The sequence below is a fragment of the Cryptomeria japonica genome, chromosome 8 (genome assembly GCF_030272615.1).
Source record: "Cryptomeria japonica chromosome 8, Sugi_1.0, whole genome shotgun sequence".
Lineage (NCBI taxonomy): Eukaryota > Viridiplantae > Streptophyta > Pinopsida > Cupressales > Cupressaceae > Cryptomeria > Cryptomeria japonica.
The window spans coordinates 198,926,890-198,998,978 of NC_081412.1; positions in this window are offsets into that span (position 1 = coordinate 198,926,890).

Genomic DNA, 72,089 nt, shown 5'->3' on the forward strand with positions numbered 1-72,089 from the left:
AGCTTGGTTCCTTGGTACAAGATTAAACAGTCAAGGTAGATCTGGTCTTGAACACATGGCAAGCAATGAAGGAGCTTCATCTAACAAGTCACCATTATTCAATGGTACAAATTATGCTTTCTAGAAGATAAGGATGGAATCTTTCATTTCCTCCCTTGGGTTTGATATTTGGCAGTCAATTGTGACTGGGTATACACCTACCAATTCTCCATCCACTCCTGATGAGAACAAGGAACATGAGAACAATGAAAAAGAAAAGAATGTCGTATTGTGTAGAATATCAAATTTAGAATTTGTCAAGGTAATGTACTACAAAATTGTAAAGGAGATTTGGGACAAACTTCGGAGTATCTATGAAGGTGATGACATAGTTAAGCAGAAATTTTTTATACTCATAGAGCTCAATTTGAGGGATTGAAGATGAAAGATAAGAATGAATTATAGAGTATTTTTTCAGAGTCGATGAAGCTGTAAATCCCATTAGAGGACTCGGTGAAGAGATTAAGGATGTTGTGATCGTGAAGAAGGTATTAAGATCTCTACACTCAATGTGTGACTCAAAAGTCTCTACTATTGAAGAAGCTAAGAATATAGATATCTTTACTACAGATGAATTGTTTGGATCTCTTTCTACATCTGAAATGAGAATAGGAAAAGGTGACACATCAAAAAAACAAGTTGCATTTAAGGTGGCTGAGGTGGAAAATTCAGGGTTTGATCAAGAAGAGGCCAACTTTGTAAGAAGATTAAGAAGATGATCATGTAAGTACAAAGGAAAATTACCCTTCAAATATTTTGAGTGTGGTAAAGTGGGACATTATGCATCTCAATGTAGAATAAAAAAGGAAAGTGAAAATCAATCAAAATTTCCTCAATATAAGAAAGAAAAGAACTAGAAGAGTCTATATTCCAAAGAAGATAGTGGTACCTCTGATGCTTAAAGTAATGTAGAAGATGTTATTGAACCTGGACATGAAGAGATTCTATTCATGACAATTGCTAAGTTTGAGTCTAAAAAGAATGATGATAATGAAGAAGAAGTTGTGGTTGATCTGGAAGGAGAAATCATTTCTACCTTAAATGAACTAGACCTTGCAAGAGCAAAAAATCAGAAATACAAAAGCAAGATTGAGGAATCTGAAGCACTAATTATCAATCTCAATGCTAAAACTGAAGAATCAAAAAAGATAGAGGATACTTTAATAGAAATTATAAGGGAAAAATAAAAAAGAATGTTAGCTACTTCAAGCTAGGATAGTATGTCTAAAGAAATATGACAAAAGCATTGAAGCCTTGGATAACATGATAAGTAACAACAAAAATTTGATACCTTGACTAGACTAGGATGTGAGAAAGGATTGTGTTCTAATAGCATTGTGACAGATAAGAAGAAATGCAAAGAAAAACTCAATGATGTCTTTGTAAAAGCTAAAGATAAAGAAAAAGAAGAATAAAAGATCCAATCAGTTGTAGAAAAGAAGGACATGATAACTAATAAAAAAATTGAAAACAAGGAGACTAAGGGATTCATTGATGTAAATAGTAAGAAGATAAGATTCAAAAGATCACCTCTTGTTAGGAAATAACAAGGTTTCAGGTTCAATCATTCTTTTCCTAGCTACTATTTTTCTTGTAATATGTTTGGTCATAAGGAAATAGTTTGTAGAATTAATATGAGAAAAAATAAAGTCATAAGTCAAAATCCATTTGCACCTCTTGCTGATTTTACTACAGTATGCTATAAATGTAACTATCTTGGTCATATAGAAAATTTTTGTAGAAGTGGTACTAAGTCTCCCAAACAAGAAATGAAAATGAATACTCATGAAAATAGAGAAAAGAAAACTAAATCTGATATAGATTAGAAGAAAAAAACTAAGAGGGAATGGAAGGTGAAGAAGGAAGAGAAAGATGTAGAAAAGTCTCTTCTTATTTAGGTTTCTTTTCATGCACAAGATGAGAATGATACATGGTATGTTGACAATGACTACTCAAATCATATGACAGATGATAAAAGTAACTTTCTCATTAAAAGAGAACTGCAAAGGAACAATAAGATTTGGTTCAACTGATAGTAGTTGGAAAATGATCAATCAATTTTGATAATGGAAGGACAACTCAAAATTTCTTCTATGTTGAAGGGCTCAGGCACAATTTGATCAATGTTAGTTAGATGTGTGATAATGGTTACTGTATACACCTAAAAATGGTCTAAAGATAATTAATTAAATAAGCAATTATTTAATTATTCCCCTTCCCAATTTAATTGATTTCATTAGCAATTTGATCAAATTCTCCCATTCATCTACTTATTAATAAATCTATGGATTTATTTAATAGGTTCATTTCAATACTCCCCTTTGATTAATTAATCCTCCCCCCATTTAATTCATTCCTTCTAATCCCCTAATTAATTAAAACAAATCAATTTATGAGTTGTTGAAAGTTAATTAGCCTTTTCCTATTATTTGAATTTTTAAATTCAAATTACCCACATGCCTCCTAACTTCTAACCACCGAACCTAACCATCCCCTAATCTAACCCATTCCACCTAATCTTGGGTTTAACTAACCCTATCCTATCTTGCACATCCTAACCTCCTTATCCTAACCCCCTATGGTGTGGATATTCTCCCCTTGAGACACATGGAACTTATGCCACATGTCTCCTCCCTTGGACACTTGCCCTCTTATGAGAAAGGATCCTTGACACTTGTCACCCAGAGATGACAAGTATCCCTCCCTCCAACCTCTTCTATAACCTCCTCCAATTTCACCCTTGATATCTTCAGACTCAATCTTGACTATTGATTCCTACCACCTCACCCTTGGCCTTGGAAATTCTATAAATATCCCCCATTTTGGAGCACAAAGGATCCCATCTCATATCATTTCATGCATTATTACTATAGGCATATCTATTCTATAATATCATTTAAGAATTGTTATTATAGGCAATTGCATCTTAGATCTAGCTTAATTTGATCATTTTCTAGCATAATTGTTGAATCATGTAGCTTAATCAATCTCCATTCTAGCTTAATTGCATAATCATCATAGCTTAATCATGCATATCATTATCTTAATTATCCTCTTGGATCAATCTAGTATAATCAATCCCATCTAGCTTGCATATCATATCATTTTAAATCCTCCATCTAGGTGTAGTCAAGTCACTGGGATTGCTTATCTAGATCTGAGAGAAAATCCATACTCGCATCTCTTAGGAGGCGAGAGGTCACTTTTTCATGGTTGATCTTTCATTCAATTTTAATTTTCTAACCATTCTTGTAATGATCTATTGAGTGTTTGTGTTTCAGCTGCAGGTACCCTACTTCACACACACGACATTTTCGCACCCACTGTGGGGCCTAGCCCCTTTGATATTTAACAAGTTTTCTTGCAGGAAATCTCATTGACAAGTCGATTAGCTCTTTCGGTGCATAGATTAGCTCTCTCGGGTTCCAGATTTGCGTTCTTGGCCTCTTTTGTAGTGTTCTGGCACTTCAAATGGCATTTTTGGGAGATTTCTCAACTCTATTTTTATGTTTTTCTATACTTTAGCACTTTCAGTCTGTACTTTAGCATTTTTGGTCTGTCTTGCAATGCTTTTGGTCTATCTTGCAACACTTTTGGGTTATTTTGCAATGCTTTTGGTTTGTTTTTCAACACTTCTGGTCAATTCTTTTCTAGCCAATTTTGCAGTGCTTATGGTCAATTCGGTAGTGTTTTCGATCAATTCGGCAGTGTTTCTGGTGTCCAGAATGGAGTTTTTGGTTAATTGGACAATATTCTTGGAACATTTAATAACGTTCTTGGTCAATTTGATAGCATTTTCAGTTTTTCATTGATTTTTCTAATGTTGTATTTTACATTTCTTATTTCTACTTTTGGACTATCATTTTCTCGAACCTAAGTTGTAGTTTGTTGGTTTTGTAGGTACTTATTTCGCTGTGAAAGACCGGAGTCATAAACCATTTTTCCATCAAAGATTACAATATAAACTACTAACTTTGTTTGCAGATGCAGGATTTTGTACTTATTTGATAAATTAGGCACATAAACTAATTACAATGGAAATGAACAAATATGTCTTATGTGTTTTGATGATAGGAGAGTATGCTCTCACCTTTCTTAGGTGATCAAAAAGCTAGACTCGTATTTTATTTTCAATAGTGCATATCTTTAGTGGGCTTGCCCTCCTGAGGAGGCTATAAGGCCAAAGCCATTAAGGCTGGTGAGAGGGGAACAACCCAAGTGGGAATGACTAACACCAAGTACTCCAACCAACTATAAAATAAATGTGATTTGATGAAAATCAAATCAATGACAGTGCTTGGGAATAACTCTCCTCCGTACCTTCGGGTATATCAAACCTTGGTTTTCAAGGCAGGGAGACCTCTTAATTGAGTTTATACCCCGACATGCCGAAAGAATCCTTTACTAGTTCCAATTAAAATTAGAAGCTACCTGGTTTACCTCTGAACATTATTAAATTCTTAGTGCATGGAGGGGGAAGAATATCTCCTTAAGATACTCACCATATGTCCCTCTTGAGCATATGTGCAAACTCCCCTTTTGAGACCTTATTGCTAGGCTCATAATGGAACTCTACTAGCTCTTATAAAGGCAAAAAAATAGGCACCCTTTAGGGGGTGACAAGGTTGTGTGAGCTGATAGGGTACCAAGTGTGGGCTAAGAACGAATAATGAAGCCAATCTCCTTAGAATATACTGAATGATATGTTTTCAATTGTTCAAAACCCGTGAAAACTTGGGCTTTGTTTAAAGCTTCTTGAACATACACTTTAAGTGTCCTTTGGGACAAAAATACAATCTGAATTATGTGTTTGTAAGTCAAGTTGAGATATCATCCATTGAAATATAACAAAAATTGCAAACTCAAACTTCAAATGGTCAAATTTACAAGTTTCACTACAGATTAGCTCTTTTGGTCCAAATAGTCACTCTCACGATCCAAACAGTAGCTCTCACAGTCCAAATAGTAGCTCTCATGGTCCAAACAATTGCTCTGATGGTCCAAATAGTAGCTCTCACGGTCCAAACAGTAGTTCTCATGGTCCAAATAATAGCTCTCATGGTTCAAACAGTCGCTCTCACGGTGCAAATAGTAGCTCTCACGGTCCAAACAGTAGTTATTCCAGTCCAAACGGTAGGTCTCACGGTCCAAACAGTCACTCTTTTAGTCCAAACAGTAGCTCTCATGGTCAAAACATCATCTCTCTTAGTATGAATGTTAGCTTTCTCATACTTCAACATTAACTCTCCAAGGTTGAGCTTACTAGGTATAAACATCAATTTTCTTATTCTACACATTAACGCTTGGGTCAAAATAACCATTGTCTAATTTCTAACATCACTAGTTTAAACTTCAGAGTTCTTGGTCTAAATAGTAGAGCTTCTTGTCTAAACAACAACTCTCTTGGTCTAAACAACAACTATTCTAGTCTAAACAACAACTCTTCTGGTCTAAACAACAACTCTCTTGGTTTAAACAACAGAGTTTCTAGTCTAAACAACAACTCTCTTGGTCTAAACAACAACTTTCATGGTTGAAATAACAACTCTCTTAGTTTAAACAATAGAGTTCTTGGTCTAAATGTCATCTCTTCTGGTCTAAACGTCAACTCTCTTGATCTAAATGTCAGCTCTTCTAGTCTAAATATCAGCTCTCTTGGTCTAAACAATAGCTCTTTTGGGTTGAATATCAAATTTATCATGTTTCAATACTAGATCTCCTAGTTTGCACTTGCTAGGTCTAAATATCAGTTATCTGGGTCTGAAAATCAAAAAGTTAGGTCAAAACAACAATCTCCTAATTTCAAACACCCAGTTTGTTGAGTCTAAACATTGTTCTTTTGAACTTTAGAGTCACTGCACTATAAAATAGCATTTTTGGTCTATTCCTCAGCATTCTTGGTCAGTTTGTCAGCATTTCTGGTCAGTTTGTCAATGTTTTTGGTCAATATAGGAGCATTTATGGTTAGTATAACAGCATTCTTGGTTAGTTTATCAATGTTTCTGTTTAGTTTGTCCACATTTTTGGTCATTTTTTTAGCATTTTTGGTTAGCTTGTCAGTGTTTCTGGTCCATATAGCAGTCTTTCTGGTAAGTATAGCAACATTCTCGATAAGTTTAGTAGTGTTTTTGGTCATTTTGTTAGCATTTCTGGTAAATTGCACCAAAATCTGAAAACAAAAACAACCCATTTCTCAGACAGTCAAACATAGAGACTGGGTCATCTTCTCGGATCACTCAGTCAAGTTATCTTTTGTTAAAATAGATTTAAAGCTAGACACACTGAGGTTCTCAAGTATTCATCTCCAACAAGTTTAAGATCTAACACCTTAAAGTGCAATATCACACCTTCTTTGATAAACCGATCACTCAAAACATAATTTCTCATTAGGATCTATCATCCTCTATCATGAAACTGCAACGTTTGATCAGGATAAACTTGTCCCACATCGTAGGATATATCATTCCTATTGGACTTGGTTTTATCAAAATCATCATCATTACACTCCAAACTAAGATAAAAAAACTTACGAATCTACAAATACTTGAATTATCTTTTCATGTCATATCACTCTATCATACCTACATTGATAGTTGGTCACTTATCAAAACATCTTCTAGACAATTGGATCCTTGCACAATATTCAACACACGTGTATGCCTACTTTAACTAGAGCACAAAGATGAAAGATCGAAGAAACATAAATAGAAACATGGAATACCAAAGCAAAATACAAGAAGAAGACATAACAGGTCAACATATCAAAGAAATCAAACAAGTCCAAAATCAAAAGCCAACTATGTCAAAACCTCACAAGGATTTAAATGCATCTCCAAAGAAAGGTGGCTCTTTTATCCAACTCTTAAAGAGATCCCTAAAGGATTTTGCTGAGGAAGATTAAAATCATGCACCTATGTCTAGCAATGGCTCATCCCCCCATAATCAAATTGAATTGCCAACGGCATCTATTCCTACACCTCTTAAACACTTGCAAGAACCTTCCATAGCATCCTCACCAAACAATACACCCAAGGATGAAATTCCCCAAGGGATATCCATAATGGCAATCAAACCTATTTCAGAGGATCCTATTCAAAGCCCATCTCCTTCATATCTAAGCATTGATTCCTTGCAACATACCCATAACGCTCCCTTGCAAATTGAATTCCTCAATCATAGAACGCTCATTAAACATGTCCTAATAGACAAGGGAGCTGTCTTAAACATTTTCTCATTGAGTCTTGTCCGTGCTCTAGGTTATTCTGAAGATGTAGTTGATCCCCGAAAAAATATCACATTCAAAGCATATGACGAAGAAGAGTGTTCCTCTAAAAGAATTGTGATATTACCCATCAGAGTGGGACCTTTGTAGAAAGATAAAACATGCCAAGTCCTAGACTTGGATTTATCATACAACATACTCTTGGAAAGAGATAGATGACATATAGGCATATCCCATATCATATCAATTTAGGCATTGTTACTATAGGCATATCCATTCTTGCATATCATTTAAGTATTGTTATTATAGGCAATTACATCTTAGATCTAGCTTAATTTGATCATTTTCTAGCATAACTGTTGAATCATGTAGCTTAATCAATCTCTATTCTAGCTTAATTGCATCATCATCATAACTTAATCATGCATATAATCAATCTCATCTAGCTTGCATATTATTATTTTAAATCCTCTGTCTAGGTGTAGTCAAGTCACTGGGATTGCTTATCCAAATATGAGAGCAAATCCACACTCACATCTCTTAGGAGGCAATAGGTCTCTTTGTCATGGTTTGTCATGGTTAGGTCCATTTGTGGTCACAACAGTATTTGGGTCAAGAGAATATCAGATATCAACATAGGACAAAGATTATCTCAAGGAACCTATCAATAGCATGCACTTGAAGAAGTTTTATGTCTGAAAAAGAAAAAAATCCAAAAATTGAAAAAGCAGAAAAATCCCAAAACAATGGAAAAGCAGAAAAATCCAAAAACAATGGAAAAGCAGAAAAATTCAAAAAAATTGAAAAAGCAGAAAAATCCAAAAATAGAGGAAAAACAGAAAAATCCAAGAACATTAAAAAAGCAGAAAAATCCCAAAATAGTGGAAAAGCAGAAAATCCAAAAAAAATGGTAAAAAAAGCAGAAAATACAAAAACAATGAAAACAATGAAAAACAAAAACAAAATCAAATATGAGAAAAAGTGTAATAAAAACAGATGGTGAAAACCTGGCAAACAGGCGCTATCTGTCAGCTAGCTCTTCTAGCTATTGGTTCATGCATCCTTTCGCTTGCAATCATTTCCATTAGTGCTATTCATATCCATATTAAAGCCTTTGTACATACCCAGGCATCGCAGCTGGTTTCTCACCATGGTTTGGATCATTAGCTATATCATAATGAATTTGTTTCTAGGCTTGGGGCAAAATCTTGAACCTAGCTAGAAGCAAAAAAAATCATCATTTTGAGCTTAATCCAATAGGTATAACAACAGTTAGGCAACTCTTGTCAAGTGAAAACTGAGACACATCCAACGTTGAACACAAGATCAAATAGTCAACCATCAACTATCAACTATCAGTCTAAGCATGACAAACACATAACAATGGATGATATCTTTTGACTAATGGTTTTAACACTTTAACACAACTATTTTATCTTGATTTTCGCTATCATGATTTCTAAGTGACTCCAGGATGTCTTTGACTAGAGGAACAAGGAAGGAACATGATATTTTCTTGTCTATTGTCTATAAATTAATCATTAATATGTGCAAAGTTGTCTCAGGACATGATCATCCAAGTATCATCGAAGACATTTCAGATTTGTATATAGAAATGGTTAATACTGGTTGTTTTACACAAGCAACACTCAAGTCATCTTGGTTCAATTATACCTTGATGCTTGTGCTAACTTGCAATATCAAAATCCAGGTAACTAGTGCTCAGGTCATCATGGTTCAATTATACCATCGATATTTGCACTCACTTCCCATATTTTAAAAATCTCAATGATGACACAAAGCAATAACCCAGTGACTAGTTCGATCGCAACATTGCATTTCATTTGCATTTAGTTTGCATTTCATTATTGCATAGGATCCCACAAGCTCCTCTTATCCAAAGACAAATCTAATGCAAAAATTATTAATATCTCATCATAGGTGTATACACAATAAGAACGATGACTCATCTCTCTCCAAATGTTGTCGACCCAAAGTGAATCTTATGCTATTCCCCCGAATATATTAACATCAACACATCTTAATCTTCCTACAACATGATATCAACAAAATATCAATTCTTTATCCAATCGATCTTATCACTTCTATCAAATGATCTCATCTGATCCATTTTGTCATGTCTTATACAAGATGTATCTTTCCTGGAACTAACCGTTTTGATCAAGTCTTATACAGGATATATCATTCTTGAAACCAGACACTTTGATCATCTTTGTCTTATACAGGAGGTATCATTCCCAAAACTAGACTAGATCTCGATCGTATCAATCTAATCAATCTTATCAATTCAATCAAACTCTATCATCACATTGAGAATCACATCATGATGATCAAAGAACTCACACTTTCATCAACCATAGTTGCAGAAATCAAATCATTTCTAATCGAGAAAACAATTTCGCAAAAATCCCAACACTTCAAAGGTCAATTATCTCAAATGATCTCCCAAGGGGAAATCATCATACCACAATTTATCAATCAATGTCTGGGGCATCCTATCGAACCAATATCATCATCAAAAATGAGATTATTCTTTGAATCAATGCGTCATCACACCTCGCTTCAAAGAGGGGCAAAATGTATACACCTAAAAATGGTCTGAAGATAATTTAATTAAATAAGCAATTATTTAATTAATCCCCCTTCCCAATTTAATTGAATTCATTAGCAATTGATTAAATTCTCCCATTCATCTACTTATTAATAAATCTAAGGATTTATTTAATAGGTTCATTTCAATAGTCCCCTTTCATTAATTAATCCAAATTAATTAGTCCTCCCCCCCATTTAATTCATTCCTTCTAATCCCCTAATTAGTTAAAACAAATCAATTTATGAGTTGTTGAAAGTTAGTTAGCATTTTCCTATTATTTAAATTTTTAAACTCAAATTACCCACATGCCTCCTAACTTCTAACCACCTAACCTAGCCATCCCCTAACCTAACCCATTCTAGCTAATCCTGGGTTTAACTAATCCTATCCTATCTTGCACATCCTAACCTCCTTATCCTAACCTCCTATGGTGTGGATATTCTCCCCTTGAGACACATGACACTTATGCCACGTGCCTCCTCCCTTGGACACTTGCCCTCTTATGAGTAAGGCTCCTTGACACTTGTCACCACAGAGATGACAAGTGTACCTCCCTCCAACCTCTTCTCCAACCTCCTCCAATTTCACCCTTGATATCTTCAGACTCAATCTTGACCGTTGATTCGTGCCACCTCACCCTTGGCCTTGAAATCCTATAAATATCCCCCATTTTGGAGTACAAAAGATCCCATCTCATATCATTTCATGCATTGGTACTTTAGGCATATCCATTATAGGATATCATTTAAGCATTGTTATTATAGGCAATTGCATCTTAGATCTAGTTTAATTTGATCATTTTCTAGCATAATCGTTGTATCATGTAGCTTAATCAATCTCCATTCTAGCTTAATTGCATCATCATCATAGCTTAATCATGCATATCATTATCTTAATTAGCCTCTTGGATCAATCTAGTATAATCAATCCCATCTAGCTTGCATATCGTATCATTTTAAATCCTCCGTCTAGGTGTAGTTAAGTCACTAGGATTGTTTATCCAAATCTGAGAGCAAATCCATACTCGCATCTCTTAGGAGGCGATAGGTCACTTTGTCATGGTTTATCTTTCATTTGATTTCAATTTTCTAACCATGCTTGTAATGATCTATTGAGTGTTTGTGTTGTAGCTGCAGGTACCCTACTTCACACACACGATAGTTACAATGTGATATTTCATAAGAAAGGATGTGATATCAAGAAAAATGGAAGATTAATTGTTCTAATTAATTAAGAAAAATAGGTTTTCAGGACCTAAAACCTTTAACATAGGAGATTAAGATAAGACATCTAAAAGTACAGAGCATATAAACCACTTACAAAATGATTGGCAAAAAAGCCAGCAAACCAAAAAGACAACAAAAGATAGAAACAACAAAGAAACTAGGAAAGCATTACACAACTATAGTCTTCAGAAGGTCCTCCGCCTTTTTCACCAACTGTTCATAGGTGGCCCCAACAACTTTGAGATCATCCAGGTCTTTGTTAGGTTTATTTTCTTTCTTTTTGCCTTTGGTTCTAGTTTTGGGTCCTTGAGTGTCTCCTGTGCCTTCAGTGTCAGGGTCAATATCTAGGGTCTCCTTCTCCTCATCCAATTTGCTGATGAGAGTATTAGTATTGCTAGCAGAAACCTTTAGGATGATTAAACTCTGTTCTGCAATACTCTTGAGGCAGTCCTCAATTTTGTGGACTTTACTGGCAGTGCCCGAAATAGTTTGATCCATAGCGTAGGTCTTTCTCTATTTTCTCAAATCTGGGGTTGAAGGAGTCTCTTATGTTTTCAGCTTTTGCAATGGTATTTTTTAGGTCCTCAATGTAATCAACCATAGTCTTCCCTTCCCCAATGTTGATAGTTTCCAGAATCTAAATTTTGTGGCTAAGCTTTTTGTTGTCATCCACAACTTTCTTGTAACCAGTTATTAGCCACTCCATAGTGTCCATAAAACCTTACATGCCCTCTAGAGGAGGGTTAGGGGAAGATCAATCTTACCGAGCATATCATGTTCCTTTTTTGGAGTGTTACGAATAGTAGCTATGTCTTCAACCCTAAGAGCCTTGCCAGTGGTCACCTGCTCCAGGTTCTATTCAGCTTCCGAAGTCCTTTCCTGCTTATAAGCCTCCAGCTCCTTCACATTCTCCTCATTCCTCTTATTCTTGTTTCTAGTCTATGTGTGGACTTTAGTTTTCTTTTTCTGAGAACCTTGTAGTTTCTCCTTCTTTGAGTCTTCAAAGATCTCCTCCTCCAAGGAAGAGCTAATCTAGAGGATTCTGCCTTTAGGTTTTTTACCCTTTGAGGAATAAGGTCTTGTTTTCATATATTTCCTCTTCTTACCAATTTCAAAATCCAAAACATCCAAGCTCTCCTCAGAATCATTCATTGGGTCACTATCGGAATCCTCATCCACTAAAAAGACAGAGTCAGACCCATCCTCTTCAGACTCAATAGAGGGCTATGGGCAGGCTATATGATTGGCCTTGAGATTGTCATAAATAAGGACCATTAAGCCTTGATGCATGGAAGTGTCCCCCATAGGGTTCTCTTTGTAGGCCTTAATAGTGGCATTCATAGAGCATAACAGAAAATAAGGAAAGTTAACCTTCTCATCATGCCTAAAATGATTCAACAAAACAAAATGGTAGCTGTATACTTTAATAAATCTACCATCCAATGTAATGTAGCACATTAAAACAAAGAGGACCTCTCACCATGGTTTAACAAAAGGCCTAGGGGGATAGTAAGTTTTACTTAGCTTCACTAGGCGTTTTTTCTCCTTTTTGGTTTTAGGATATCTGTCAATGGCCTCCTTACTAACTTTTCTGTCTCTATAGAAGTTGCATCCTTCCCTTCTGAGACCCATGGCTTGGGCAATAAGGTCTTCATCAATTACAATAGACTGGTCTCCCATTTTCAACATACCCTTTCCCCAGTTTTTGCAGAAAAAACTAGTAACCATGCCATCCCATCCATGGAGCCTCTCCATGAATTTCAAAAATCCACCCTTCTACAAAATGCTCCAGACTGCCTCCTTTTGTTTCCATTCCTTGCAACTGCTAGGTTCGTATCGCCATCTATTTCCACCCATATTTTTGCTGTTTAGAGCCAAATTTTGAAACTTGTAGAGAGTTTTAGACAGAAAGTTTCTCGAAACTATCAATTTAACCCAGAAAGTGTGGGAAGTGATAGAATAAGTATTATAATAAATGAGGCTAACATTATTATAATAACTCGAAGTACTCCATTTAGTCCTTTTCATTATTATTCTGTCCATTAAGAATCTTTGGAGTGCTACTATATCGGTCCTTAAAAATGATTAGTCTGACATCCTCAATGAGTCCTTGTTCTCTCATCCACATAATCATTTCATCTTTATTAACTGCCACGTTGGCTGCCCAGTCAACAGACCCATTGGCTTCACGATAGATATGGGATATGTAACTTTTTTCAAAAGTGCTGATAAGGTCTCTAACAACTTTTATAATATTGTTGATAGACCATGAGGGCTTAGAGGTCCCCTTGAGACATTTGATGATGTTGTTTGAATCCCCTTCAATCCATATGTAGGGGCAATTCCATTTTTTAGCAAGGAGAATACCTTGGAGAGCTACCATTTCTTCTGCTTTATGGTTTGTTTGGCTCCCTATTGGGACAACAACCATTTCCTTTCAAATACCTTTATCATCTCTAAGAATAGCTCCACAACTCGCAGGGCCTGGGTTACCTTTTACTGCACCATCAAAATTGACTTTGAACCAACCATGAGGGGGGGTTTGCCACCTTACTTCAAGTCTTTTGTTTTGATTGGGGTCAGAACTACCAACAATCTTAAAATTCCATGAGCTTAAAATTTTGGATTCCAGGGGGTTGGTCGAGAAACAGGGACCCTCAATGATCCCAATATTCTCCACAATCGCCCATTGTATTTTTTGGAACACAATATCCTGATTGAGGGATATTTCCCTGAAGATACGATTGTTTCTTTCTTTCCATAGTCCCCACAGGATGTGAGGAAGTGATAGCTGCCACAAAGATCTCAAAAAGGAGTTAGTCCAATGAAAATTCCAAGAGGAGAATATTTCACTGATAGTGTTAGGAAACACCCAATCAATGATAAAACTTTTAAGAAATTTTTCCTAGACTGAGGTAGAATAGGAACAGTGGATGGTTAGGTGTTCCACTAACTCTTCCTCCTGAAGACACAAAGCACATCTATTAGGGAAGGCAAAACCTCTGCCCTTGAGGTTGTCTAGGGTCAAGATCTTATTTTGAAGGATGGTCCAATAGAAAAAGTTGATTTTGGGGGTCAAACCCTTAATCCAGGCTTCAGACCAAAAAGGATTAACAGGAGGGGTGGAGGAGAGGACACCATACATTGAAAAAATAGTTAAAATACCTTTGGGTTCATGTTTCCAAATAAAGGAGTCTTCCTCTTTATTCAACCAGATCGAAGACAAATGGATCTTGAGCTTAGTGAGGCTAGGGTGGATACTTTCAATGTTCTGCCATTTATTGCCAGACCAATACTCTGCAACTAAAGGGCCAAAAATTCTAGTATAGGAGGGAGCATGAGGGGCCCATTCAAGGATTTCAGTCAAAGGTTTATCAAAAATCCAGAGGTCTTCCCAGAATCTAATTTTCTTGCCATTTCCTACTTTCCAAATTACTCCTTTAGCAATGCTTTCTTTGCACTTAGAGGCATGATTCCATATATGGAACCCATTAATACTGATTTCCAAATTGATAAAAGAAGAAAGAGATGAGGACAGAAGAGAGTAGTTACTTTGCCAGATTTACACCATTCAGTGTCTGAATGGAACATTCTCTAGACCTGTTCGGACATGAGAGCTTCAATTAAGGTTCAAATTCTTCTCAGGCCCAGATCTCCTTTGCTTTTCAGTCTGCAAACCTGATCCCAAGCCACAGGACATTCTTTTCTTGTCCTCAACCCTTGACCATAGGAATTTTCTTTGAATTTTCTCAATTGCATCAACATACTTAACTGGAAATCTGAAAAGGCTTAGGGCATAGATCGATATACTTTGGAGAGAAGCTTTTAGAAGTTGAAGTTTTCTAGCCTAATTTAAAAGGGCTACTTTCCAACTAGATAGTTTTTTATGAAATTTATCCACTAGTGAGCTCCAAAAAGGATCAGGAGGTGCAATGCCCATGGGGGGGCCAAGATAGGTCGCAGGAAGATCAACAATCCTACATTCCAAGATTTTGTTGATTCTTTGTTGTCTTCTCTTAGGAGTATTGATGAAAAAAACTTCGCTTTTGACCCAATTAATAGGCTGACCAGAAGCTGAGGCAAACCTACAAAGAGTACTCTTCAGGATTTTAGCTTCAGAGATACTAGATTCCCCCATGATAATAGTATCATCCACAAACTGTTGGTGGGAGAAAATAAGGTCAGAAAAAGAAGGTTGGAGTCCCTTAAAGGAGCCTTGCATAACCATATTTTCCATGGACCTTCCGAAACATTCTACCATAATGATGAAGAGGATGGGGGAAATGGGATCCCCTTGCCTTAGTCCTCTAGAAGCCTGGAAAAAGGGGGAAGGGGAACCATTGACAAGAACAACAAAAGAGGTTGAGGTGATAAGTTGGCTGAAGAGGTCAATAACTTTGGTGGAAAAACCATAAGCCAAAAGAAACTTCACAAGAAAAGGCCAGTCAACCCGGTCATAGGCCTTGGAGAGATCAAGCTTGAGGATGAGACCCTGCTTCTTAGCTCTAACAAGAGAATGAATATTCTCATGGATAATTATAATAGAGTCAAGAATTTGTCTTCCAGGGACAAAACCATTTTGCTTATGATTAATCAAAGCAGGAAGGATAGACAGAATTTTGGTAGTAAGAACCTTGGAGATAATCTTATAAAAAGAATTGCATAAACTGATTGGTCTAAACTTCTCCATAGAGTCCGCACCTTGGGTTTTGGGGATGAGAGCAATGAAGGTACCATTGATTTCTTTCAAAAAAATTCTAGCCCCAAAAAATTCCTTGACCCCATTGGAGACATCTTTCCCGACAATGTCCCATAAATCTTGGACAAAGAACATGGGGAAACCATCTAGGCTAGGCGCTTTGTTACCATCAAAATAAAAAACAATATTTTTGATTTCCAAGAACAAAGGAATGGAAGAGAGGGAGACATTCATCTGTTCATCAATGAGACAGGGGATATTATGAAGGAAAGAAGTTTGAGCTTCAGCATCCAATCTGTGATCCCTCTTGAGCAGTTCCGAGAAATACCTTTTAGCTTCATTCCTTATTTCTTCCTCCTTGACCAACTCCCCATTATCCACAATTAGTTTGGTTATCCTATTAGCTGCTTTATGCTTGATCATCGACATATGAAAAAATATTGTATTCCTATCTCCTTCCTTAAGCCAAATGCATCTTGATCTCTGCTTCCAGAAGGTTTCCTCTTTAGCAATGATTTCATGGTATTTTTTAAGAGTCTCATTTTCATTAGCAATGGACACAGTACTGAAACCATCCTTCTGAATTTGGGCCTGTATTTTTTTAAGGTCTTCCTGGACTTTACCTTTGGCCTCAAAGATATTCCCAAAGCTAGATTTATTCCAGAGTCTTACATTATCCTTTACACTTTTAAGCTTCTTAACAACTCTGTACATAGTAGTTCCCTCAACTTGGATACTCCACCATTTCTGAATATTAGTTTTGATATTTGGGTGATGGGTCCACATTTTTTCAAATCTGAAGGGAAAGTGTCTCCTTCTATTAATCGAGTCAGTAATGAAGGTGATAGGAAATTATCTGACCCAACCCAAATGTGGGCCCATAGGGAATAGAAATAGTGACTGTACCAGTCATCAGAGATGAGAGTCCTATCAAGGTGAACTTGGATAAGATCATTACCAGTTCTCCTATTAGTCCAAGTGTAGTTGCATCCCTATATTTCCACATCATTGAGAGCCTGAGTATTAATAATGTCCATAAGGGCCAACCTACTTTCCAGCAAAGAGGGACTTCCTCCAAATTTTTCCTCCTCTCTCAAAGGAGTATTGAAGTTTCCCATGACCAACCAGCTAAGATTTTTGAAGTTGTCCCTAGCTTTTATAAGTTTTTTCCAGAAGGAATTTCTAGCTTTCAAGGTATTGGGAGCATAAATGTTAGTGAGGACCCATGAAGTACCATCTTTTAAATGCTCAAATTTAATCCAAGAGAAAATATTTTCCTGAATAAGAACATGGACTTTGACATTATTAAGGTTCCAGATGGTAGCTATGCCTCCTAAAGAACCTTCCAAAATACCACCACTAACATTACCATTTTTGAAAAACTTCAAAGATTCAACTTTTTCTCTACTCATTTTGGTTTCTTGAATTAGAAAAACACCAAGTTTACTATCCCTTATCATATTCCTAATTATGTCATGTTTATGAGGATTATTAAGTCCCCTAATAATCCAAGATATAATAGTCATAGTTACTTACCGATACCTAACTCCTTAAGAGTCTTCTGGGTCCCATCTGCAATGTTCTTGCTAGCCTCCTTGTCTCTAACTTTGTGGTTAGAGGGTTGACCTGGGGAAGAGGAGATATACCCAACATCAACTTGAGCTATTCTGCTGGATTTCCTTAGTTGAGAAACCGAGGGAGTGGTTCCTTTCTTGTTCCTATATTTTGGTATTTTCCACTCAGTATCTTTCTCAAGAGCCGCTTCCGGGTTACTGAGGATTCTAGAAATTTCGTCTTCATTACCCCAATTAGGGATTCTAGAAGCATTTAAATCACTATTTTCTATTTTTGAGTTCTAGTCTGAGTCTGAAAGGTTCATACCCAGTATTGCACATTTTTAGGCTTCTTGCATTTCAGAACTTGTCATGAGCAGTGAAGAGTCAGTCTTCTCTTCTTGGGAGCCAAGGACCTCTCCTTCCTTAGGTTGGTCCTCTTTCTCTTGCAATTCCTTACTTGCATAAGTGTCAGCTACCACTTCAGCTATGTCATTTGAAGATTCAGTTTGTTCTCTCAGTTCCTCTGTTCGAGTTGTAACAGAGGTGTTGACTTTGGATGACTCATTTCTCAATACTTCCTGGGTTGAGGGGCTAGAGACAGAAGTTAAGGACACTTCCTTATTCTCCCCTAATGGATCAAAGTGATTATAGTCAACTTCCTTATTCTCTAAGTTTTTAACTTGCCATACCCTTTTTTCTGGAGCCTTTTTATTTTCAATCTGGGGTTTAGACTGCTTGAGCTCTACTTTCAGCTTGATTGGACAGGATTTTGCCCAGTGACCTACTTTTCTACAATGGAAGCAGGCAAATGGGGTAGATTCAAATTCAATTTGGTGTTTCCATGTTCCCAACTTTGACATTAGATCTATTTGTTTTGGCATATCTACGTCATGGGCTATCCCTACACAAAACCTAGCATGAGTAAGTCTCCTTTTTGAATCTATGATTGGGTCTATAGAGAGGAGTTCACCAAAGGAGCTTGCAATTCCTAAGAAGATGCTTTCTGCCCAATATTCAAGAGGAAAACCTAGTAGCTTTACCCATACTAGAACTTGTGCCAATAGAGAGTCGTTCATGTTCAGATTCGAATGCCATTTTTGAAGAACCAAAGCTACCTTTCCTACCATCTAGGGACTCCCACATAGAATCCTTAATTTATCTTCTTCACATGAAAAAGTAAAAGATAGGAGGCCTTTAGGTAAAGCTGAGATTTCAACATTACCCTTCAAAGCCCATTTTTGTTTGACATAAGCCCTAACAACTCTGATATTTGGATGTGAACCCATAGATTTGCCTACCAGGGAGTTCGACATACTATTTATATTATGATCCAAAACTAAATCAGGAATAGAGATAGCGAAATTTCCACCGGAAGGATCATAAATATTCTTGACAGGAGGTAAAGAGGATTTACTAGATGGTTTTGTTCCAAAAAGACAAGACCATTTTTTTGTTTCTTTTCCGCTCTCCATGGTCTCTTCACGTGGGTTGGGGCCCCCACTGGACCCCTCCCCCAAAAGCCCAAAGGAACCCTCTTTCTTCTCTGGCAGAGTACCACTAGTCTGCAAGATGTTAATAGCCTTCAGGATGTTTGGAGGCTTATCCTACTCTCCTATGGGGCCAGCTACTTCATTCTGGACGCTCCCACCATTGGAACCAGAGTTCCCACCTTGCAGAGAATTTGAATTTTGAATTCTCCCATTGCCACTTCCTACTCTTCCAAGATTAATTGTTGATGCACACAAAACCAATGTAAATTTATACATACTAAACAAGCTTAAGGATAAGAATGGACCCAAATGTCTCATGAATCAAAAGGATGAAAGTGAGATATGGCATAAATGGTTGGGACACATAGATTTTGACAATCTTGTCAAAATCAGTTCAAAGAAGGTTGTAAGATGTATGCCTGATATTACAAAGCCATCAAACATTGTATGTAGACATTGACAAATTGGAAAGAAAATAAAAGTGACTTTCAAGACAAAAGAGAACTCAACTACAAGACCACTTGAGCTAATACATGTTGATTTATGTAGACACATGAGAACAAAAGGTTAGAATGGTGAAAGATATTTAATGTTGTTCATAGATGACTTCACTAGAATGACTTGGGTGTGCTTCTTGAAAGAAAAATCAAAAGCATTTAAAAAAATTAGAATTTTTAGGTCTATGGTTGAAAATGAGATGAATATATGATTGAAATGTTTAAGGTGTAACAGAGGTCGAGAATCAACATCAAAATAATTTGATGAATATTGTGAAAAACATGGTATAAAGAGACAATTGGCTACAACAAGAACACCACAACAAAATGGTGTAGTTGAAATAAAAAATAGAATAGTGCAAGAAATGGCAAGACCAATGCTGAATGAGTCAAAACTAACTGATAGATTTTGGAAGGATGTTGTTCATACAACTTTTTACATTCTAAACAGAGCACAATTGAGACCAAAAAGCGCCAAAATTTCATGAGTTATGGATAGGAAGGACAACTTCAGTTAGTCATTTTAAAAAAATTGGAAGTGTTAACATAAAGCGTGATGATGAAAATCTTGGAAAATTTGATTCTAGATCGGATGAAGGATACTTTGTTTGATATTTCTCAAGAAGCAAGACTTATAGATGCTATAATATGAGGCTTCATAGAATTGTTGAAAGCATACATGTAAAGTTTGATGAGGATTCACTTTGTACTTCAATATCCAGTGATGATTCAGATAAATCTGAACCAATTCATACTGAAAAAAATCCTTAGGAAACAACAAGGATAGACATAAAGGTACCTTCAAGAACTTTACAAAGAGACCATCCAGAAGAACTTATTATAGGTGAAAAAAATGCAGGTGTGTAGACAAGGAGAAAGACTACATTGAGAACACAAGAAGTTCAACTTGAACATGATACTCAACCAGAAAACCTTGTCCTACTTTCTTTGGTTGAACCCAAGAACTTTGCAAAATCACTTCAAGATTAAAATTAGGTTGATGCTATGCAAGAAGAATTAAATCAAATTGAGAAGAATGAAACATGGGAGCTTGTCCCTAGACCTAAGGATAAGAATGTAATTGGAACAAAATAGGTATTTAGAAAATATTGAATGAAGAAGGGAAAGTTGTCATTGTATGCAAAAGTTATGCACAAGTTGAGGGTATATATTTTGAAGAAACATTTGCACCTATAGCACGTTTGGAAGAAATCAAAATGTTTCTTGCATTTTCAGTCTACAAGAATTGTAAGGTATATTAGATGGATGTAAAATCCACATTTCTAAATGGAAATATTGAAGAAGAAGTATACATTGAGCAACTGAAAGGTTGGAGGTCAGAAAAAAAGATCAAAATTTTGTATGCAGAATGAAGAAAGCTTTGTATAGAATGAAACCAGCTCCTAGAGTTTAGTATGCAAAACTGGATTCATACCTACAACAACAAGGGTTTAGAAAAGGTGTTGTAGATAGTAATTTGTACATTAGAATAAAATATCACCAATTGATTGTGGTTGTGTATATTGATGACATAATTTTTAGGGGAAGCAGTGATGAGATGTGTAAATTGTTTGTTAAAGCTATGCAAAATGAATTTGAAATGTACATACTTGGTGAACTGTCATTTTTTCTTGGTTTGTAGATTACTCAGACTGACAAAGGTATTTTATTTGTCAAACCAAGTATGTGAAGGAAAGTTTGAAAAAGTTTCAGATGGAAGATTGCAATCTAGTTGACACACCCATGACAATAAGGTGTAAACTAAGCAAAAATGATGAATCTCCATTGATAGATTAGACAAGATATAGATCAATGATTGGAAGTTTGTTGTATCTAACAACTTCTAGGCCTAATATAATGCATGTTGTATGTATGGTTGCATGGTTTCAAATTGCTCCAAAGGAATCTCATGTAAAAGTAGTCACAAGGATCTTCAAGTATCTACAACATACAAAAGATTATGTTTTGTGGTACCCTAAAGGAAAAGATTTTTATTTACATGCCTATATAATGCTAATTGGGCACAATGTGTTGATGATAGAAAAAGCACTGGTGGTAGTGCATTCTTTCTTGGAAACAGATTGGTTTCCTGGCATGGAAAGAAACTGTATTGTGTGTCTTTTTCTACTATAGAGGCATAACATATAGCTATTTCTTCATGTTGCACTCAACTACAATGGATGAAATAGACCTTGAAGGACATCAAGGTAGAGTATGAAAAACCAGTACCAATTCTTGGTGATAATACCAATGCTATTAACTGTAACATCCTAAAATTGCACCCCTTGCAATTTCAACCATTTTTGGGTCGTCACCTTAGTGTTTGCACCCCTTGGCTTGATTAAAGACATGATTATGCTCATACACATAACAAACATAAAAAAATTTGATTAGCACCCTCTTGGGCACCTTGATCCTAACCAAAAATAGGGAAAGACTAGGGCATGGTGCCTTGGTCCTCACCAGGACCAAGGCATGGCACCATGGTCATCACCAAGACTAGGGAGTGGCACCATGGTCCTCCCTAAAATGGGCCCTCCTTAAACCCTTTTTCACATTTCAAATTTGAGTGCGATTTACCTCTTCGTGTCAGCTCATGTTAGAAAAGTAGTTAATTTCCTCAACAGGAAAGTATATAAAGAGGATTTCCCCTCTCATTTGAACTTCCATAAATCACATGAATACACAAGCATCTATCAAGCATACATGAGATCAAGCATTCAAGCATTCAAGAGCAATTGATCATCTTCAATCTTCCTTCAAGCCTTGGAGCATAAATAAAGTCAAGATTCAAGCATTGAAGAGGAGATCTACATCCTATTTCATGAAACCCTAATCCCATGTGGAGGCAAGAAAAACTTCACAAGGAGGTATAATCATTCAATTTTTAGTCATAATTTAGCATCTCCCTCAAAAGGATAACGTTTTCTTTTAGTCATTTCAATTACATTTATCTCAATTTCATGGTTAATTCCCAAACTGGAGTTTGACCTAAGGCAAGCCCCTATTCCCAACCTATTTCCCTTTCTTTCTATGTGCATGAAATAGGTGTGCAACTATACTTCTCAAAATAAGCTTCAGACACAAAGATGGAACAACCCTTTTAGGTGTCACAGTCCTTTCTTTTTCATGGCATTTTTGTAGGGAAGATCCACATCCTATTTCATGAAACCCTAATCCCATGTGGAGGGAATAAAAAATTCACAACGAGGTATAATCATTTAATTTTCAATCAAAATTCAGCATCTCCCTCAAAAGGAGAACCTTTTCTTCCAGTCATTTCAATTACATTTATCTCAATTTCATGGTTAATTCCCAAATAAGGGTTTGACCTAAGGCAATCCCCTATTCCCAACCTATTTCCCTTTCTTTCTATGTGCAGGAAATAGGTGTGTAGCTATACTTCTCATAATAAGCTTCAGACACAGAGATGGAACAACCCTTTTTGGTGTGCAAAAAAATTGGAGGATCGTGTTTCCATGTCACGGTCCTTGTTTTTTGTGGTATTTTTGCAGGGCAGATCGAAATCAACTTATATTACTAAGATCTAGGTGCATGACAAAATATCGAACCTGTAGCTCATTATTTTCTCAGTTTTGTCTCCAATTTCAACACTTTACCCTAAATCAACATTTCAACTTACAAAAGAGAGAAAAACACATCATAATCGATCAATCAATCCACTTAGTATGATTTTTTGACTGAATCTAGTGGATTCATCCTCTCTTTTGAATGTAAAGGAATTCCTCCCTAAAAGCGAAAATTGATTTGGTGATTTCTCCTTCTATGTTGCAAATTGCCAAATCAAATTTTCCCCTTTACATTTTTGTGAACCCGACTCCTTACACCTTTAATTGTGATTTTTGTTTTCAGATCTAAGTGTGTATACAATTTACAATTCAAATTTTCATTTACAAGTTTGATTTCCTTGCAAATTTTAAAAATTTAGAGGTTAAATTCACTAAAACCCTAATTTTAAATTCAAAATTGAGCTTGTGATTTGTCTAAATTGGATTAATTACTTCACATCTTAGTACTCTTCAATTTTACAATTCAAAATTTCATTTACATGTTCAATTTCCAATCAAATTTAAAAAATTAAGCGGTTAATTTCAAAAACCCTAATTTTTAATTTTAAAATTGAACTTGTGGATTGTCTAAATTTAAAATTAATTATTTCAGATTTGAGATTCTTGTTTCAATTTCAAAATTCAAATTTTCACTTCCAAGGTTCAATTTCATCTTTTTAAAAAATTAAGCGGTTAATTTCAAAAATCCTAACTTTTAAAATTTTGCAAATTGAGTGTGTGGGTTGTTTAAATTTTGAATTTCCCTCTTCAAACTTGGTTGCTAATTTCAATTCAAATTCAAAATTGCAATCTTGGATCAAATTTCAATTTTAAATTTAAATTTTAAATTAAGTGGTTAATTAAACAAACCGTAATTTTTAAATTTAAAATTTGATTCCTTCAATTCCCACATTTCAAAATTTAAATTTTAAAATTAAGCAGTTAATTTTAGAAAGCCCTAATTTTGTTTTCAACAATTTCAAATTTTAAAATTAAAAGGTTATTTTCACAAGGCCATAATTTTAAAATCCAATCTCTTTTGGATAATTTTAATTTTAAATTAAGAGGTTATTTTTACATAATCCTAATTTGAAATTTCAATTTCCTAGGAGGTTGCATTGCTGCTTTTTATTCTTTCAAATATTTTGTTCATTTAATTGAGTAATCATTTTTCTAGAATTTTGCATTATTCAATTATTTTGCAACTTAGATTCCAAAATTCAAATTTTAAGTTTCAAACTTCAAATTTTCAAATTTCCAATTTTCCTCCCTTCATGCATGAGTTTTACTACTATTAGTGCAACCTATAGTATCCCCATGAGAAGAATTTGTAGAATCAAGGCTGCCCAAGGTTTAATTAATGAGAAGATGGGGCCTAATTTGGATAACTTTTTCAATGAGGATAGTGATGGTTCTTCCAATCCTACAAATGTCCCCATTTATCCTCATCGTTTAGATAACTCTCATGGTGTGGAGGACTCACTAACTAGGGTTTCCATTGATCAATTGGAGAAAATTGACAATCAATTTGAAAATATTCAACAATGGATGAGTCAATAATACTTGGAAAGTGAAGCTCTCCCATTGATTGAAGGATTAAAAAGAATGGTTCAAAGTGATAAACCTGGTGTTGATATCTTGCATGGTATTTCTCATATTGTTGATTCTAATATTATACCCATGAAGAGTTGTGTCAAAGCCCTAGGTTATACACAACCTCTCAATCAATTTAATCATTCCATTCCTTTGACTATTCCTATGGATAGTGTTCCCACATTTACTCAAACATCATGGCTACCTCTACACAAAATGTCATACCTACAAATGTTAGTCCAAAGGGAAAATCCTCTTCTTTCATTCCTCATTCCATGATTTTCCATTTGTTACCCAATCTTCTCCTATACCTACAAATGTTAGTCAAGGGGGAAACTCCTCTTCTTTCATTCCTCCTACCATGACCCTTCCATTTGTTACCCAATCTTCTCTTATACCTACAAATATTAGTCAAGGGGACAACTCCTCTTCTTTCATTCCTCCTACTATGAGTCTTCCATTTGTTACCCAATCCTTTCTCATACCTACCTATCATAATGTTCCACCTTCTTATTCTCAACCCCCACATTCCTATAACAATATCCCTCTTTATTCTCAAGCCCTTCCTTCTCAATCCAACATGTCCAATTTTAATCCTTCTACTGAAGCTACCATTAATAATCTAGCCTAAACAGTGTCTTCCTTTGATGTATCAATCTAAGTATAATGAGCCCACATTTGATGTAGTGATCCTATTATCCAATGACATTGTTCGAGTTGTCCCTCCTAAACATGTGGAAGTCCCTCAATTAGAGCTTTATAATGGAAAAGGTGATCCCTTGACTCATGTTAAAACATTTCAAACTTTGTGTAGTGACTTTGCTCATGACCAAAGATTGTTGGCTAAATTGTTTACTATAACATTAAGGGATAAATCTTTGCAATGGTATTATACTTTACCTCCTTATTCTATTACTTCTTTTCAACAATTGGTTAATTCTTTTTATTAAAAAATTTCACAATAATATTGGTCCTAAAATTACTTTGACCGATTTGATGCATTGTAAGCAAGGTGTGAAAGAAAACGTGACTGATTTTATTGCTAGATATAAGCATTTGTATTCTCAAATTTATTTTCATGTGCCTAATCAAGATATTCAAAATATTTTTATTGCTAATTTACAAAAAGATATTAGGGATACACTTCTCTTTTATGAGTTTACTTCCTTTATGCAATTGTGCACAATACTTCACAACTATCATCTTATCATGAGTCAATAAAAATCATCCTCTTCAATGGCCCTGAATGATAAAAGTGAAAGTTCTCAACAACCTTTTACGAAGTTCAAACCGAATAAGGGATTCATCAAATTCAATGACAACAACAACACTCAAGTAGCAACCACAACAGGTGTGCCTTCTTTGTCCAAATGCTTTAGAAAATAATTCACTCCTCTTAATGAATGTTTGCATAGTATTGTGTCTCAATTGTTACAAAGGAATATGTTGAAACTTTCCCCTATCAAACCAATTGGTCCATCTAAGACATCCTCACCTTACTTTGATTCCAAATCCTTTTTCCAATACCATCGTCAACCCAATCATGATACTGAAAAGTATCATTCTTTGAGAAGTAATATTCAAGACTTGAATGATAACAATACAATATATGTGTCTAGTGTGAATGATAAAGGAAACAAATAAGTAGCTCCTCCTAATCAAAACCTTGAAATTTTGATTGATCCTTTACTTTCCCATTCCACTAATGTGACTGAGACTGATCATCTTGCCTTCTCTCTCACTAATGTTGACCTTGAGTCTAATAATGTGGTGAACCTTATAGATCAAAAAGAACCTCCTAAGGACTGGTGCATTACATTTGATCCTAGCGATACTATTGAAGCACCTGATGGCCCATTATATATAATTATGAAAATCAAAGGCATACCTTCTTGAGGAGTGCTTATTGATCCAACTTGCATGGTTAATATGATAACTGAAGAATTTCTTTGTACTTTGCAATTGAATCAAGTGATATATGATGATACTGATGTGGTAGTTGAATTTTTTGATGGCTTCTCTTGTCCTACAATTGGTTCTATCATACTTCCTATTCATGTTGGCACTAAATTCTTAGATGTTAAATTTTCTATCACTCCTACATCCGATCAATTTCTTGTGAAGCTAGGACATCCTTGGCTCTCTTCCATGAAAGAGATTGCTTCTACTATTCATGTTTTTTAAATTTCCACATAATAATGAAATAATAACTTTTAATCATAGCATACATCAACTTACAGTGAGGCATGGACATGTTTGTCTTGATTTTTTTGGTCCAAACAATTCCAACCTCTTCAACCCAGAAGTGATTCTCTCTTTAAATCATATCTAAAATGGAAAAATGAGATGATTTTGTCATTGAGTAAACCTAGAAATCCAACACTTAGCATTCATCTTGATGATCATATACCTCTTCTTGAGGATAAGATTATTCTTCCTCCTAAGGAAAGAAATAATCTTCTTCCCAAAGAGAAATCTATTCCTTCTCCTATAGATGAGTCCACTCTTCCTCCCAAGGATAGAAATGCTCATCCTCCCAATTGTCAATCTTTTCCTCCAAAGGTTATACCTACTCCTCCTCATGATGGACCGGGTCTCCTTCCTACACCTCCTATTCCTCCTTTATATGGTGCAGTTCTGCCTCCTACATCTTACAAAGGGAAGCACCCTACCTCTCATATTGTTCAACCTAAACAACCTCCTCTTATTCATCCTTCCTTAAAAGAAGAAAACAAACCTATACCTAATGAACCTAAACCTTCACAACCTTCAGCTAAAACTAAACAAAACCGTTGTGCGAGAGAATGTTGATGGAGACATCATGCTAGAGCTTGTGAACTTGTTCCCTAAACCATTTCTTCTCCTAAAACACCAATTGTTGAGATAATTCAATTTTATCCTAATGAGGATGTTCAACATAATTCTCCAAGAAGCAAAATGCTTGAGACAAATGATGGTTCAAGTTCTATTCCTATTAGAGATCCTATTTTTATTAATCTTGATGAAGAAATAGGCGAGAATACTATTAATGATGAAAATGTTGATCCTAATATTTTTGATGATGAAAATGAATATGTTGATGTTGACAATGATTTATCTAAACAATTTTCAAAAGCATTAATCCTATATCATAGTAATAGACAAAGTGACTTGTCATTAGAGCATGGTCCTTGTTTGGAATGTGTGATAGCTTCTTCTACCATTCTTAATGTGGCTCCTCTTGCATATTGTCCACCTTCCCAAAAATAATGATGAGAAAGATTGGGAGGTGGATGACATGCTTGATTAGATTCATTAGCACTATATATTCTCCATCTTCTCTCTTTCTTGTTTGTGATCCTTCTTCTATTTGTCTATCCATTCTTTTATTTGTTGTTCCTAGTGTCGTCTACTTGAGGATGATGCAAAGCATTGAGATCTCTTTTTCATCTCTCCCATGCTGACTCAAAAGGCACATGCGTTCCCTTCTTCCATGGTGGTTTCCTTTCTTTGGGGGAAGAGGACAATTCTATGCATATATATACACATGATATACATTGGTTATCATAAAAAGCACACTGATTCCAAAGTTAAGTGAAACCGCCTCATGTTTTGTGATCATTATACTTTGATTTGTCCTCTCTTGGGAGCTAAATTATGGTGATAACGTGCTTGTCTTTTTTAGTGTATCCCACCTTAAATAAATTACTCACAATAAGGTGTACACAATCACTTTAAAATGGGGGAATACACTCTGCTCAATGATTCTCTCTCTTGCATATCTTGATACTTAAAGTTACTTATTTTTTGCTTTGTAATTTTTGGTATTTTTCTTTTCATGACTCATAGTAAGAGAACCTTACTAGTTGTAGTCATGGTTCTCTCTTTCCATCTCTCATGATCTTCCCTTTTACCTTTTCATTGAAGTTGTCAAATTCTAAAGTCCATTTGGGGTTTGATGTATCTTGCCTCCTTAATGACTTGGTGAAATTTTTTCAATGTGAACCCTTTGTAATTTACCGAGAGTATTATTGACTTCATACTCCCACTAAAGTGGGGGCTAAATGTAGTGTCCCAAAATTGCACCCCTTGCAATTTTGATCTCATTGTGTCTTCACCTTAGTGTTTGCACCCCTTGGCCTAATTAAAGACTTGATTATGCTCATACACATCACAAACATCAAAAACCTTGATTGGCACCCCCTTGGGCACCTTGATCCTGACCCAAAATAGGTTAAGACCATGGCGTGGTGTCCTAGTCCTTGGTGCCATGGTCCTCCCGAAAATGGGCCCTCCTTAAACCCTTTTATGCATTTCAAAATTTGAACGAGATTTCCCTCTCCATGTCGACTCATGTTGGAATATTAGTTAATTTTCTCAATGGGCAAGTATATAAAGAGGATTTTCCCTCTTATTTGAACATCCATCAATCACATGAATACACAAGCATCTATCAAGCATTCAAGAATTCATGAGCAATTGAGTATCTATAGTCCTCCTTCAAGCCTTGGAGCAACAATAAAGTCAAGATTCAAGCATTGAAGAGTCCAAATCTACATCCTATTTCATGAAACCCTAATCCCATGTGGAAACAAGAAAAATTTCACAAGGAGGTATAATCATTCAATTTTTAGTCATAATTTATCATCTCCCTCAAAAGGAGAACATTTCCTTTCAGTCATTTCAATTAAATTTATCTCAATTTAATGGTTAATTCCAAAAAAGGGGTTTTCCCTAAGGCAAGGCCCTATTCCCAACCTATTTCCTTTTCTTTTTTTGTGCATGAAACAAGTGTGCAACTATACTTCTATGAATAATCTTCATACACAGAGATGAAACAACCTTCTTGGTGTGCGGAAAATTTGTAGGACCGTGTTGCCGCTTCACGGTCCTTGCTTTTTTGTGGCATTTTCATAGGACAGATCCAAATCATCTTCTATTACTCAAATCTAGGTGCATGACAAAATCCCAAACTTGTAGCTCATTATTTTTTCAATTTTGTCTCAAATTTTAGTACTTTACACTAAATTGACATTTCAACTTACAAAAGAGGGAAAAACACTTCATAATCAATCAATCCACTTAGTGTGATTTGTGACTGAAACTAGTGGATTCCTTCCCTCTTTTGAAAGTAAAGGAATTTCTCCCTCAAAGCAAAAATTGATTCTATGATTTATCCTTCTATGTTGGAAATTGCCAAATCAAATTTTTCCCTTTACATTAACATATCAAAGAATCGTGTGATACATTCTAAAATGAATCATATAGCTATCAAGCATCACTTTTTAAGGGAGAAGATTGCAGATCAATAAGTTCATCTAGAGTATGTGGCTTTAAAGGATCAAGTTGCAGACATTTTAATAAATCCACTTCCCAAGGAGACATTTGTGTCTCTAAGACACAAGTTGGGGGTTTTACCCCTTTCTTCCTTATGAAGTATACCTGCAAAGAGGGCTTCTGCTCAAGGGGAGTGTATGGATTCTTAAATTTGTCTCTATTGCAGAGTTTCAATTCAAATAGGCAGTACGGTGAGATGGAGCATAGTGTTATGGCTTGTTGCCAGTGCTAGAGTAAGAAGGCATCCTTTGTCATTGTTGTCAAAGGGGGCGAAGATGAGAATGGTTGACATCAATACCAAAGGGGGAGATTGTTGGCATTGGATTGTCATTGATATCAATATCCATTTGATAGAGAGAGAAGAAGTTCAACATCCACTTGACAGCGAAAGAAGAAGGTCTATCCACTTGACAAAGAAAGAAGGTCTTTTCGCCATTTTGCAGGTATTCAACAAAGAGAGAATAATGTTGCTGCGAAACTGCGACAAGTGAAATGGTTTTCGCCATTTCGCAGTCAAGGAAGAATGTCACTGCAAAACTACAACAAGGGATGTTTTTCACCATTTCGCAAGCAGGTATTGACTCCACAATGGCCAAGGTGTGAAACCATGATTTTTTCATTCTACAAATGTTTCTATGATGGTCAAGCCACTCGCGATATTGCGATGAAGTGTTCTATAGAGTGAAGTCAAACGTTTTTCCCTATTTTGCAAGAAGGGGTTAAGTGATCCCCATCCAATGTGAGGTATCATGATAAAACAAGTGATATCACTATTTCTCAGGGATGGACCCCACCATTGCAAGGTCATCTGTGATATAGCGACAAATAAGTTTGTGGGGAGAAGAGAGAGGAGTTTTCACTATTTCACTCATCAACACACAACGTTGACCAAGCCCTTGTCATATAGCGATGAAAATGGGAAGCTTTTGTTGGATATTGTTGGATATGGTTGTTCATTTCTGCTACTAGGATATGTTGTTTTCATTGATGTCAACATATTCCTATGATTTATTCCAGTGACTATATATTGGAAATATTTTTTGATCCGGTTTTGTATTTTGGTTTTTGCTTATCACCGCTTTGCAAAGGTTGATATTTCCTCTGGTATTTTCTGGTGTGATCAAATCTAGTGTTGAGCTTATGGGATATCGTCTGAGATGGTCTTTTGTATCTTCATTTTAGATGGTTTGTGATTTGGTGCTCCGCAAGTTATCTTTCTTCATGACAAATCCCGATTGGTTGCCTTCTTGAGCTTTCAGACGTTGATCGATGAAGATTTGAAAATGGTGTTGGTGTAGCTATTTTGGATGATTCTAACATGTTTGCTGGTGTTTCCTAGTCATGTCCTATTTGTTTTAGCGATCTTCATTAATCATTGTGCAATTTTTTGGTGGTTTTCATCAACCGGTATTGATTTGTGTGTTATGTGGTATTTTTGGCAGTGTAGTGTGTTATAGTTGATCTTGACAAGATGTTTCGCTGGATGTGATTATTTGGGAATTTAATTTAGGACCATGCTATGCTATGTAAATCACTACATTGGTTTGGTGGTTTATCTTTGTATCATGTGATGTAATTTTGTAATTATGAGTTGAGTGTAAGGTTTTAGCTGACCTTGTTATTAAGGTTGATGAATTATAAATATAGGTAAATTATTCATGTAGTTTTGGGTGTTGATAATGTCTCTACATTATGAGAGAGATATTTGTGTGTGAAAAAGTGATTTATCATTCAGTTTTGAGTTTGAGGTGAGATTAGTGCTGCAGAGAAAACAACTATGCTTAACCGGAACTATAATCAGGCAATTGGAGATGTTATTATTTCAGTTCACTTCTTCCAGATTGTAGTCTAAATCTTATTGTAAGTTAGTGGGACTTCCCTAAGGGTTGTAGCCTTTTGGGCAAATATCTTTTGAGCAGTGAGCTCTAGGCAGTGTGCCTGAATGCATGTGCATTCCCCATTGTAATATGTTCACATACTACTGCAGAGTATCATCTTACTATGGGTAGGATCCCATCGTGGTTTTTCCCTTAACCGGGTTTTCTACATCAAAATCCTGGTGTTGTGCATTGTGTTGTTGATTTTCTTATCTATTCATTGATGTAATTTGGTAGATTTGTTATTTTGCTTAAAGTTTTATATTCTGGTGAAGATTGGTTCACCCCCTCTTAGTATTCCTTCTTGGTTGCTGCTAACAATTGGTATCAGAGCTAGATCCTCTGATAGAATCTTAATCGCTTGAGGAGATCTGGGATGGTAGCTCAAGGTATTCTTTTCAAGAAGGATAGTCTAAGGTTTGAGGGAAGCAACTATACTATATGGAAGAACTGGATGGAGGTGCACTTGAAATTTCTTGGAGAATATTACTAGAAGATCACAAAGAATCCCTATGTTGTTCCTCAAAATGGACCATCTACTCCAGATGAGGTTAAGGAAGTAGAATATAATATCAGAGTGAAGGAAGCATTGCTTAGTGCCCTCACTAATTCAGAAATGACAAATTTTATGGGACTTCAGAGTGCACATGAGATCTAGGAGAAGCGTGAGATTCTGTATGAAGGTGACAAACATGTGAAAGTTGCTAAGTTGCAGAGTTTAAAAGGAAAATATGAGACATTGAAGATGGGAGATGATGAGAACATTCATTATTTTATGGCTAAGGTGAATGAACATATCCTATGTATCAGATGTGATGGTGGAAGTGTTGAGGAAGATGAAATTATTGCCAAGGTGCTGAGATCTTTGCCTCCTTCTTATAAACATAAGGTTGTTGTTATTGATGAGATCTGAAGTTTGACTACAGTGACAAGAGATATGTTGGTTGCAAAGCTTGTTGCATTTGAGCTGAGTGAGTTTGGAGAATTACACGGAAAGTCTGAGATAACATTTAGAGCATCTACGTCTATATCTAGTGAGTAGAAATGTGATCCCAATGAATGCAGAATATCTAGATCTAAAATAGAGAGAAGAGAGATTGAAGAGAAAGAAAGAGAGCTTGATGAGCTTGATGAGCTTGAAGCTCTGATTGCCTAGAGATTTCCTAAAGGTGTCAGTAAGTATGATGGAAATTTGCCTTTGAAATTTTTCTCTTGTAATACGATAGGACATTTTGCTTCTAGATGCCTGAAGAGAATGGTTGAGTATGAAAGACATGATAAGTTTGATAAGCATGATAGGAATGATAGATATGAGAAGCATGAGAAGTATGATAAGCCTTATAAGTCTAACCGGAAGTTTAGGAACCAGAAGCACTGTTATTATGTTGTAGATGAATGTGTTACAGATGATGAATCAGAAGGAGATAAAGTTGTGTTTATTGTCATTAAAGAAGATAGACTTGTACCTATTGATTCAACTAGTTGTTCTGTTGAGGAGAAAGCTTTGGTTGCTAAGGTAGAAGAAAAGGATGAATGGGTGATTGACAGTTTTTTTTTACATCATATGGCTAGTGATAAAAGAAAATCTATAAGCATGGAAAGGTATGTTGGTGGAATAGTTAGATTTGGAGATGACAAAGCTTGTGTAATCTGTGGGAGAGGTTCTATTTATTTTGATGGTAAGCATAACACTGATGATATCTTGTATGTTGAAGGTTTGAAGCATAATCTTTTGAGTTTTGGACAGATGGTTGATAAGGGTTATGATCTACAATTCAAGGATGGTAAATGCAAGATCTTGAATGCCTTCGATATAGAAATTGCATCTAGGACTAAGATTGAAGGTAACATTTTTTATTTGAATGTTGGTGAGAAAAGTTGTTTGATTGCTAAGATAGATGAGAGTTGTTTGTGGCATAGGAGGATGTGTCATGTGAACTTTGATTCAATGATTAAGATATTTTATACACATGTTGTTAGAGATATGCCTAATATTGTTAAGCATGTTAATCTAGTATGTAAGGAATGTTAGTTGGGTACGAAAACAAGAATTTATTTCAAGAGAAAACAATATACATTTGATGGACTGCTAGATCTTGTGCATACTGACCTATGTGGACCTACAAATGTTAGAAGTGTGCATGGTGATAGATATTTTATGTTGCTAATTGATGATTATTCTAGGATTATGTGGGTTGTCTTTTTTAAGGAGAAATCAGAAGCATTGGATAAATTTAAAATATTCAAAGCTAAGGTGGAAACTGAGTCTGGATTGAAGGTGAAATGTCTAAGATCTGGTAGAGGTGTTCTGGTGAGTTCAATTCAATCCGTGAGATGCATAGAATTAGGAAATAATTATCTACTCCTAGAACCCCTCAGCAAAATGGAGTTGTTGAGAGGAAGAACAAAACTAATTTGGATGTTACAAGGACTATGCTGATTGAAGGAAATGTTCTGAAGATTTACTGGAGAGAAGCCATTAGCACTGTTGTTTACACATTCAACAAAGTTTACATCAAAGGTGATACCGGTAAGACCACTTATGAGATATGGTTTGGTCATGTTCCTAATGTAAGATATTTCAGAGTATTTGGTAGTAAATGCTATATCAAAAGAGATGAAGATATAGGAAAGCTTGATGCTAGAAGTGATGAAGGTATCTTCTTGGGATATTCAACAAAGAGCAAAGCCTACCAATGCTATAATAAGGACCGAGAAAGATAGTTGAGATTGCAAATGTGAAAGTGGATGAGAAATGAGATTAGAGCATGCAGTTATGATGATGGTCAACATATTGTTCTAGCTCTTGTTCAACCTGAAGAACCTAAATATAATGATCTGGTAGAGATAGTTAATCTGGATATTGTTTCTATCGGTGAAAATGTTCAAATCCTGAGAATCAGAACAATTAGAAGACTTTGAGGTATGTAAGATTGAATCATTCTGAAAATCATATTATTGGTGATAAGAATAAAGGTGTGATGACTAGAAGAAGGTTAGCTGCTAAAGAAGTATGTTTGATTTCTAAAGTTAAACCTAAAGATGTTGTTGAAGCTTGTAAAGATGAAAATTGGATGAGAGCTATGGAAGAAGAAATAGATTAGATTGAAAAGAATAATACTTGGGAACTTGTGCCTAGACCTAAGGATAAGAATGTTGGTACTAAATGGGCATTCAAAAACCAATTGAATGAAGTCAGTGAAGTTGTCAAAAATAAAGATAAATTGGTCTACAAAGGTTACTCACAACAAGAATGAATTGATTTTGAGGATACTTTTGCTCTGGTTGCTAGACTTGAAGCTATTAGATTGTTGCTTGCTTATGTTTCTTATAAAGATTTCAAGGTATATATCAAATGGATGTCAAACTAGCCTTTTTGAATGGTGATCTCGAGGAATAAGTTTACATTGAACAACCTGATGGATTTTCATTGTCGGATGATGGAGACATGGTACATAAGTTGAAGAAAGACCTTTATGGATTAAAACAAGCTCCTAGAGCCTAGTATGATAGATAAGACAAATACTTGCTGAAAGTGGGATTTACTAAAGGTGTTGCTGATAGTAATCTGTATTTCAAGATTGAAAATGATAACATTCTGATTGTTGAAGTCTTTGTTGATGATGACTTGAGCATGAAGTTTGTCAGTGATATGCATAAAGAATTTGAAATGTCTATGATTGGTGAGCTGAAATTCTTCTTAGGTTTTCAAATTGCACAGAATGGAAAAGGTATATTCATATCTCAAACTAAGTATATGAAGGAATTGTTGAAGAAGTTTGGATTAGATGACCCCAAACCGGTTGGAACTCCTATGGTGACTGGTTGTAAATTGTCCAAGAATGATGAATCTCCTAACGCTAATCAGAGTTTGTACAGATCTATGATTGGTGGACTGCTATATCTTACTCAGACCAAGCCGGACATTATGCATGATGTGTGCATGGCTTCTAGATATCAAGCTGATACTAAAGAGAGTCATGTCAGTACTGTTAAGAGGATATTCTGACATCTGAAAGGAACTATGGATTATGGTTTATGGTACCTGAGGAATGATGATTTCATGTTGTGTGTCTACACTGATACTGATTGGGCTAGTGATGTAGATGACTAGAAGAGTACTACTGGTGGAGAATTGTTTTTAGGTAAGAAGTTGGTATCATGGGATAGCAAGAAACAAGATTCAGTGTCCTTATCTATTGTTGAAGCTGAGTACATTGTTGTTGCTAGTAATTGCACTCGGGTAGTTTGGATGAAGCAAATGTGGAAATATATCAGAGTTATTCATGATGAGCCTACTATTATATATGGTGATAATTCCAGTACTATCAATATGTCAAAGAATCCGGTGCAACATTGAAAGACTAAGCATGTGTCAATCAAATATCATTACTTGAGAGAGCAAGTCAATGAAGAGAAGGTGAAGCTGGAGTATGTATCTACAAAGGAATAGATAGCTGATATTTTCAGAAAACCTTTGTCTGCATATACATTTGTCTATTTGAGAGACAAGTTAGGGGTATCCACCCCTCTTCTTGATAACTAGATGCATTGAGTTGCATAAATCCTTTGGATTTCAGAGCCTTATTCTTTTATCTGGATTGATGATTTGGTGTTGCTCCTCTGCTAGAGTAGTTTGTGTTTCAGGGGGAGAGAGATTCAAGTTTTGGTTTTTGGGGAGAATGAGTTTGGTTATTTGATTTGAGATCTTTGGCATTATTGTCAAATGGGGAGAGAGATCATGTGAAAAACTACTTTATTTATCTTGATATTAGGGGGAGTCTATTGGTGATATCTTTTTTCTTTGCATTGACTGTTTTTCACATTCATATGTTGCCATCAATGCTAAAGGGGATATTATTGGAGATTGTTGGATATGGTTGGTCATTGTTGCTACTAGGATATATTGTTTCTATTGATGTCAACATATTCCTATGATTTATTTCAGTGACTATAGATTGGAAAGATTTTCTGATCCGATTTTGTACTTTGGTTTTGTTGATCACTACTTTGTAGAGGTTGAAATTTCCTCTGGTATATTCTGGTGTGATCAGATCTAGTGCTGATCTATTGGGATATCATTTTGGAAGGTCTTTTATATCTTCATTTTAGATGGTTCATGATTTGGTACTCCACAAGTTATCTTTCTTCATGATAGTTGTTGATTGGTTGTGTTCTTGAGCTTTTAGACGTTGATCGATGAAGATTTGAAAATGGTGTTGGTGCAGCTATTCCAGATGATTCTAACATGCTTGATAGTGTTTCCTAGTCATGCCCTATTTTTTTTGGCGATCCGCATTGATCGTGTCCGAGTTTTTGGTGGTTTTCATCAACCGATATTGATTTTCATGTTATGCAGTATTTCTAGTGGTGTAGCGTGTTGTGGTTGATCTTGGTGTGATTTTTGATGGATGTGATCACTTGGGAATTTGATTTAGGACCATGCTATACTATGTAAATCACTATATTGGTCCGGTGGTCTATTTTTTTATTGTGTGATGTAATTTTATAATTATGAGTTGAGGGTTAGGTTTTAGCCAACCTTGTTATCAAGGTTGATGAATTGTATATATAGGTAAATTATTCATGTAGTTTTGGGTGTCGATAATGTGTATGCATTATCAGAGAGATATTTGTGTGTGAACAAGTGATTTATCATTCGATGTTGAGTTTGAGATGAGATTGGTGTTGCAGAGCAGACAACTATGCTTAATCGGAATTGCAATCAAGCATTTGGAGATGCTATTATTTCAGTTCACTTCTTCTGGATTGTAGTTTGAATCTTATTGTAAGTCAATGGGACTTCCCTGAGGGTTGTAGCCTTCCGAGAAAATATCTTTTGAGTAGTGAGCTCTAGGTAGTGTGCATGAATGCATGTGCATTCCCCATTGTAATATTTTCACATACTACTGCAGAGTATCATCTTACTGTGGGTAGGATCCCACCGTGGTTTTTGTCTTAACCGGGTTTTCCATGTCAAAATATTGGTGTTGTGTGTTGTGCTGTTAATTTTTTTATATGTTCATTGTTGTAATTTGCTAGATTTGTTATTGTGCTTAAACTTTTATATTCCGGTGAAGATTGTTTCACCCCCCCTCTCAGTCTTCCTTCTTGGCTGTTGCTAACAGCTTTTGTAGTTTCTCTAGTCAAATATCAAAGATGCCAAGTCTTTTGTGAAATTACAATACGACTATGAGAGCTAACAAGATATTTAGTACATAATAGCAGCAGTTAGGACAAACCACCAAGTGAAGGTTGTGATATTGCGATAAAAGGTAAATGTCATCACACTTTTGCATGTTTGACTATATTGACTAATGGGCACTCTGTAATATTTTGATAAAGGAGAAAATGTGAAAGGTTGATGTGTTTGATGATGTGGCACATAGAACTACCATAGTGGCAGCATTAACCATGTTTTTTTATCAAATCAAACAAATCGATGGTCCAGGTTTAAAAATATTGAAGGGTTCAGTTTGGCACGTTAATAGAGCTTCTAGAAACTTGAATTCACAACTGTTAAATGCATTGTTAGAAGTTACAAATTGGAAATGATGAGATCAAAGGGCAAACCGACTAAATAGGTGATTCTAACACAACATAGAAAATTGTATAGATAATATTTGTAGAATCGATGCAAATTATTTTTGTTTGATTTCTGATCATCTATGATCTAACTGACCTTATGTATATGTGTATGTCAACAAAGGTTAGTGTAGTAAGTTGTTAATGAATGTTGGATTAAGAAGAAGGAATTGTGGAGTTGAAAGAGAGTGAACTGGTTTTGTGAAGGAGCAGAGTAGAACTAGTGAAGGTTCATATTTTACTTTTTATTACTTCAAGATTATAGTCTTGCAGGTTATGTAGGGGATTGGTGTCTCCTAAAGGTTGTTGACTTCAAATTCAGTGATTGTACAGGATTAGTGTCCATAAAATATGGGGGATTAGTTTCTCCTAAAGGTTGGCTCCTTCAAACTCATTGTTGTTGGATATTAGAGTTGTTGGAATGTGTTGTTGTCATTGATGTCAACACATTCCTATGTTGCAGAGAATTGGTTCATTGTAGAGAATTGGTTTGGGTGATCTATTGTATATGTGCTGATGGGGATTATTGCATTTTTTGATACCTATATCTAGTTGATTCAATATGATTTTTAGTGTTTCGGAAGGAGATTTGGTCGAGTAATGTGATCTGGTGTGATGATTTGTTTTTTTGTTGGTTCTGTATTACAGAATTGTGATTTTTGGATTGGATTGCTCTAGAATTGATTCCTTATGTGGTGTGGTTTTTTGAGAGTGTTTGGGATGTTCATGTGTGTCCTCAATTTGGGTAGTTTATTATTTGGAACTTTGCAAGTGTATCTTTCAAATTGTCAGTTGGTGTTCTTGAGCTCCGATGATGAAATCGTGATGATTATTATTATCTGAGTTGTTGCGGTGATTGTGGTTGAATTCACATTTCTTGTTGATGTTCTCTGATTGTTTCCTATGCATTTTGGTGGTTTGCACTGATCATGGTGGGCATTATTAAAGACTTTATTGGTTCGGTGATATTCTTCGTCGTATGCAACATATTCGGTGGTTTAGCATGTTGCAGATGATCTTGGCAAATTATTTGGTGGTGTTGCATGCTTGAGGATTTTATTTGGGTCCACACTATGTCCTTGCTGACATTGTATTGATCTGGTTATGAATTTATGTATCATGTGGTGTAAATTTGTAATTAGGTCTTATGTGTTGAGCCGACCTTGAGGTTAAGGTTGATGATTTGTATAAATAGGTATTGTAATCATGTAAGTTGTATGTCAACGGTTGTTTGTGTGATCTCAAAGTATATTGTATGTGCGAACAAGAGAATTTATCTTTTGGTAGTGTGGAAGAGTAGAGAAGTGTTGTTGTACAGGCAATGTGCTTAACCATAATTCTGATCAGGCATTTGAAGATGTTATTCTTTCAGTTCATGTAATCCAGGTTGTTGTCTGATCTTTGTAAGGTAGTGAGCCTTCCTATGGTTTCCCTTTGTTGTTTTGAGCAGTGAGCTCTAGGCAGTGTGTCTGAATGCATGTGCATTCCCCATTGTACTAATATTTACATGTACTACTGCAGAGTATCATCTTATTGTGGATAGGTTCCCACCGTGGTTTTTTCCTTAACCAGTTTTTCCACATCAAAAATTTGTGTTATGTGTGTTGTTGATGTGATGATTATTTTTGTTATTGTTGTTCATGATTAGATATGAAGTTAAGGTTAATTGGTTTAAGTTTGGTGAAAACCGATTCACCCCCCCCCCCCCCCCCCCGCTCCTCTTAGTTTTCCGGCATTGTTGTTGCCAAAAATTGTAATCATTTGAAACATTTGTGAGGTTGGATTTGGACAGTAGTTCCAAGCAACATTTTTCTCATCGTGGTTTTTCCCATCCTGGGTTTTCCAAGTATATCCTGGTGTTGTGTGATGTGTTAATGATCTTTTCATTCTTTTGCAGTATATGTTTAATTTCTTGTGAAGTTTGAAAAGTAGTTTTTGTATACACTGATTCAACCCCCCCACTTCTCAATGTATTGGCATGTTCAACACAGTCAACTCCTCCACAAAAATTAAAGTTGACAAACTTTCTCTTGTATTTGATCATGTGAGTTGAACATCCATTGTCAATGATCCATAGGTTATTCTCCTTCTAGGCATGAAATGCAATATAAGAAACCGTAGTTTATTTTAATCTTTGTCCCTCTGGTTTCTTTTTCTATACCTTCTCAATTTCAATCATCTAATTTATTGATTTAATTCATTTTCCATCTGTATTAGGAGGATTTACAAAATTATTTCTTCAGTTTCTTGTAATATGCCCAAAATTGTTGCACTTATGACAGAGAATATTGAAATCAAATAAAAGTGCAAAACCATTTCTACTAACAAAGTTATTTCTTCTTGTCAAAACCTAATTGATTGCAATTAAAACAGTAACCATAAAAAAAATAATTGAACCTAATGTTGTATGCTTTTCCTCTTGAAAATCATCTTTCGAATCTCCTATTTAGTCTATGTACTTTAGTGAAACCATCATCCACTTGTTTAGATTTTTGAAGTTATAAACCCAGTCTCTTTAAAATTATCAATGACTGATTTGATGGACTACTTTGTCACCTTATTCTTTTGTATCTATGTGAATCCAATGTCAATTTTCATATGTGGTGATCCAAGATCTCGGTGCTTTTTACAAACTTCAATTTTAGTTGATTATTTGTTTTTTCTAGAGCCCTTCTCAATGTCACAATTTTTTCCCAAGTCTTTCATAGTCCTTGTCTCTTATTAGCAACCTTTCTATCATAACATCCTCAATCCTCTTTGCTTCTTCCACTTGTATCTTCAATTCAATTACCAACTTCTCTACTTTCTCAAGTTTTTGAGATAACTTGTCTTTAGCCTTCACTTCTTCTACAATCCTTTTCTTTAGTCTCTTAATTTATTTGTTGCCACAATACAATTCTTCCAAAAGATCCACCTCATCATCTTCATTTCTCGACTTCATTCCTCTTGCATCACCTTCAATAGTCTCCATAGTCATTAATAGAACCTTATCCCCCTCTTTACTGGAAATGAATTTATCATCATCATCAAATGAATAAATTTTCTCATTATTAAAGAAACTTGTTTTATTCTTGTAAAAATGCTTCCTTTTTAGAAAGGATTTCTTCCCATTCTTTTATTTTCCATTGTTAGAATATGTGTATGGACACTTAGCCATGAAATGTCCAATTCACCACAATTAAAATACTTAAAGGGCAACTTACCTTTATAACCTCTTTTCTACTTTCTAACAAAGTTTTCTTCCTCCAAATTTGACTCATTGTCAAAAGTATAAATCAAGCCAAAACCCCAATAAATCAACTTTAAACCACTAAACCTGTTCTTTATTTTATATATTCAAGGTCACACAAATACAATAAAGTTGTAAGGTAAAACAATGTGCTTCAAAAACATGATTCCACAAAACTATTGAACCCAAATCTATTTTTTTGATACGAGTATTAAATACTTTTCCCATGTGCAACCCACATAAGGTATCTAATCCAATTTTACATACAACTTTACAAGTGACAACAAAATTTAATGCACAACTAAACACATCACCTAGGATGCACTTAAATAAATATTTATTTTACACATTACATGAAGGTCAATCAATACATCATCATATCCATACATGAAACCGTATGAATCTCCAAAATGCTCTTGTTCTCCATCAAGATAGATAACTACATCAAATATGTCCACAATCTCAAAAAAAAATTGCATCATCCTTCAACATGCCACCTATGGAAGAAAAGAAACAAGCCAAGGTAAAAACACCATAAAAAGAACATAAGCATAAAATCCAAGTGATAACAAAAGGCTCCAAGTTATTGTCATAATAAATAAAACCCACATGAATAGAATTAACAACCATAACAAATACTAATTGATCGAATAATCCATACCTCAAAGGTATACAATCAATAGTAAAATCATTCCAACAACATATACAACCCATAAAATACAATCATAATCTCCATGAGCAAACAAAGATTAGACACATCCAATAAATCCCACTACATGGTAATTGACTCCACCTAACTTTAATAAAAATCAATGCAAACTAGTCATGCCTTCAACTCAATGAAACAAAAAAATCCCTTATCAAGTAACCTATAGAATCAGATGGGCTACATTTAATTATCAACCAAGGAAGTGTATCTTCTTGGATAATATTAGCTTTGTATGTACAATTAAAGGGACTCTAAGCTATTCTATTGATTATGTATAGGAAATCAACTTTGAAGCAACAAACTAAATTGAAGCATAACTATGTTAAAAATAAACCTATTGGTACAACAATTGCTATGGGTAAATGTTCTTACTAAAGTTAATTATGTTGTAGCTTGTCTGCACACAACTTAACAACTTATCGTTAACAGTTAATCATATTAATCTAAATCAAAAAACTGAAAAAATTATTCTATAAATTAACAACAATCTAAACTACTAAAAGAGTTGCACTACCTCAAGTGGCTCTTGCTTGAGCGGATAAAATCTCAATTACTAATCACTAGTCTCCACTATATACATAAGAAGGTTGGTGCAGTATATCATGCACTGAACCAGGTCAGAGGAGTAACCTAATCTCCTAAGCAGAGGTTCATTTAATTTTCAACTAGGGACATGTCTTATTTGATATCTTCTTTACTTTTCTGCATGAGAGGACTAATTTTGACTATATGGAAGCTCTCATCTTGGAGTAGGAGTTCTGATTTGATATCAAGTTCATTTTGATGAGAAACCTTATGTATGTTAGCTTATTCATTTTACAAAACAGGGTTGTCCTATTTTTCCTCCTTACAAACTAAAACCTTGTCATCAATGTTAGTCCCAACCGGTGTTGAGAGGGGAGGGGTGAATCAACACTTAATCAAAATTTCACAATTTAACTTTTATCTTAAATCTTCATTCATCTAAGATCCAACAATATACTTAATCACTGAAGTAAAATATGCAAGCATGAAAAGTTGACAGTGACACCAAGGATTTATCTCGTGGAAACCCAATAGGAAGAAAACCATGGTGTGAGTAGGAACTCACAAATTTGCACTCTTCTAGAGTACACCTAGTTAAGAGCCATCCCTATTAGGAGATTACAAAGGCACTATTAGGCACCACCTGGTTAAGGGATTTAGATCAAGGTTGGTTATTGCCTTTACCTTGTTAAAGGTAGCCTGGTTAGAGGACTTAGAACATCAGATAAGATGTTACTCGGTTAAGGGATTTTACAATAGGGACCTATTAAAGTCCACCCAGTTAAGGGATTTATGTTGCAGTTGTTAGAAAGCAACAGATTGATGATCTGTTGAATTAGCTACTGATAGCTTGATTAGATCTCAATATCCATTCCACTCAATACACACCAGTTGTGTCTTCTCTGCACAACACCGGTTTCCTTCTTACACGTTCGGCTAATCACTCAGCCAGTCACCTCTCCTTCAACACTGCACTCTGTCAGTCCTCTGACCTTCGGCTTTGCACTCTATCAGTCCACTGTCCTTTAGCTCTACCCTCAGTCGGTTCTTTGTCCTATGACTCTACACTCAGCCGGTTCTTTGTCTGTCAACTCTACACTTAGTCGATCTACCTCACACACACTCAACTGTGCTAACACCTATTATCACTTCCTCTCACAATGCTCTTCACCTTGGATCACCTTCAACAAGATTTCCTTGTTTCAAATTTCATGATCAAAACTTTCTAAAAGAGCTCAAGAACTCTTTATACATTTTTTGTCGACATCTACAAGCATATCCTCAATCAGATCAATCAAGGATTTTAGAAGATTTCAAATTCAAAATCTCCTGCTCTTTCTCTGTGCGCCTTTCAGCAATTCCGCCAAGTTTTCAACCAATTCTTTCACTGCATCTCCAAAGGATAAAAACCTCTGAGTTATGTTCAGTCAAATAAATGCAAACTAAAGAATATGCATGTAGTCATGCTTGATTGCATGATAACTGAAAGTTAACTTTACCAACAAATGATTTTGCGTAGACACAAGCTTACCAACTTATTCTTTGCCACCACAACTAAATGGTCGATCACTACTGCAAGATTTATGGTTACCGCCTATCTTCCTTCTGTCATACTGGTGTACCGATATGTAACTGCACTTCTTACTTTACCGGTTCATTCTTTGGTTACCAATTTGTTGTGCTAGCATCATGTCTCTCCCCTGTTTTTCAGTGAGTTACTAGTTGGTTGGAGCAAACAAGTTTCCTTGCCTGAGTCACCTTTTGTGACTTCACCACCACCAGAGTGACCAATCTTCCTAAGTGATAGATCCGTTGACTTAATTTATCTTTCCTTGAGTTGAAGTAACCTTTGGTCATTCAATACCAATTTTGTTTCCATTCACTATTGCTTGTTGAACAACAACACCACTCTACCTATACCACTTCACCGGTAAGTGTTGGACATCAACAACAAACCTTAGCACCTATACCAGTTTTCAAGATAGACTGGTTTTATCAATGCCAACGATCTAACAATCTCCCCCTTTGGCATTGATGGCAAACACTTCAAAATATGGCTAATTAGATGCATGTTTCTTCATCTTCGTAATAGTCTAGTCATTTTGCCCTAAGTGAAGAATATATCCCCCTATCACTAATATCTATCAATTCTCAAACACTCTAAACATATATCCCCCTTTGACAATAATGCCAAAGAGTCCATTCTAAAAACTTACAAGACTGCTTCCCCTAACGAGAGTGGTCCACACTCATCAATATAGTTGTTTTTATTTGAAAAACTTGAAATTATACCAGATTGATGTAGAACCTTGTTTGCTTACTATACTGAATGGAAGGGCATAACCCCCAACTTACCTCTGAGATAGTCAAAGGCATCCTTCTATAGTGGCTTGGTGAATATATCAGCCACATGCTCTTTTGTTGGTATGCTCTAAGGGCATAACCCTTAGATAGTGATATTTGATGGCTATATGCTTCGTTTTGGAGTGCATCACCAGGTTCTTAGATATGTCAATGGCACTAGTGTTGTCACAATGAATCACTATTAGTCAAGCCACTTTTTATTGAATTCCTTCCAGCAGTTGCTTGATCCAAACTATCTGTGTGTAGTTAATTGCAGCAACTACACACTCAGCCTTAGTTGTAGATTGAGATATGCAGTTTTGTTTCTTAATTGTCCAAGATACAATCCTTTCTCTGAGAAATAAGTCTCCTCCACTGGTGCTCTTCCTGCCATCGATGTTTACAGCCCAATCTGAATCAGTGAAGACACTTAAACTAAAGTCTCCTTTGTGTGGATACCAGAGACCATACTCATCAGTCCCCTTTAGGTATCTGAATATTCTTTTGACTGCCATCATGTGAGTTTCTTTCAAATTTGCAGAAAATCTAGCAACCAGGCCAACAACTTGTGTTATGTTTGGTCTGCTATGTACTGCATACTGTAATTTATTGATCATGGACCGGTAAAGTGTCTCATTCACTTCTTCAACCTCATCATGTTTAGATAGCTTGCAACCTGTAACCATTGGAGTTTCAATAGGGTTGCAATCTTCCATTCCAAAAGTCTTAAGAATTTCTCTTATGTACTTAGCCCGATTGATAAAGATGCCATTCTTTAATTGAGACTTGTAGGCCAATAAATAACTTAATATCACCAATCATGGACATCTCAAATTCTTGTTGCATTTGTCCTGCAAAGCTTCTGCTCATCTCATCATCTCCCCCAAAGATGATGTCATCTATAAAGAGATCTCATCAATTAGGTGTTTTCCTTTAGCTCCACTCTTCAGATACAGGTTATTGTTATCACGTGTTCTTTTGAACCCAATGCTTAGTAGATATGAGTGTAACCTCTCATACCAAGCTCTCGGTGCTTGTTTCAACCCATACAGAGCCTTGTGTAACTTGCATACCATATTTCTCCCATCTTCAGATGCAAACCCTTCTGGTTGCTCTATGTATACTTCTTCCTTTAACACCCCATTTAAGAATGTCGATTTGACATCCTTTTGGCATACTTTAAACCTTTTATAAGCAGCATAAGCTAGTAGAATTCTGACCCCTTCCAGTCTGGCTACTAGTGCAAAGGTTTCTTCATAGTCCAATCCTTCTTGAGCATAGCCCTTACAGACCAATATTGTCTTGTTTCTTATTACCTTACCGATTTCATCCATCTTATTTCTGAACACCCACTTGGTGCCTATTACATTTTAATTTTCCGGTCTGGGTACTAAAGTCCATGTATCATTTTTCTCTATTTGCTCCAATTCTTCTTCCATGGCTTTGACCCAGTCATCATCTTTAAGAGTCTATTTTGTTGTTTTGGGCTCAAAAATGGAGAGCATATACTCATTCTCTCTTTCTCTTCTCCTAGTTAGAACTCTTGCATCCTTGTCACTGATGACATCTTCTGCAGAGTGATTATTTATGACACATTTGGCCAATACTGGTTCACTCCTTGGAACTTCTTCTACTAGTTGTGCAGGGTCTATCTCATAGGCTTCTTCATTAGCCACTTCAACAGGATCTTCTTTAGTAGGTTCCATCGGTACATTGTACTCGAACCCTTTATAGTCCTCTGGTTCACTCTTATTGTCCTGTTCATTTTTCTTAGAGTACTCATCTACTCTGACATTTGCACTTTCCACAATCTTACCGGTCCTTTTGTTTAGACATCAATATGCCTTGCTCTTTGTTGAGTAACCTAAGAAGGTTCCCTCATCACTCTTGGGATCAAATTTTCCTGTGTACTTGTCCCTTTTGATGTAGCACCTGCTTCCAAATACTTTGAAATAGCAAACATTAGGTGAGTAACCACTCCATAATTCATAAGGAGTTTTGTTTGTCCCCTTCTTTACCTGTATTCAATTCAGAGTGTATACATCAGTTCTTATTGCTTCTCTCCAAAAGGTATGTGGGATATCCTTCTGTATCATTAGAGTTCTGGCATAATCAATGAGTTTTGTTTCTTCTTTTAGCAACTCCATTCTGATGAGTTTTGGGTGCAAACATTTGTCTCATGATTCCCTATTCCTCACAGTAGTTCAAAAACTCTTGAGAGGTGAACTCTCCTCCTCTGTCTGATCTTAGGCACTTCAGATTCTTACCAGTTCCTCTTTCTACTTGATCCTTAAACACTTTAAACATGTGAAAAGCTTCTGACTTTTCTTATAAAAATGTAGTCCACATCATTTTTGAGAAGTCATCCACAAATAACATAAAATACCGGTCTCCATAGAAGCTCTTGGTTCTCATGGGACCACATAGGTCTATGTGAACTAAGTCCATCACACTTTTAGATGAGAAGTTTTTACTACTGAAGTTTTACTTGATCAACTTCCCTAGTTGACACTCTTTGCACATAGCATTTTCAGGTTTTACTATGCTAGGCATACCTCTTACAGATTTTGCCTTACTAATTTTAGCTATGCTATCAAAATTAACATGACACAATATTTTGTGCCATAACCAGTTGTCTTCTACCTTAGACAATTGACAATTACCTATGGTGGTGTCTAAATTAAACAAATTGCCTCTTGAATGTTTACTAGTGGAAATTAAACTTCCAGATTTGTCATTTATTTTATATATCCATTTATTGAACTCTAACTGGTATCCTTTATTATTAAGTTGTGCAACACTTAACAAGCTATACTTTAATCCTTCTACCCAAAAGACATCATCACAGTTTGTCTTATCATTCAAGGCTATAGACCCCTTACCTCTTACTGCACATGGGGCATCATTTCCAAACCTCACTGTTCCTCCATTGCAAACCTCCATGCTAAGGAATTTGCTTCTGTCACCGGTCATATGATGAGTGCAGCCACTATCAATCACCCATTCTCCACACCGATTTGTGCTAGAAATGAATGCCATATCTCCTTCCTCTATGTTGTCCTCTTTTACTACCACAAAGGCAATGCCATCATCATCAAATCTCTCTGATTCTTCATCAGTGACTCCTTCTTCTGCAAGATAACATTCCTTCTTGCTCTTGTCCCTGTAATTTCTGAAATTTTCCTTTCTGTCTCTATCATTGTCAAGGCATCTTGAGGAAATATGATCTATCTTATTACAAGAGAAGCACTTTAAGGGTAATTTACCTTTGGATTTACCTTTGCCTCTTGGAAATCTTCTTTCCAGTAAAGCTTCAATTTCATCTTGCTCCTGTTCCTTAGAGAGCAGGTTGTCACTCTCATGGGAATGACCGGTTCTGGTAGTAGAGCTACTATTAGTTTCTTTCCTTCTCCTTGTGGGTGCATGCATCATGGATGCTTTGAAAGCAGCATCAATATTTGGTACGATGTTTTCATAATTGCTCAATTCAAAAGTAGTCAACTTACCGATCAGTGAGTCAAGAATTACACTAACTGTTCCCAAGGATCTAAGTTTCTGGATAGCAGAGACCCTTATGGAATATTGTGGTAGTAGAGTTCTCAGGATTTTTCTAACCACATCATCCTCCTCGAGTTTTCCTCCTGCACTTTTAATGGAGTTTACTACATCTTGTATCCTCTTACTATACTGCTCTATGTTTTCACTTTCCTGCATTCTCATATCATCATATTTTCCTCTCAGGCTATCTACTTTGGCCTTTTGAACATGGGGATCTCCCCCATAGACTGTCTTTAGCTTATTCCATATATGAAAAGCTATTTTCAAATCTTGTACCTCAGCAAATTCATTATCTGAAAGTGTGCTAACAATCAGATCCATAGCAGCAGTATTATCTTGCCTTTTTTTGATCTGTTCTGGAGTAAGAGTCCCTGTAGATTCATTGTATTCAGTGATCACATGATTCCAGTAGTGTTCACCTAGGGATTTAAAATAAAGTTTCATTCTTCCACACCATAAGATGTGGTTCTCCTTAGAGAACTTAGGACCCTCCTTACACATCATCTTTGATCTTTCCCTAAGCTGATTAATCTTCTTCTGATTCTAGGGACTTGATGCTCTAATACCAATTTTTAGTCCCAACTAGTGCTAAGAGGGGAGTGGTGAATCAGTACTTAATCAAAATTTCACAATTTACTTTTATCTTAAATCTTCATTCATCTAATATCCAACAATATACTTAATCACTGAAGTAAAATATGCAAGCATGAAAAGTTGATAGTGACACCAAGGAGTTATCTTGTGGAAACCCAATAGGGAGAAAACCATGGTGTGAGTAGGAACTCAGAAAATTTGCACTCTTTTGGAGCACGCCCAGTTAAGAGCCATCCATGTTAGGAGATTACAAAGACACTGTTAGGTGCCACCCAGTTAAGGGATTTTGATCAAGGCCGGTTAGTTCCTTTACCCTGTTAAAGGTAGTCTGGTTAGAGGACTTAGAACATCACCTAAGATGTTACCCGGTTAAGGGATTTTACAATAGGGACCTATTAAAGTCCACCCAATTAAGGGATTTATGTTGTGGTTGTTAGAAAGCAACAGATTGATGATCTGCTAAATTAGCTACTGATAGCTTGATCAGATCTCAATATGCATTCCACTCAATACACACCGATTGTGTCTTCTATGCATAGCACTGGTTTCCTTCTTACACCTTTGGCTAATCACTCAGTCGGTCACCTCTCCTTTGGCACTGCACTCTGTTGGTCCTTTGACCTTTAGCTCTGCACTCTGTCGGTTCATTGTCCTTCATCTCTACCCTCAGCCGGTTCTCTATCCTTTGGCTTTGCACTCAGCCGGTTCTCTATCTATCGACTCTGCACTTAGTCAATCTACCTCACACACACTCAACTGTGCTAACACCTATTAGCACTTCCTCTCATTATGCTCTTCACCTTGGATCACCTTCAACAAGATTTCCTTGTTTCAAATTTCATGATCAAAACTTTTTGAAAGAGCTCAAGAACTCTTTATACATTTTCTATCGACACCTATAGGCATATCCTCAATCAGATCAATCAAGGATTTAAGAAGATTTCAAATTCAAACTCTCCCGCTCTTTCTCTACGTGCCTTTCAACAATTCCACCAAGTATTCAACCAATTCTGCCACTGCATCTCCCAAGGATAGAAACCTTTGAGTTATGTTCAATCAAATAAATGCGAACCAGAGAATCCGCATGTAGTCATGCTTGACTGCATGATAGCTGAAAGTTAACTTTACCAATAAATGATTTGGCGTAGACACAAGCTTACCAACTCATTCTTTGCCACCACAACTAAATGGCCGATCACTGCTTCGAGATTTATGGTGAATGCCTATATTCCTTCTGTCATATCGGTGTACCGGTATGTAACTGCACTTCTTACTTTACCAATTCATTCTTTGGCTACCAGTTTTTTGTACTAGCATCATGTCTCTCCCCTATTTTCCAGTGAGTTACCGGTTGGTTGGAGCAAAAAAGTTTCCTTTCCTGAGTCACCTTTTGTGACTTCACCACCACCAAAGTGACCGATCTTCCTAAGTAATAGATCGGTTGACTTAATTTATCTTTCCTTGAGTTGAAGTAACCTTTGGTCATTCAATACCAATTTTGTTTCCATTCACTATTTCTTACTGAACAACCATACCACTCTACCTATACCACTTCACCAGTAAGTGTTGGAGATCAATGACAAACCCTAGCACATATACCAGTTTTCAAGATAGACCGGTTTTGTCAATGCCAACAATCCAACAATCAATACATGAACAAAATTCATCTATTATTCTAGAGAAAATGTCTTCATCGATTTCCAAACTCGTTGGTAATGGCATTGGCTTCTAGTTATTCTGCTTCATGGATCCAAAATCCATCGTTTCCTACTACTAGATCTGATTGAGGTAACTTGAAAAATTTCTAACAATCCTAAGTGCTTTGATTGAAAACTATGGTTCTAGGGGGAAAAAACACATTTAAGAAACCTAGAGACTCTCCTAGCTTGACACTATCCCTGACAACGATGCCAAAAAGGCTAGTCTCCACTATATACATAAGAAGGTTGGTGTAGTATGTCATGCACTTAGTTTGGTCGGAGTGCCCAACTAGGTAACGCAATGTCCTAAGCAATGGATCATTTAATTATTAACTAGGGACATGTCTTCTTGGATGATGTTAGCACTATATGTTCACTAGGGAATCCTTTTAGTTTGTCCTAAAAGTTGTTTATATAAAATAAACTAAAAGTGATAAACTAAATTGAAAAGATAACAATGCTAGAAATAAGTCTAACTACACAGCAGTGGCTGCAATTTGACTGGTTATTTGACACAACAGTGGCTGCAGATTGATTGTTATAAAACTAATGGAATTAGATATGTTGAAACAAAACTTATGATAAACAACTCACTACTAACAATAAAACATATTAACAACAATCTAAATTACTAAACATCTAAACTACTATAGAGTCACGATAACTCAAGTGGTCCTTGCTTGAGCGGCTTCAATATTTGTTATTAGTATTCAATATTCAATATACAAGATTCATTGTTCAAATCATCTCATTGTAAATCAAAGATTACATGGACTGATATCAAACTTGTTGATTGAACAAAGACACTACTAAAAAAATATAGCTCTAACTAGTTACTCTCCTTTTCTCATCTCAACGGGATCTTAGATTTATACATGAGGCATGAGAGTTGGATTAAGTACACACTCTAATCAACTTGTACCAAATGTCAATTCTCTCACAATAGAAAGGATATGACTTATTCCTCAACAAAATAATAATAAAGACTTCACTAAATAGAGTTGATGTCACAATCCAAATCAAACTCTTTACAACATCATGAATTCTTATAGCCAAAAACATATATAAACATGTTATAATAATTTATGAATAAAGATATATTGTTTTCACAAGTTTCTCTATTGTTATTTGACTTGAATAACTCCAAATCCATGAGATCAACAAGAGGTGGAAAATTCCAAACTGAATTAGAACTCATTCCTTAACTGCTACCTCCAATTCTATTAGTTTTGTCTCAGCCAACTTCTAGTGAGCGAAGATCCTTAACTATTGTGAATGAGATTAAATGGTTTAATGGGTTGGTGTGCCTCATTATAATATTTCAAAATAATTTTAAATATTTTAATTTTGTTAAGAAACAAGGGAGATATGCCCATTTTACTAAAACTGAGTTTTTGAATTTTTTTGCACTTCTAGTCAACAACTACTTCCGTCAATTGTCAATGTGTTCCTTCTTCTTTCTAGCTGCATGAACAACTCATATCTCACAATGAAAATTAATGAACATCATTAATCATAGTTAATGCTTCATGAAACCAAGGTAAAGCTCATAAATGTATTGGAATGGAATAGTAAAAATAGGGTAAAGTACCATAAATACTGATATATACATGATAATTTATAGGCTCGTCAATTAATATTCAATTTTCAACTCAAAGCTTCATTTACTAAAAATCATCTTTCATGTCTACTTGAAGAGAGTACATAAATAGATAACAAACTTGGTGATTGACAAATACAATGATAAAAAAATCTAGCAACTAACTAGTAATTAACTATCAACTCTAATAGGATCCAAAATATATACACAGAATCTTGAGAGTTGGATTATTTGCAAACTCTAAATAACTTACTAATAGGTATCAATCCTCCCATGATCATAATTGGAAGACTTATTCTATCATAAATAACATGTGGAATCTAATTAGTAGAGACCAGAGTGTCACAATTCTCTTTGAACTCTTACATCATTAAGGAACAATTATGGCTAAAAACATGCAAGAACAAAGAATAATTATTTATGAACCATGTTCTATAATTCCACAAATTCCTTCTTATTCCTATGATTGTATTTAATCTTAATAATCAACATAATCAAAAGGTGGTGATATTCATAAATGAATCATCCCACATTCCATGACCATTTCTTCCATGACCACTACCTTCATGAATTGTAGGGGATATACATACTATAGGTGATCATCCTTCAGTTGTGGGTTAACAGTTAAGTTCCACTACAAGTTATTTCCTTTAAAAATATCTCATCAACATTAACCATCATTATTAACATCAAACTCCAAAACATTCCAAAAATATTCACAAAACCGCATTCATTTATCAACATGATATATACCATCCATTATGCTTAAATACTTAAGATAGCTAGAAAGTTTTTAGATAATATCTTAAAAGTGTGAGGAATGTCATGGAAAGTATAAGATAAATACAAGGAAATGAGGATATTTCCATGACTCATCACACCCCCCAGCTAAGCATCTTGCATGTCCTCAGGCAAGTTAGGGGCTTATGTTATATTTTAATATTGTGAGTTTGTAATCCACTGATTTAATTACTCCTCCTTACTTTAGGTAGAATCCCTTATGTTCAAATAATCTCTCCCATTTGTCTTGTTTTTCTATTTCTTGAGCTTCCCTCCTTCCAAAATCGTATGGAATTCAGTATAAGGGATGAGGATGATGGAATGTAAGTGGGAGCCAAGTGATTTGATTGACAAGAGATGCACTAATGTACCTATTTTCCTTAGAGGTTGATGCTATCACTAACTCATTTGGGTGTATTTTTTGACAAAAAATTCTGACAAACTATGGGAATTTTTTTGTTTTGTCAGATCTTATGAGGTTAAATGTGTCAATTTGTTATTTAAAAAAAAAAACTTGCCCAACGTTCGTCGGAATTCTGACAGTTATTAAGTTCATCGGAGTTACGACGGGAGTTCATCAGAATTTCAATGAAACACAGAAAAGTAAAAAAGTAAAAAGCAAAAAAAACCCTTAGGGTTAGTCATATAAAAAATCGCACAGACAATGTTTTCCGTACTTGCGATAGCGTTTTGCCTGCTTTATGAAGGTTATAGAACGAATTTTTTATAGTCCAATTTTGTTGCCCGTGAAGAAAAATCATCTTAGATAATATTAGTCAAGAACAAAATAAGGAGACTTGATTGCTAGATTGTGGTCTACATTGAAAAGAAAAGGTGATGGGAAATGTTATTGTCCCCGCAAAAATTGCAAGGGCTTAAAGACGAGAAGACTTTTAATCACAGTAGCTGAGAAACATTGTAGGCAGCATGGTCATATTGAAGGGGGGCATGATTATCGTCCATAGGTAAGTTTTTCATTATATGTGTTTATATTGATTGCATTTGTAAATGTTTATATCATTTTAACAATTTATATACATAAAAAATCACTTGATAATGAGATCATGATCATGGTTTATTTATGTTGATCATTATTATATAGGTGGGGTGCCCTAGGGCACACGATATGGACTACCACAACCCAGAGAATTTGGTTTTCCAAGTGGAGGAACATGGAGGTGTGAATATCGAAGATGAATATAATGATCCTATGGAAGAAGATGATCATGCGCTAGTAAATGCAGTTGAAGATGATGGTACAAATATATTGATCCATGACACATTTAGTACTGGTGTTGTTGATCATGATGATCAAGATGACTTTGATGTTGTTCATGATTTACCTGTACTTGAGAAGGCATACGAGCCCCTTTATGAAGGATCCCAAACAACTCTTCTCTTTGATGTATTGTTGTTGGTGAGCTTGAAGGTTATGAATGGTTTATCCTACATATCAATCTCACGTATGTTAAGGTATTTCATATATATCATCTTTTTTCATCTATTTTGGTTGTTATTTCATCACTAGTAAATAAAGAGTGAAATATGTACCATTAATATTCTTTATATTAACAAATTATTTTTTCTATTGTAGATTGATAGGGGAATTTTTGTTAGCACCGTCAAATATTCTACCTCCCTCATAACGACAATTATCTGCCATTATGAAATATATTGGAATAGAGTATCAAGAAATAGATGCATGTCCCAATGATCATACTATATTTCATAAACAACATGAATTTGCAACAGAATACCCTAAATGTCATATCAGTAGATATCAAATAAATCAACTAACAAAAAAGGTGTCTCGCAAAGTTCTTCATTATATTCTCATTATTCCACGTATGCAATGATTATTAGGTGCGAAAGCTTAGAGCAATTTATGGATTACCATGCACGAAATAGAAGTAGATATGACATTCTTTGAATGCCTACAGATGGTTTTGCATTTAGGGACATAGAGGAAAAATGACCATACTTTAAAGAAGAACCTCATAATCTCGGGCTTTCATTGGAAGTGGACGATGTCAATCCATTTGGAGAGATGAGATCTATTTACTCAATGTGGCCTGCTTTTGTTATCAACAATAACATTCCTCCATGGATGTCAATAAAGAGGGAGCACATAATGTTGGTAATGATTGTTCCAGGTATTTTTTTTATTTCATAGTCATGTACATTAAATTATATATATTATAGTAAAATGGTTATAATAATTACATAATGTTTATGTTCATTCAACTAGGTAAGTACCAAGTTAAAGATATGAATGTATATATCAAGCCTCTTATTGACGAGTTACTAGAGTTATGGAATGGTGTCACTATGTATGATGTCTCTAGACCAATAGGACAAAGACAATTTAAATTCCACGCAATGCTTGTATGGACAATTCATCATGCCCCAGGGCTAACACATTTTTGCGGTATGTTATAAAGCTCAACTTGTGCACTTTAATAATATTTAATTTTTAAAAGTATAAATCGTGCATTTTTTTAAATAATCTATTCAATATATATATATATATATATATATATATATATATATATATATATATATATATATATATATATATATATATATATATATATATATATATATATATATATATATATATATATATATATATATATATATATATATATATATATATATATATATAATTATAAAAATTAACATATTTAATCCAATTATACATGATCTTTCAGGTCTTCAAACAAAGGGAAAATTTGCATGTCCAATTTGGGGTCCAAAGATGAAATCTCATCATTCAATAAGTTTAGGAAAGCAAGTGTTTGATGAGTATAGGCACTTCCTCCACAAAAATCATAAGTATCGAACTACTGAAAAACATATTTTCAATGGGAAAGAAGAGACTACATCAAAACCATGAAGAATGACACATTGCCTATGGAAGTTGTAATATAATAGAATTAATCGTCAAGGTAATGTCATTCAATCAAATTGTTTATCTATCATATTTGATATGTTGGAATTTATATTTTTATATTATGTTTTGTTTACTCATGATGTAATTGACGATGATTGTCATTGTTAACTTTTTAAACTTATATGCTTCATGAAGGTCATCAAGACATTAATGACCAGCTTCCAAAGGGACTAAAAAGTTGTACCAAACAATTAAGTAGGTTGCCCTACTATGAGAAACTACAAATTATGCATTTGTTTGATACTATGCATATCAAAAAGAATATAACAGAGACGTTATGGAAAATATTGGATGGAAGGCGTGACAAAGAAAAAAATGTCAAAAATTTGTAGTGAAATTTAGGAATGCAATCATGCAATGAAAAATGTCATTCAATTAAATAGCGATGAAGACCAAATTAATATAAGTGCCCTTCCTTGGTTATTAAAGGAGAAACAAAGCAATGCTATAAAAGAAGTCATACAAAAAATGTGATTTCCCACAGGATTTGTTGTGAACATAAACAATATCATAACAAAGAAAGGTGAATTTGGGTCAGGGATAAAAATGCATGATTGACATACCTTCATTAAGGTAATTCATGTTCTTGTATATTTACTATATATTTGTATATTGCATGTACCTTTCATTATATTATGTTTAATAGTTTTAGAAAAACAATGAAAAGATCATTTTATAATTGTTTCAGTACGTTCTACCTCTATCTCTCCCAAACCACTTCGACAACAATGTCAAGCAAGTTATATATGATCTTGCAAAATACATGAGGTAAGTAGTGATATTTGTTCAATTTGTTGTATATATATTAAATTTTCCATTTGTTTTACTTGTTGTGTAATGTATTGTATATTATTTTGTTAAGTCTCATTAATATATTTGTGTCTTGAATCACTTGTAGATGGTTGTCATCTAAAGAAATCCTTAAAGAAGATATGAATTATTTGAAGAGAAAAATAAAAATTCCTCATCTAATGTGTGAAATGCAAAAGTGTCTACTTCGACATTTTTCAATGCACAAGAACACTACCTCATACACCAAGTTGAGGAGATTGAATTGTGTGGGCCTGTACACACAAGGTCAATGTGGATGGTTGAGAGGCACTTGAAATTTTTGAAGGCTTTGGTTCGACAATGAGAACATCCTGAGGCTTCTATGGTGGAGGGATATATGGTATACCAGACTATGGTGTACATTACTAAATATCTTCCTAAGTTCATGACAAATATCCATGTAGATCGCATTTGGGATCCCAACTCCATTAACAAATTCAAAGGGGAGTACCTGATGGGGAAAGGTAGATTGAGGAAAGAGAGAGGTAATTATAAGATGTTCATGGATATTAATCTGAATACGTTTTACATTTGGTTTTTGTATATATTGTAGTAAATTAATTTCTTAATCTTCAATATACATCAATTGTAAATTTCTATTTATTTTTTATATAGTTGGTCGAGAGTGGGATACACTACATTTGTATGTCGTAAACAATCTTGATTGGATGATGGTATGGATTGAATGATGTCAACAATCTGGTCATGCATTAACATGGGAAGGTGTGGCTTCATTGGTTAAAGAAGCTCATTGTAATGGAGATTCCGGTGTTACACCAAGGGAAATTGATTTAGCATATGGTTTAAGAGATAAACAGGTACGTATAAATATATTAATCACCCATATTATTTATTTATTTTCAATTGTATATATATATAGACATATATGTTGTTTTTTGCATACATTTGACTAGGAATAAGTATGTTTATCAATTGGCGATGCAATAATTTTTACATGTTTGACATATTGCAGGTGAAACACCACAAGGCTATGTGGTGCAATGGTCATAAATTTTGCATCAAAAAGTTTGATGACATGAAGAAAACTTGTGATTCTGGGATAACTGCAGTCTTTCAGGTGACTAATGTTTCTTCTAGAAGTGACATACATCCTCAAGTCTCAGAAAATCGATACTATGGGATTTTGAATGATATACTTGAGTGTGACTTTAGGTCCTTCAAATTATTTATGTTCTTCATCCAATGGTATAGGCTACGATTGAATGAGAATGATCCTGACAGAAATGTTATTGAACATGACAATAGATTTAAAATGGTTTTTACAAGGTCGTTTGAGCGAGTTGGAAATGAGCCCTATGTTCTTCCAAGCCAATGTGAGTAGGTATTTTACTCAGAGGTTCCACATAAACCGAGTTGGTCATTTGTAGTTAGACATGATCCTAGAGGAACGTCGGTAAAGTATAATGTGATGGAAGAAGAAGATACCAAAGAACTATAAGATGATGTAGAAGATGATCAGGATCAACAGTTAGTTGATGATGTGCCTAACGAAGATGTTGAAGAAAAGGAACAAGATCACAATGATGCAAGATTTAATGTTCATAAAGATGATGATGATGATGATGATGATGATGATGATGATGATGATGATGACCAATCCTTACAATGTTGATTCTGGATCAGATGAAACAGACAAAGAGTTGGATTAAGAAGAAGATCAATGACATGATTGAAATAGGGAGACATAGGGAGAGAATTGAGAGGGAAAGAGGGAAAGAGAAATGGAGAGAGGGAGAGAGGGAGAGAGGGGGAAAGGGAGATGGAAGGGGACAAAGAGAGCGAAATAGAGAGATAGAGAGTGTGTACTTAACCATCAATCCCCAAACCTAACTCTAAACCTTACTCCAACTCTGACCTCAATCTTAACTAATAACTCCTAACTCTAATGTTAATATAAATATAACCCTAACTCCAACCTTGATCAAATGCAAACTCTAAACCTAAAACTATTAAAATTCATTAATCCTAATTGAAGCAGATCCCTAATGCATATAATTAACTAAATGTATCTAAAATGAACTCATCTAAGATGAATGGACTAATGCATATGAACTTAACTAATGTGAACCTAAGTGCACCTAACAAAATTTGAATGTATCTAAAATAGATGAATTAATGATTGATGTGAATTGAGTCAATACACCCTATATTTACCCTAATTGAATAAAGACCCTAATCAAAACCTTAATTGAATTCTAATTGTCTTAACCCTTATTATAATTATAACACTAACCCTAATCATAGTTGAATAATTGCAACCCCAACCCTAACACCAAAATTTATCATAGACCCAAACCCTAATTGAACATCAATTGGACCTAACCCTAATTGAATATTTACCCTTATTAATAACCTCTAACCCTAATAGTAATAAATTCCCCAAACATAACTCTAAACCTTACTCCAACTCTGACCTCAATCTTACATAATAGTAATCAATCCCCAAATCTAACTCTTAAATATATATTAACATTTGGTATTTCTATATATCTATATATTGTATTATTTAATATTTATAAATAGATATATATTAAAATGTATATATATACTTGGAAAATTATATAATCATTATAATCTTTTTTTTCACTTACAAATACTAATCATGTTTTTCCAATCTTATCCCCTAGGTTTTCCTTGCCTTCATTTCTTTCAATTTTAAATTCTAAATAAAAATTTGAATGGATAGCTTGTACAAATTTGGAACATTATAAGTTTGTTTCTTTATTCTATTCATATACATCGCAGCAAAACACTCCATTCCCGCATGCAGGAGCTCGATCAACAGAAGAGGACATTGGATCTGTCGTTGGAGCAAAGCATTTTCCTCTATGACCAGGTATTTAGAGACACTATTTTTAAAATAAATTTTGTTAGTTTTCGCTCTAAATTTAAGGGCTTACTATTCGGGGTTTAGGCGAGTTTCCACATTCAATTCTTGTTTGCCCAATGTTGGATTCTTTACCATTTGGTCTGTAGAGGATCTAAATGTTCAAGGCTGATGAGACAAAACTTGCAACAATAAACAATGCCTCATTCCCAACTGGAAAGATCAAGTGAAAATGGTAGAAAGAATACAACTATAGCATACATAAATGTAGTATGATGCGCAAGAAAAATAAATGATAAATATAGAAAATAAAATTAATTAATAAGTTAAATGAAATTAGGTAGACGTGGGTCTATCTCAATGGGATCACAAGAGGTACAACATAAATAAATGCCCTAATGGAACTATCTTTTGCATGATTACTGATAATATATAATCATGAAACATGTTGCATCGATAATTTATAACCGTGAAATATCTTTTTGTGAACATAAACAATGTCTTATGTGTTGATTGTGATAGATTTTTTTGAAATAATTAGCTTAGATGTTTTGATGTACTTGTCATGTTCTAGATGTGTTTGATTAGTAGATATTTGTTTATGTATCTTCCTTTCATTGCATCATGTGCTTAGATGTAAGATGTTGTAGGTATATTATTAGAATATTTGTCAAGACCATAGCTTCATTAGAACTTACGTGATAAGGATTCTAATAATCCATTTCCATTCAATTGGACTTGTCATGTTGAGCCACTAAAGATGTATTTTCTTGATCATATATATTCTCTACTTGTATCATATTTTGTTAATAAGATATTGAATTTTATGCGTGAGTGTGTTTATCTACATATTTATGTCCATGTGTTTGATGATAATCACACAAATAATTAGCCTTGAAATTCAATGGGGTAACTTTCGATGTAGCAATTGGCTTAGCAGGAGGTAATTTGATGATTTAGTTTCGCAAAAGTTATTTTAAAATAGTGTGTGGAGCATTCTCCAATCTATTGATCTCTCTTGAAATATGTTTGCATGATGATGATGATTGCTTTTATTTTTATATCACTCTTCTTGTTCCCATTTTCAAATTTGATTCTAATCAGAATTCATGGGAACTGAGGAAGTGCTTGATATGCTATTATGTGACAAATCATTTTCTAATAAGACAAGCTCACATTGGCATACACTAGCACATAACTCAAAAAATGGACTCTGAAAAAAGTAGGAGTTTTATGCAACTTTTTGGTGTTCTCAGACATAATAGTCCACTATCTTACTCTAAGGATGCAGAGCATCCAACAAACCCAAAGGGTGAACACAAACTAGGGAGATCTTTCTCCCAACTCACCTTTCTGATTAGGTGGCAACAATTCACTTATTCAATAGTTTCCTCACAAGATCATAAGTTGCTCACAAGGCTACAACACCCCATAGGTACTTCCTTACTCACAAACTCTCGACCAACCATTGGCATACCTTCAACTAGGACAAACCAGCATGTTTAAAACCCAATCCAAGTTCTCCAACATTCATATACCCCTTGTAGCCACTCACTGAACACTATTCCCCTATTAGAACTTCCAATCTCCACTCACAACATGTAATAGACACTCAGAAGAAAGTATACCCCCTTGACACTCCTATAAGGACTTCTCAACATGAACAAACATGGTTCTCTACCCTCCCAACCACCCAAGAGACCCCAATAACACTCACTGCTATTTCATTGTTCATTAAGACAGTCATACTATGTGTAGGGACTGTTAGGTAACAAGGATCACTCTTCATTCATAGAAATCCAAAAACTAACAAGGATGTCCAGGGACCCCCTCATTCCTCATTCCTTTCAACAAACTACTCATCCAAACTTGCAAGGAGCACTGATTCAATGAACTATCAAACTGTGATAGTCATGTGTTCCTACATGGACAGTCATAAACACTTGTAATTCATTTTTCGTTCAATGGAATTTTAATCATAAGAACACATATGTGGCATCCCAATACACCAATCTAATCCTTCACCAACCCTTCTAAAGCATGTTTCTTGCATTCAAACTCTCACCACAACATTAACTTGATGTTATTACCAGACTGAGACAAAAATTGGTATTTGTGTCCTCTTTAACACATGCCAATCATATCTTGGGTTCTTGCAGAGAATAAGTCAAACAAATACACATATACAGATGCCTTTCCACCCATTGGGGTGATCATCTAATGTGGAAGAAAAACAAAATCATTATTACACAGTCTTGGGTCGCCTTAGGTTAGGGTATGAACAATTTTGGTAAAAATTGTTATATCTTTGCCAAAAATGAATAGATTTAAATGAAACCAAAGGAAAATCAGAGAGGATTCATTCCCCCTTCATCTCCAACCAGTTTCCAACAATAACAAAGAAGATATCACAATCAAAAGAGTAAGGTAGCAGAAAACTCCAAGATTTTTTTGCCAATATAACTCCTACTAGGACTCTCCAAAAAGAAGAAATGAAATCTCTACCATCATACGTTGTGAAATTGGATGCCACATGCATGCATGTCATGTGCTACTGGATTATGTATTTGTCACGTGCCAATGGATTGTAGTATGCCACTTTTGTAATCCTTCTTTGGAGTTTTTTTGCAAATCATTAAAACAATTCTCTATATTTTGTATTTATTCATTATGGTGGAATTATTGTGTGGTGTAGAAGAAACATTGGGGTTAGAGATGGTATCATAAATAATGTTTCATATAGCCTTATCCGTATTCATGTCAATTCTCTACATTTCGTAATGTACTCATGATGGTGGGTATGAAAGATTTTGTGGTGTAGAAGAAACATTGGGGCTAGAAATGGTATCATCAATAATTTACCCTATAGCCTTGTGTGTATCCATGCCATGTATAAGGGTTGGGGAAGATGTTATGGATTCATCATTAATTGTTTTTAGTTTGAACATCATGCTCGAAATGGTATCATCAATAATGTTTCATCATTAATGTCACATCATTATTTATATGCTTTTAATATGAAGATAAACGTGATCTAGCATGTAACAGTATCTTCATTCTGACTAAATGCCTCTATTGCTGGATCTCTAACATTGTGTGCATTAGGAATAACATGGACCACATCATCATGAAACGGGGAACCATCAAATGGATAGAGGCCTAAACAAGTATCACTAAACTTGTCACTAAATACATCACCAATAGATCATGAACCAATGGATGTAAAGAGCTATCATGAGCTATATGAGGGATTATCATCATCATGAGATTTTGCAATATCATAAATATTTGAACAAGGTGGGTATTATCATCCCTAGATGTAGCAATAGGAAAGTGGGATGTACTTAAGACCTTATAAAATAGTTTACATTTTCATGAGTAAATTTGAGTTTTGAACTATGAAACTTCTTCCATTGGGTTTGATTATGAGTTTAGGATAGTAAACAGAATCATAAATTTGGTGTATCACCTCCTAGTAGTAGTAATTAATATAAATCTAGAAAGGGTAGACTACACACATAACAAGATTTTGAAGTTCAGTGAAATGCCTAGGTCAAGGTTTCCTAGCAATAGTGTCTAACAATGAAGCTTGAGAAATATTCAGAATGACATCCTGATTTTAAATTTGTTTCCAATATCTGCATATGACTTATTTTAGAAAGCTTAAATGGTGTATCTATTGAATTTTCTAGATCTTTGTCTGCTAATGTTATATTTTTGCATATATCATATTAACATCAACTCTTATAATACTATAAGATGTATGCATATTCAATTTAATAGTATTTGATTTTTTTCTCTATTAATTTGCAGAGATATATCGAGTAATACGCTTCATGGTCCAATTCCTGCCTTGCTTGCAAAACTCACAAAAATTTCAACGTTGTGATTTTATTCATGTTGTAATTGGTTATGATTGTTCTACTTAATTGTTTTATGCTCACATTATATGCAGGCACATTTCTAGATTATTATATGCACTCCGACCTTCATATAAGATGTAAGCTTGATAGTTCTGATACTTAATGTAAGTACAGATCCAATATCCAACAAGATGAGGGGGGGTGAATCATACAAACTTAATCTTCCATAAAAACATTAGATTCAACCTCAGTAACATATACTTCAGTAATATAACCAAAACTGCTAAACATGCAAACTCAAAAGCATATAAACATCATAAACCTCATAACACCAGATTTAACGTGGAAACCCAAATAGGGAAAAACCACTGTGGGATTTCAGACCCACTAAGAAATATACTCTTCTAGAGTATGCTCGGTTAAAAGAAAATCCTGTTAAAGATTACAAACCACATTGCTAGATGTAACCCGGTTAAGGGATTTCCCTCAGATCTGTTAGGATCTTCACCTTGTTAGAATTGACCTTGTGAAAGGATTTCAAACACTCAATCAGAATGTCACCTTGCTAGAGGGTTTTACAAATAAGACTGTTAAGTCCACTCGGTTAAGAGATTTTTTGTCACTTCACAAAATAACAGTAATAAAAATCTATCTGCAACTTCACATCTAAAATGCTAAAGTAGATTCTTATTTTCTCAATACAATCTAGACATAGAACTAATCTTGTCCATCTGTTGGGCTTCTATACTTTGGAACTAATCTTGTCCATCTGCTGGGCTTCTATACTCTGTTATTCAAACAGGTCTTCAAGCTTATGTGCTCGGTAATCACTATGTAGCATCCCTGTGCATACATTTGCCCACATGCATTGTTTATCAATAGTTCCCTATTTATAAACAATTAGCTAACCGCTTAATCTCCTTGATCACATTTCCCATGATCAATCATAGCCATCAGATCTTCAAACTTTGACCAGGTTCAATGTATCCTTCGATTTGAAAATGTTTTACCCTGCCTTGGAACTTGTATACATTTCTTGGAACTTGTGCTAGGGTATTGCGGTTCAATCTGAGTTGTAGATCTTCATGCTGATTTTCCTTTGCCATAAATTCGTTAACAAACTTCATGCACGGCATACCAATCATCTAATCAGTTCCAGCTCATCAGCTTCCTTCATTAAATAACGCATGTAACCATTTAATGTATTCTATTACAACTCAGTTACAACTCGGTAATAACTCGGTGAATACTAAACTTCACTCGGTAGACATTCTGCCTTCATTAACCGATAGCGATAACCTTAGGGTTTACTAACTAGGTTCCTTAGGGTTTACCGACTAGGTTCTTTGCTCGGTAACATAGTATAGTATTAACCTTACAATTTACAACATATGTATGATGTTAAAACAATCTAAACATCATGATCTCATCATTGTCTGACTCTGTAATAGTTGCCCATTGAATACCTTATTCATCTCCTTATTCATCATATTCTTTCTGTGTCTTTTACCGACATCTTTATACTCTTTAAATCATACTTCTCAAGATATGGCAACATCATACTGAATTAGAAAATCAATTTCTTGACATCAATGACAAAATAATAATATCAAGACAATAAACATCCTTAATCAGTTATATCCATAATCATCAACAACCTTCTCAATATCCTTATTGAAATGCCAACAATCTCCCATTGTCTGTTATAATGCCAAATGCTAACAATCTCTCCCTTTGGCATTGATGGCAAAACCAATTGATTTGACCTTAAAAAAAGATTCGGATTGTTGTGATTCTAAAATTCTGAAATGCTCTCTTGCTGTCAGCAGACTTCTCCCCCATATATTAGACTTCTCCTATTTTCTTCAGTCTTCTCCCTCCTTTTTTTTAACCATCAGTTTCAGTCTTTTCAATCAGTCTTCTCCCCCTTATATTAGTCTTCTCCCCCTTTGACAACAATGCCTAAAAGTAAAGAACTAAAATATAATTTCTTCCTGTATGAAGTGATTTCCTGTTGTTATGTGTCAACTTAGTCTCGGTCAGAGCATTTATGTCTTCAATTCCTGTTCCCTGTATTATTTCTTGTATTGTTTCTTGCACACCTTTAGAAAACATCCTAAAGTGTGTAAATTAGCTTCAACTCCTAAAAAGATATTCTGTAGAGTCATCGAATTGATGCTTTCACCAAACTCGGTCAGTGAGTAGAAGATAGGGGTAGGACCCCTAACTTACTTCTGAGATATTCAAAAGTGTCCCTTGGTAGTGGCTTGGTGAAGATATCTGCTATTTGTTCCTTTGTGCTAACATACTCCAACACCACTTTCTTCTCTTAAGCTTCTTCTCTAAGAAAATGATATTTGATAGAGATGTGCTTTGTCTTAGAGTGCATAACAGGATTCTTTGAAATGTTAATGGCACTAGTATTGTCATAGAATATAGTTACTGGCTCGGTAACTTTCTCATTTATACCTTCCAATAGTTGTTTGATCCATGCTATGTTGGCACAATTCAATGCTGCAGCAACATATTTAGCTTCTGCTGTTGACTGTGAAACACATCCTTGTTTCTTGCTAAGCCAACTCACTGGTCTTTCTCCTAAGAAGAAAGCTCCTCCACTTGTGCTTTTTCTGTCATCAATGTTGTCTGCCCAATCAGCATCAATATAAACTTTTAAATCAAAATCATTTCCTTTCTGATATACTAAGCCATAATCCTCTGTGCCTTTCAGGTATCTAAAAATTCTTTTGATTGTTGTCATGTGTGTTTCCTTAGGATCTGCAGAGAATCTTGCAACTATACCTACTGCATGTGCTATGTCTGGTCTGTTGTGAACAACATATTGTAGCTTTCCAATCATGGATCGGTAAAGTGTCTCATCAACAGATGCAGATTCATCATTCTTTGACAGTTTACAGTTGGTAGTCATAGGAGTACTTATTGGTTTTGAATCCTCCATTCCAAATTTCTTCAAGATTTCTTTTATGTACTTGGATTGAGTAATGAAAATCTCATTTTTCATTTGTAGTATCTGTAAACCTATAAAATACTTTATCTCACTGATTAATGACATCTCAAATTCTTTTCTCATTTCATTTCCAAAGTTCTTACATAGAGAGTCATTTCCACAAAATATAATATCATCAACAAATATGGCTGAGATCAGTATTCCATTTTCATCATTCTTCATGTACATATTGCTATTCTCACTTGTCCTTATAAAACCAATCTTAATCAAATAAGAGTGCAATCTTTCATACCATGCTCTAGGTGCTTGTTTCAAACCATATAATGCTTTATTCAATTTACATACCTGATCTTTATTATTGTCTTCAACAAATCCTTCAGGTTGTTCAATAAAAACTTCTTCTTCTAATACTCCATTCAGAAATGCAGATTTGACATCCATTTGATATACCTTGAAATTTTTGTAAGTAGCATATGCCAACAATGTTCTTACTCCTTCAAGTTTTGCTACAGGTGCAAAAGTCTCACCATAATCAATTCCTTCTTCTTGGGCATAACCTTTGCAAACTAGTCTTGCTTTATTTCGAATGGCCTCTCCCTTTTCATTTACCTTGTTTCTGAAAATCCACTTTGTACCGATTACATTTTTGTCTTTCGGTCTTGGGACTAGTGTCCATGTGTCATTCTTCTTGATTTGATCAATCTCTTCTATCATAACATTTATCCAATCTTCATTGTTAAATGCCTCTTTCACTATTCTCGGTTCAAATTCAGATATCAAACATGTGTTATGTCTCAGTTTGTTCCTTGTCATCAATGGATCATCCTTATCTCCTATAATTTGACTTGGTGCATGATGTCTTCTGACATACTTGGCTAATACAGGCTCGATAGGCTCTGTATGATCTTCTTCATCACTCGGTAACTGGATATTCTCTTCATTTTCTTCAACAGTTTTCTTGGTAAGACATGTCGGTTGAACATAGACAAATTCATCATAATCTTCTGGTTCTTTGGAATTTCCTTCATCATTTCTTTCTACAAATTCATCAATTTTCATATTTGCACTTTCTATTATTTTGTTAGATGATTTGATCAGACATTTAAATGCTTTGCTTCTAGAAGAATAACCTAGAAATGTTCCTTCTTCACTTTTATGATCAAACTTGCCATTTCTATCATCTTTGTGTACATAGCATCTACTTCCAAAGATTTTAAGATAACTTACATTAGGTTTCTTATCATACCAGATTTCATATGATGTCTTCAAAGTACCTTTCTTCAGTTGTACTCGGTTCAGGGTGTAAACTATTGTGCTTATTGCTTCTCTCCAAAATGTTTGTGGCACTTTCTTTTCAATCATCAGGGTTCTAGCACAATCCACAATAGATCTGTTTCTTCTCTCAACTATTCCATTTTGTTGTGGAGTTCTCGGTGTAGAGACTTATCTTTTAATACCATGATCATTGCAGAATAAGTTGAACTCATCAGATGTGAACTCTCCTCCTCTATCTGATCTAAGACATTTCAATTGTCTTCCTGTTTCATTTTCAACTCTTGCCTTGTACCATTTAAACATTTGAAAAGCTTCTGATTTTTCTTTTAAAAACATAACTGACATCATCCTTGAATAGTCATCCACAAATAATATGAAATATTTATCACCATAATAACTTTGAACTTTTATAGGACCACAAAGATCAGTGTGCACAAGATCTAAAATTCCCTTAGAAGTGTAAGACTTACTTGTAAAGCTTGATCTTGTCATCTTACCCATCTGGCATCCTCGACACATAGCATTCTCAGGTTTTTCAAGACTCGGTAGACCTCTTACTCGGTGCTTCTTACTTATTTTGATCAGATTATCAAAATTTACAAGACAAAACCTTTTATGCCATAACCAAGTATCATCTATCTTTGCATACAGACACTTGCTCCGAGTTGAGTCAAGGTGAAATGTGTTACCATTTGTTTGTGTCCCAGTAGCAGCTAACTTTCCATTCTTGTCATGAACTTTGACAATTCCTTTCTGAAATTCTATTCGGTAACCTGTATTGTTTAGCTGTGCTACACTCAACAAATTGTATTTCAAACCTTCAACCCAATAAACATCATTGCATCTTTCATTGTCAAGAAGTGTTATAGATCCTTTACCTTTCACCGGACATGGTGCATCATTACCAAATCTAACATAGCCTCCATCATAATCTTCTAACATAACAAACTTGTGTTTATCATCTATCATATGATGTGAGCATGCACTATCTATGATCCAAGAATCATTAGTGTTTATGTGAGATATTAGGTCTTTTTCTTCATACCTTTCTTCATCTAAACCATCTTTGATAGCCACATAAACTACTTCCTCTGTATCAGTTTCATCTAATTTATCATCATTGGATTCCTCATCAGCTATTAAGCATGTCTTTCTATCTCTTCTTCTGAAGTCTCAGTGTCCTCTGTAATGATTGTCTTTCTGTCTGTCATCTTGGTAATCTCTCTTTTCAGTAGAATCTTTGTCAGGACAGTTAGAAGCCATATGGACTATCTTATCACAATTGAAACATTTTAGAGGTAATTTTCCTTTATACTTACCTTTGCCTCTCGGTAACCTTCTAGCTAATAGTGCTTCAAACTCTTCCTGCTTTCTAATTTCCTCATACAGTTTGTGTACTTCTTCCATATTCTTACAAAATCTTTCACTTGCTCCACTATGATCTCCTTCAGAGTACTTGTACTTTCTTTCATTGTAATCATTAGATTCATCAAGATGAAAAGAACTAAATGCAGATTCAACTTTATTTACCGAAGATCCACTGTTATCAAAGTTACTTAACTCAAATGCATGTAGCTTACCAATAGTAGCATCTAAAGAAACTGGCATATTAGGTACAGACCTCAATTCATTGATTGTAGAGACTCGGATTGCATAAGCCGGTAGAAGGGTTCTTAACAACTTACTTGTTATATCATTTTCTTCAATAGTTCCACCTACTCCTTTGATTTGATTGACAATATCCTTTAGTCTTATACTGTATTGAGTTATGTTCTCACCTTCATTCATCCTCATAGAATCAAGTTGTCCTCTTAGACTATCTACTTTTTCTCTTTGAACATGTTCATCTCCTCCATATACTAGTATGAGCTTATCCCACATAGCCTTTGCATCATTGCAGCCTTTTAGATCATTAAACTCTGAGTCAGTCAATGCAGATGTTATTTCAATCATTGTTTGGATATGTTCTTGCTTTGCCTTTATCTCTTCCATTGTCAATGGATAGGTGCTTGAAGTGATGAAATCATTCTCCAGATAATATACAGCATATTCTCCAACTCCTGATAGGTGTAGCTTCATCCTTTTCTACCATGTAGAGAAACTTGACTTGTTCAGCTTCGATGCATCCCTCTTATACATCTTTGGATCTTTGCCTCAAGTACCTTTAAACTTTTCTTCTGGAGTCCAAAGCTCTGATACCAATCGATAGTTCTGATACTTAATTTAAGTACAGATCCAATATCCGACAAGATGAGAGGGGGGGCTGAATCATACAAACTTAATCTTCCATAAAAACATCAGATTCAACCTCAGTAACATATACTTCAGTAATATAACCAAAACTGCTAAACATGCAAACTCAAAAAGCATATAAACATAATAAACCTCATAACACTAGATTTAACGTGGAAACCCAAATAGGGAAAAACCACTATGGGATTTCGGACCCACTAAGAAAAATACTCTTCTAGAGTATGCTCGGTTAAAAGAAAATCCTGTTAAAGATTACAAACCACATTGCTAGATGTGACCCGGTTAAGGGATTTCCCTCAGATCTGTTAGGATCTTCACCTTGTTAGAAGTGACCTTGTTAAAGGATTTCAAACACTTAATCAGAATGTCACCTTGCTAGAGGGTTTTACAAATAAGACTGTTAAGTCCACTTGGTTAAGAGATTTTTTGTCACTTCACAAAATAACAGTAATAAAAATCTATCTGCAACTTCACATCTAAAATGCTAAAGCAGATTCTTATTTGCTCAATACAATCTAGACAGAACTAATCTTGTCCATCTGTTGGGCTTCTATACTCTATTATTCAAACAGGTCTTCAAGCTTCTATGCTCGGTAATCACTATGTAGCATCCCTATGCATACATTTGCCCACATGCATTGTTTATCAATAGTTCCCTATTTATAAACAATTAGCTGACCGCTTAATCTCCTTGATCACATTTCCCATGATCAATCATAGCCATCAGATCTTCAAACTTTGACCAGGTTCAATGTATCCTTCGATCTGAAAATGTTTTACCCCGCCTTGGAACTTGCATACATTTCTTGGAACTTGTGCTAGGGTATTGCGGTTCAATCTGAGCTGTAGATCTTCATGCCGATTTTCCTTTGCCATAGATTCATTAACAAACTTCATGCACAACATACCAATCATCTAATCAGTTCCAGCTCATCAGCTTCCTTCATTAAATAATGCATGTAACCATTTAATGTATTCTGTTACAGCTCGGTAACAACTCGGTAATAACTTAGTGAATACTAAACTTCACTTGGTAGACATTCTGCCTTCATTAACCGATAGTGATAACCTTAGGGTTTACCGACTAGGTTATTTGCTTGGTAACATAGTATAGTATTAACCTTACAATTTACAACATATGTATGATGTTAAAACAATATAAACATCATGATCTCATCATTGTCTGACTTGGTAATAGTTGCCCATTGAATACCTTATTCATCCCCTTATTCATCATATGCTTTCTGTGTCTTTTACCGACATCTTTATACTCTTTAAATCATACTTCTCAAGATATGGCAACATCATACTGAATTAGAAAATCAATTTCTTGACATCAATGACAAAATAATAATATCAAGATAGTAAACATCCTTAATCAGTTATATCCATAATCATCAACAACCTTCTCAATATCCTTATTGAAATGCCAACAATCTCCCATTGTCTGTTATAATGCCAAATGCTAACAAAGCTAACATAGGATAAATTAATTACGTATGCAGGACCTTGAACCCCTTTGACGAGGATCCTGCACAGTCTACATAAAGGCAAGATGAGGGTTCTTTTCATTGATTGGCAAGTATAATTCAATACACCCTATAGAAACCCTTCATTATTTGCTTGCTTTCTCTATACACCTATCTTGGAGTAGGTTAATAATAAGCTAGGTTTTAGCAACTATATTTTGTCAAACCTTTGATTTTTTTCTCACCTAAACCACCTTGAAATCAACATGGTATAGCTCATTCCACTTTCTCAGCCCTCTTATATGCTTTAA